A 72,089-nucleotide genomic window follows, 5' to 3' on the forward strand; every position below is an offset into this window, starting at 1 on the left:
CTGCAACTCCCGTTTCGAGTTACTACTCTTAGCAACTGAACCAGTATCAATTACCGAGGGATTGCTATAAACACTAGTAAAGTACACATCAATAATCTGTATATCAAATATACCTTTGTTCACTTTGCCATCCTTCTTATCCACCAAATAGTTGGGGTAGTTCCGCTTCCAGTGACCAGTCCCTTTGCAGTAGAAGCACTTAGTCTCAGGCTTAGGACCAGACTTAGGCTTCTTCACTTGAGCAGCAACTTGCTTGCCGTTCTTTTGAAGTTCCCCTTTTTCCCTTTGCCCTTTTCTTGAAACTAGCGGTCTCGTCAACCATCAACACTTGAAGTGGTCTCGTCAACCATCAACACTTGATGTTTTTCTTGATTTCTACCTTCGTCGATTTCAGCATCACGAAGAGCTCGGGAATTACTTTCGTCATCCCTTGCATACCATAGTTCATCACGAAGTTCTACTAACTTGGTGATGGTGACTAGAGAATTCTGTCAATCACTATTTTATCTGGAAGATAAACTCCCACTTGATTCAAGCGATTGTAGTACCCAGACAATCTGAGCACATGCTCACTAGTTGAGCGATTCTCCTCCATCTTTTTGCTATAGAACTTGTTGGAGATTTCATATCTCTCAACTCGGGTATTTGCTTGAAATATTAACTTCAACTCCTGGAACATCTCATATGGTCCATGACGTTCAAAACGTCTTTGAAGTCCCGATTCTAAGCCGTTAAGCATGGTGCACTAAACTATCAAGTAGTCATCATATTGAGCTAGCCAAACGTTCATAACGTCTGCATCTGCTCCTGCAATAGGTCTGTCACCTAGCGGTGCATCAAGGACATAATTTTTCTGTGCAGCAATGAGGATAATCCTCAGATCACGGATCCAATCCGCATCTTTGCTACTAACATCTTTCAACATAATTTTTCTCTAGGAACAAAAAATAAACACAGGGAAGCAACAACGCGAGCTATTGATCTACAACATAATTTGCAAAATACTATCAGGACTAAGTTCATGATAAATTTAAGTTCAATTAATCATATTACTTAAGAACTCCCACTTAGATAGACATCTCTCTAATCATCTAAGTGATTACGTGATCCAAAGCAACTAAACCATGTCCGATTAACACGTGAGATGGAGTAGTTTCAATGGTGAACATCACTATGTTGATCATATCTACTATATGATTCACGCTCGACCTTTCGGTCTCTGTGTTCCGAGGCCATATCTGTATATGCTAGGCTCGTCAAGTTTAACCTGAGTATTCCGCGTGTGCAACTGTTTTGCACCCGTTGTATTTGAATGTAGAGCCTATCACACCCGATTAACACGTGGTGTCTCAGCACGAAGAACTTTTGCAACGGTGCATACTCAGGGAGAACACTTTTATCTTGAAATTTTAGTGAGAGATCATCTTATAATGCTACCGTCAATCAAAGCAAGATAAGATGCATAAAGGATTAACATCACATGCAATCAATATAAGTGATATGATATGGCCATCATCATCTTGTGCTTGTGATCTCCATCTCCGAAGCACCGTGCTTGTGATCTCCATCTCCGAAACACCGTCATGATCACCATCGTCACCGGCGCGACACCTTGATCTCCATCGTAGCATCGTTGTCGTCTCGCCAACTTATTGCTTTTACGACTATCGCTACCGCTTAGTGATAAAGTAAACTATTACATGGCGATTGCATCTCATACAATAAAGCGACAACCATATGGCTCCTGCCAGTTGCCGATAACTCGGTTACAAAACATGATCATCTCATACAACACATTATATCACATCATGTCTTGACCATATCACATCACAACATGCCCTGCAAAAACAAGTTAGACGTCCTCTACTTTGTTGTTGCAAGTTTTACGTGGCTGCTACGGGCTTAGCAAGAACCGTTCTTACCTACGCATCAAAACCACAACGATAGTTTGTCAAGTTGGTGCTGTTTTAACCTTCGCAAGGACCGGGCGTAGCCACACTCGGTTCAACTAAAGTGAGAGAGACAGACACCCGCCAGTCACCTTTAAGCAACGAGTGCTCCGAACGGTGAAACCAGTCTCGCGTAAGCGTACGCGTAATGTCGGTCCGGGCCGCTTCATCTCACAATACCGCTGAACCAAAGTATGACATGCTGGTAAGCAGTATGACTTATATCGCCCACAACTCACTTGTGTTCTACTCGTGCATAGCATCAACGCATAAAACCAGGCTCGGATGCCACTGTTGGGGAACGTAGTAATTTCAAAATTTTCCTACGCACACGCAAGATCATGGTGATGCATAGCAACGAGAGGGGAGAGTGTTGTCCACGTACCCTCGTAGACCGACAGCGGAAGCGTTATCACAACGCGGTTGATGTAGTCGTACGTCTTCACGATCCGACCGATCAAGTACCGAACGTACGGCACCTCCGTGTTCTACACACGTTCAGCTCGATGACGTCCCTCGAACTCCGATCCAGCCGAGTGTTGAGGGAGAGTTTCGTCAGCACGACGGCGTGGTGACAATGATGATGTTCTACCGACGCAGGGCTTCGCCTAAGCACCGCTACGATATTATCGAGGTGTAATATGGTGGAGGGGGGCACCGCACACGGCTAAGAGATCAATGATCAATTGTGTGTCTAGAGGTGCCCCCTGCCCCCGTATATAAAGGAGCAAGGGGGGGTTCGGCCGGCCAAAGGGAAGAGGCGCGCCAGGAGGAGTCCTACTCCTACCGGGAGTAGGACTCCCCCCTTTTCCATGTTGGACTAGGAGAGAGAGGGGGAAGAGGTGGAGGGGAGGAAGGAAAGGGGGGCGCCGCCCCCCTCTCCTTGTCCTATTCGGACTGGGGGGGAGGGGCATGCGGCCCTGCCCTGGCCTCCTCTCCTCTCTTCCACCTAGGCCCACTAAGGCCCATTAAGTTACCGGGGGGTTCCGGTAACCTCCCGGTACTCCAGAAAAATCCCGATTTCACCCGGAACACTTCCGATATCCAAACATAGGCTTCCAATATATCAATCTTTATGTCTCGACCATTTCGAGACTCCTCGTTATGTCCGTGATCACATCCGGGACTCCGAACAACCTTCGGTACATCAAACTCATAATATAACTGTCATCGTAACGTTAAGCGTGCGGACCCTACGGGTTCGAGAACTATGTAGACATGACCGAGACACCTCTCCGGTCAATAACCAATAGTGGAACCTGGATGCTCATATTGGCTCCCACATATTCTACGAAGATCTTTATCGGTTAGACCGCATAACAACATACGTTGTTCCCTTTGTCATCGGTATGTTACTTGCCCGAGATTCGATCGTCGGTATCTCGATACCTAGTTCAATCTCGTTACCGGCAAGTCTCTTTACTCGTTCCGTAATACATCATCCTGCAACTAACTCATTAGTTACAATGCTTGCAAGGCTTATAGTGATGTGTATTACTGAGTGGGCCCAGAGATACCTCTCCGACAATCGGAGTGACAAATCCTTATCTAGAAATACGCCAACCCAACAAGTACCTTTGGAGACACCTGTAGAGCACCTTTATAATCACCCAGTTACGTTGTGACGTTTGGTAGCACACAAAGTGTTCCTCCGGTAAACGGGAGTTGCATAATCTCATAGTCATAGGAACATGTATAAGTCATGAAGAAAGCAATAGCAACATACTAAACGATCGAGTGCTAAGCTAACGGAATGGGTCAAGTCAATCACATCATTCTCCTAATGATGTGATCCCGTTAATCAAATGACAACTCATGTCTATGGCTAGGAAACATAACCATCTTTGATCAACGAGCTAGTCAAGTAGAGGCATACTAGTGACACTCTGTTTGTCTATGTATTCACACAAGTATTATGTTTCCGGTTAATACAATTCTAGCATGAATAATAAACATTTATCATGATATAAGGAAATAAATAATAACTTTATTATTGCCTCTAGGGCATATTTCCTTCAGGTGCAGCCTAAGAGATGTCCATATGTGCAGCGCCTAAGAGATAGGCGCTGCACATTAAAAGTGTGGTGCCTAGCCCATGGGCGCTGCACTGCTGGAAAAGTTACTTGAAGTGTTCTGTTCCTCTCTGGACTGGCATGTCCAGGTGTGCAGCGCCCAGCACCTAGGCGTCACACTATACAGTGCAGCGCCGCTCGCATAAGCGTTGCACATCTGGACATGCCAGTCCAGAGAGCAACAGAGCACTTCCAGTAGCTTTTCCACCCAAAAAACCGCTAAGTTAGGGTGCAAAGCCTATGGCCTCGGCGACACACTATACAGTGCAGTGCCCGGGTGTTGGGCGCTGCACACCTGGACATGCGAGTCCAGAGAGCAACAGAACACTTCCAGTAACTTTTCCAGCCCAAAAATCGCTAAGTCAGGGTGCAGCGCCCATGTGTAAGGCGCTGCGCTATACTGTGTGATGCCCAGGAGTTGGGCGCTGCACTATCTGTTGTTTTCAAATACCAAGTGCATTTTATGTTTTGTGGTTCACATAAATGTCACATAATCATAAGTGATATCACATATGGTAGGCCAAAACATAGAAAGAAGACATAGCACATAGAGTAGTACAAATCACATAGTCATACACACATTTTGTCCAAAACATAGATTTGTCGAAAACATAGATTTGTCCAAAACACATTTAGGACTCATAGCACATAGTACCACACATTTTGGTTCACAAGGTCACATAGTAGCACACATTTTGCGTCGAGCAAGGTCCTCTCTTCTTCTTCTTCCGGCTCCCACCACCCCGGCATCTCACCTCCCCCCTCCGTGTCCTTCACCCCCTTCATTGTTGCCATACCTACAAAAATGGCAACTTAATAGTTAGTCACACTATGCAAAATGACAATGACAACATTAATAACAAGATAATAGTAAGTCACATACGGCAATGGTCCATTGAGCCAAGAAAACATTCCTCCACTACGACCACCGCCAAGGCCATAGCCACCACCAAGGCCTAGGCCATCACCACGGCCTCTACCACCACCGCGGCCTAGACCACCACCATGGCCTCTACCACCACCACCACGGCCTTGTTGGGGATCGTTGCAGAAATTAAAAAAATTCTACGCATCACGAAGATCAATCTATGGAGTTGGGAGTGCATCCTCATACCTTTGAAGATCGCGATGCGGAAGCGTTGTAAGAACGCGGTTGGAGGAGTCGTACATGTAGCGATTCAGATCGCGGCAGAATCCGATCCAAGCACCGAACAACGGTGCCTCCGCGTTCAACACACGTGCAGCCCGGTGACGTCTCCCACGCCTTGATCCAGCAAGGAGGAGGGAGAGGTTGAGGAAGAAGGCTCCAACAGCAGCACAACGGCATGGTGGTGGTGGAGTGGCAGTTCTCTGGCAGGGCTTCGCCAAGCTCACGCAGAGGAGGAGAGGTGTTGGGGAGGGGAGGGGCTGCGCCTTGGATGTGGTGCTGCAGCCCACCCTCCACCCCTCTATTTATAGGGAGAAGGGGGAAGGGGGCCGCCCCTCTAGATGAGATCTAGAGGGGGGCGGCGGCCAAGGGGGAGGGGGCTTGCCCCCCAAGCAAGGGGGCGCCCCCCTTTAGGGTTCCCCCCAACCCTAGGCGCATGGGCCCTAGGGGGGATGGCGCCCAGCCCACTTAGGGGCTGGTTCCCTTCCACCTACAGCCCATAAGGCCCTCCGGGGCAGGTGGACCCTCCCGGTGGACCCCCGGAACCCCTCCAGTGGTCCCGGTACAATACCGGTATACCCCCGAATATTTTCGGTGACCGTATGATGACTTCCCATATATAAATCTTCACCTCCGGACCAATCCGGAACTCCTCGTGACGTCCGGGATCTCATCCGGGACTTCGAACAACATTAGGTAATCACATACAAACCTTCCTTATAACCCTAGCGTCATCGAACCTTAAGTGTGTAGACCCTACGGGTTCGGGAATCATGCAGACATGACCGAGACACCTCTCTAGCCAATAACCAACAGCGGGATCTGGATACCCATGTTGGCTCCCACACGTTCCACGATGATCTCATCGGATGAACCACGATGTCGAGGATTCAAGCAATCCCGTATACAATTCCCTTTGTCAATCGGTACGTTACTTGCCCGAGATTCGATCGTCGGTATCCCAATACCTCGTTCAATCTCGTTACCGGCAAGTCACTTTACTCATTCCGTAATGCATGATCCCGTGACCAACTACTTGGTCACATTGAGCTCATTATGATAATGTATTACCGAGTGGGCCCAGAGATACCTCTCCATCATACGGAGTGACAAATCCCAGTCTCGATCCATGCCAACCCAACAGAAACTTTCGGAGATACCTGTAGTGCACCTTTATAGCCACCTAGTTATGTTGTGACGTTTGGTACACCCAAAGCATTCCTACGGCATCCGAGAGTTGCACGATCTCATGGTCTAAGGAAATGATACTTGACATTAGAAAAGCTTTAGCAAACGAACTACACGATCTAGTTTTATGCTTAGGATTGGGTCTTGTCCATCACATCATTCTCCTAATGATCTGATCCCGTTATCAATGACATCCAATGTCCATGGTCAGGAAACCGTAACCATCTATTGATCACCGAGCTAGTCAACTAGAGGCTCACTAGGGACATCTTGTGGTCTATGTATTCACACATGTATTACGATTTCCGGATAACACAATTATAGCATGAACAATAGACAATTATCATGAACAAGGAAATATAATAATAACCATTTTATTATTGCCTCTAGGGCATATTTCCAACAGTCTCCCACTTGCACTAGAGTCAATAATCTAGTTACATTGTGAAGAATCGAACGCCCATAGAGTTCTGGTGTTGATCATGTTTTGCTCGTGGAAGAGGTTTAGTCAATGGATCTGCGACATTCAGGTCCGTATGCACTTTACAAATATCTATGTCTCCATCTTGAACATTTTCACGAATGGAGTTGAAGCGACGCTTGATATGCCTGGTCTTCTTGTGAAACCTAGGCTCCTTGGACAGGGCAATAGCTCCAGTGTTGTCACAGAAGAGAGTCATCGGGCCCGATGCATTGGGAATAACTCCTAGGTCGGTAATGAACTCCTTCATCCAGATTGCTTCATGTGCTGCCTCCGAGGCTGCCATGTACTCCGCTTCACATGTAGATCCCGCCACGACGCTTTGCTTGCAACTGCACCAGCTGACTGCCCCACCATTCAAAATATACACGTATCCGGTTTGTGACTTAGAGTCATCCAGATCTGTGTCGAAGCTAGCGTCGACGTAACCCTTTACGACGAGCTCTTCGTCACCTCCATAAACGAGAAACATATCCTTAGTCCTTTTCAGGTACTTCAGGATATTCTTGACCGCTGTCCAGTGTTCCATGCCGGGATTACTTTGGTACCTTCCTACCAAACTTACGGCAAGGTTTACATCAGGTCTGGTACACAGCATGGCATACATAATAGACCCTATGGCCGAGGCATAGGGGATGACACTCATCTTTTCTCTATCTTCTGCCGTGGTCGGGCATTGAGCCGTGCTCAATCTCACACCTTGCAATACAGGCAAGAACCCCTTCTTGGACTGATCCATATTGAACTTCTTCAATATCTTGTCAAGGTACGTGCTTTGTGAAAGACCAATGAGGCGTCTCGATCTATCTCTATAGATCTTGATGCCTAATATATAAGCAGCTTCTCCAAGGTCCTTCATTGAAAAACACTTATTCAAGTAGGCCTTTATGCTTTCCAAGAATTCTATATCATTTCCCATCAATAGTATGTCATCCACATATAATATGAGAAACGCTACAGAGCTCCCACTCACTTTCTTGTAAACACAGGCTTCTCCATAAGTCTGCGTAAACCCAAACGCTTTGATCATCTCATCAAAGCGAATGTTCCAACTCCGAGATGCTTGCACCAGCCCATAGATTGAGCGTTGGAGCTTGCACACCTTGTCAGCATTCTTAGGATCGACAAAACCTTCTGGCTGCATCATATACAATTCTTCCTTAAGGAAACCATTAAGGAATGCCGTTTTGACGTCCATTTGCCATATCTCATAATCATAGAACGCGGCAATTGCTAACATGATTCGGACGGACTTCAGCTTCGCTACGGGTGAGAAAGTCTCATCGTAGTCAACCCCTTGAACTTGTCGATAACCCTTAGCGACAAGCCGAGCCTTATAGATGGTCACATTACCATCCGCGTCTGTCTTCTTCTTAAAGATCCATTTATTTTCTATGGCTCGCCGATCATCGGGCAAGTCAGTCAAAGTCCATACTTCGTTTTCATACATGGATCCTATCTCGGATTTCATGGCTTCAAGCCATTTGTCGGAATCCGGGCCCGCCATCGCTTCTTCATAGTTCGAAGGTTCACCGTTGTCTAACAACATGATTTCCAGGACAGGGTTGCCGTACCACTCTGGTGCGGAACGTGTCCTTGTGGACCTACGAAGTTCAGTAGTAACTTGATCCGAAGTTCCTTGATCATCATCATTAACTTCCTCTCTAGTCGGTGCAGGCACCACAGAAACATTTTCTTGAGCTGCGCTACTTTCCGGTTCAAGAGGCAGTACTTCATCAAGTTCCACTTTCCTCCCACTTACTTCTTTCGAGAGAAACTCTTTCTCTAGAAAGGATCCATTCTTGGCAACAAAGATCTTGCCTTCGGATCTGAGGTAGAAGGTATACCCAATAGTTTCCTTAGGGTATCCTATGAAGACGCATTTTTCCGACTTGGGTTCGAGCTTTTCAGGTTGAAGTTTCTTGACATAAGCATCGCATCCCCAAACTTTCAGAAACGACAGCTTAGGTTTCTTCCCAAACCATAATTCATACGGTGTCGTCTCAACGGATTTCGACGGAGCCCTATTTAAAGTGAATGCGGCAGTCTCTAAAGCATATCCCCAAAATGATAGCGGTAGGTCGGTAAGAGACATCATAGATCGCACCATGTCCAACAGAGTGCGATTACGACGTTCGGACACACCATTACGCTGAGGTGTTCCAGGCGGCGTGAGTTGTGAAACAATTCCACATTTCCTTAAGTGCGTGCCAAATTCGTGACTCAAATATTCTCCCCCACGATCTGATCGTAAGAACTTTATTTTCCTGTCACGTTGATTCTCAACCTCACTCTGAAATTCCTTGAACTTTTCAAAGGTCTCAGACTTGTGTTTCATTAAGTAGACATACCCATATCTACTTAAGTCATCAGTGAGGGTGAGAACATAACGATAACCACCGCGAGCCTCAACGCTCATTGGACCGCACACATCAGTATGTATGATTTCCAATAAGTTGGTTGCTCGCTCCATTGTTCCGGAGAACGGAGTCTTGGTCATTTTGCCCATGAGGCATGGTTCGCACGTGTCAAATGATTCATAATCAAGAGACTCCAAAAGTCCATCTGCATGGAGTTTCTTCATGCGTTTGACACCAATGTGACCAAGGCGGCAGTGCCACAAGTATGTGGGACTATCATTATCAACCTTACATCTTTTGGCATTCACACTATGAATATGTGTAACATCACGTTCGAGATTCAATAAGAATAAACCATTGACCAGCGGGGCATGACCATAAAACATATCTCTCATATAAATAGAACAACCATTATTCTCAGATTTAAATGAGTAGCCATCTCGCATTAAACGAGATCCAGATACAATGTTCATGCTCAAAGCTGGCACTAAATAACAATTATTGAGGTTTAAAACTAATCCCGTAGGTAAATGTAGAGGTAGCGTGCCGACGGCGATCACATCGACCTTGGAACCATTCCCGACGCGCATCGTCACCTCGTCCTTCGCCAGTCTCCGCTTATTCCGCAGCTCCTGTTTTGAGTTACAAATATGAGCAACCGCACCGGTATCAAATACCCAGGAGCTACTACGAGCGCTGGTAAGGTACACATCAATAACATGTATATCACATATACCTTTGGTATTGCCGGCCTTCTTATCCGCTAAGTACTTGGGGCAGTTCCGCTTCCAGTGACCGTTTCCCTTGCAATAAAAGCACTCAGTCTCAGGCTTGGGTCCATGCTTTGGCTTCTTCCCGGCAACTGGCTTACCGGGCGCGGCAACCCCCTTGCCGTCCTTCTTGAAGTTCTTCTTACCCTTGCCTTTCTTGAAACTAGTGGTTTTATTGACCATCAACACTTGATGTTCCTTTTTGATCTCCACCTCCGCTGATTTCAGCATTGAATATACCTCAGGAATGGTCTTTTCCATCCCCTGCATATTGAAGTTCATCACAAAGCTCTTGTAGCTAGGTGGGAGCGACTGAAGGATTCTGTCAACGACCGCGTCATCCGGGAGATTAACTCCCAGCTGAGATAAGCGATTGTGTAACCCAGACATTTTGAGTATGTGCTCGCTGACAGAACTATTCTCCTCCATCTTACAACTGTAGAACTTGTCGGAGACTTCATATCTCTCGACCCGGGCATGAGCTTGGAAAACCATTTTCAGCTCTTGGAACATCTCATATGCTCCGTGCTGCTCAAAACGCTTTTGGAGCCCCGGTTCTAAGCTGTAAAGCATGCCGCACTGAACCAGGGAGTAATCATCAACACGTGCTTGCCAGGCGTTCATAACGTCTTGGTTTGCTGGGACGGGTGCTTCACCTAGCGGTGCTTCCAGGACATATGCTTTCTTGGCAGCTATGAGGATGATCCTCAAGTTCCGGACCCAGTCCGTATAGTTGCTACCATCGTCTTTCAGCTTGGTTTTCTCTAGGAACGCGTTGAAGTTGAGGTTGACATTAGCGTGGGCCATTTGATCTACAAGACATATTGTAAAGGTTTTAGACTAAGTTCATGATAATTAAGTTCATCTAATGAAATTATTAATGAACTCCCACTCAGACAGACATCCCTCTAGTCATCTAAGTGATACATGATCCGAGTCAACTAGGCCGTGTCCGATCATCACGTGAGACGGACTAGTCATCATCGGTGAACATCTTCATGTTGATCGTATCTGCTATACGACTCATGCTCGACCTTTCGGTCTCTTGTGTTCCGAGGCCATGTCTGTACATGCTAGGCTCGTCAAGTCAACCTAAGTGTATTGCGTGTGTAAATCTGGCTTACACCCGTTGTATGCGAACGTTAGAACCTATCACACTCGATCATCACGTGGTGCTTCGGAACAACAAACCTTCGCAACGGTGCACAGTTAGGGGGAACACTTTCTTGAAATTTTAGCGAGGGATCATCTTATTTATGCTACCGTCGTTCTAAGCAAATAAGATGTAAAACATGATAAACATCACATGCAATCAAATGGTGACATGATATGGCCAATATCATTTTGCTCCTTTTGATCTCAATCTTCGGGGCGCCATGATCATCATTGTCACCGGCATGACACCATCATCTCCATCATCATGATCTCCATCATCATGTCTTCATGAAGTTGTCTCGCCAACTATTACTTCTACTACTATGGCTAACGGTTAGCAATAAAGTAAAGTAATTACATGACGTTCCAGTTGACACGCAGGTCATAAATAAATTAAGACAACTCCTATGGCTCCTGCCGGTTGTCATACTCATCGACATGCAAGTCGTGATTCCTATTACAAGAACATGATCAATCTGATACATCACATATATCATTCATCACATCCTTCTGTCCATATCACATCACATGACACTTGCTGCAAAAACAAGTTAGACGTCCTCTAATTGTTGTTGCAAATTTTTACGTGCCTGCTATAGGTTTCTAGCAAGAACGTTTCTTACCTACGCCAAAACCACAACGTGATATGCCAATTTCTATTTACCCTTCATAATGACCCTTTTCATCGAATCCGATCCGACTAAAGTGAGAGAGACAGACACCCGCTAGCCACCTTATGCAACTAGTGCATGTCAGTCGGTGGAACCTGTCTCACGTAAGCGTACGTGTAAGGTCGGTCCGGGCCGCTTCATCCCATGATGCCGCCGAATCAAGATAAGACTAGTAACGGCAAGTAAATTGACAAAATCGACGCCCACAACAACTTGTGTTCTACTCGTGCATAGAAACTACGCATAGACCTAGCTCATGATGCCACTGTTGGGGATCGTTGCAGAAATTAAAAAAATTCAACGCATCACCAAGATCAATCTATGGAGTTTACTAGCAACGAGAGGAGAGTGCATCTTCATACCTTTGAAGATCGCGGTGCGGAAGCGTTGCAAGAACGCGGTTGGAGGAGTCGTACACGTAGCGATTCAGATCGCGGCAGAATCCGATCCAAGCACCGAACAACGGTGCCTCCGCGTTCAACACACGTGCAGCCCGGTGACGTCTCCCGCGCCTTGATCCAGCAAGGAGGAGGGAGAGGTTGAGGAAGAAGGCTCCAACAGCAGCACGACAGCGTGGTGGTGGTGAAGTGGCAGTTCTCCGGCAGGGCTTCGCCAAGCTCACGCGAAGGAGGAGAGGTGTTGGGGAGGGGAGGGGTTGCGCCTTGGATGTGGTGCTGCAGCCCTCCCTCCACCCCTCTATTTATAGGGAGAAGGGGGAAGGGGCCGGCCCCTCTAGATGAGATCTAGAGGGGGGGCGGCGGCCAAGGGGGAGGGGGCTTGCCCCCCAAGCAAGGGGGGTGCCCCCTTTAGGGTTCCCCCCAACCCTAGGCGCATGGGCCCTAGGGGGGATGGCGCCCAGCCCACTTAGGGGCTGGTTCCCTTCCACCTTGTAATGCCCCAAAAAAATTAACCATGTTTTGTTTATTAAAATTTTGCTAAAAAATTAAATTTTCTTTTTTCTGGATTTATTTTTAATCTCAGAACCTCTCTTCTCTTCTAAGTTGTGGAGTTTTCACCCCAAGTGAAAACTTTCCAATTATTATTGGACTTGTTTACCCTCTCAAATAAAACAATTCTTTTATCAGTGGGATTATTTATTTTTCCCTGAGCTTTAGTTCTCTAAAATGGGTTTTCATAAGTTTTAGGGTCCCATTTGCACTGCAACCCTTTGGTAAATTCATTTAAAAATCCCACCAAAATTTGGGGATGACATGTGATGTTCCTAGATCACTTTTGTGCAAACATATCCTTTAGTCATTTGGAGATTTTGAGCTTTTCCCCAAGTTTCCAAATCTGGTCCAATTGCACTTTTGCACTACAACCTATTTTAATATTTCTTTAAAACTTCCACCAAAATTAGGGGATGTTAGTAGGAGTATATTATTCATCTTTGTGCAAAAACCCACTAATGTTCTTTGAAAAATTTGAGCAAAACATCCTCTTTTGCTCTCTGGTCCAGTTTGGCTTTTTCTACAGCAACTCTAATTTTTGTTGCTCTAATGCCCATGATTCTTTTTCCTGCTTATAGACCACTCCACCAAACCCTTAAGTCCAGGAGAGTGGACCCATTGGAGAAATTTTGGTCCATGGTATGATAGCCTTTAGTTTCTGCCCAGAAGTGGTTTTCCAAAAAACTTGCACTATCAAGTTTCTAGTCTTGCCCAACTAACCTAGCAACCCTCTTTATCATACAAAGAGACATTGGTCTGGAGCTTTTGGCCACCCCAAGAGGTGCCTAGATGCCCTTGGCATTTCATCGAGCAGGTTAGGAGCATGGCCAGATTTGGCATGCTTTTGGACTTGCATTATGAAGTTGCCCTAATGGCCTTACCAGCATGTCTATTGGCTCTCATGTGATCATTAGCCTAGCCCTGTTTAGTTGTAGAGGCAACAGAGGGGCATAGGACGCGATGGCATTTGGTCGAACGCCTGGCGTGCGTGCTCTGGGCACGCCCAGAGCGCACGTTTTGCACGCGTGCGCACTGAGCCGTTGCGTCTCACTGCCGCCCTCCCCGCGCTAGTGCTGACCCTTGGCCACTCGCCGCCAACACGCCCGACCCCTCCCTCGCCGCAGAGCCGCTCCTGGAGCTCCACAGCGCCACCACCGCAAGCCGCCACCGCCGCCCCGACAGCCTCTGCCATGGACGGCGCCGCCCGAGCCACTCCAGCGCGCCAGCTGCCCCTTAGAACAGTCCATCCTCATCCGCTCGCCCTGCCCAACCCGCTAGCCTCCACCACGTCGCCCTGCCAGCAACAGGACGGCGGTTCGCCGGCGAGTTTATCCGCAGCCACGGGACCGACGTCGCCGCCTATATATAGGCCCTTCTCCGACTCCCCTCGACACCTAGCAATGCTCCAATCCTCCCTTAGAGCTACCCCAAGCCACGGATTGACCGGAAGGGGCCACCTCCTTCACCTCCGGCCGAGACGCTCGCCGCCGCCCTTCTGCCTATTCCGACACCACCAGAGCCCCTCCCTTCGCCCTATCACCACCATTAGCTCCACCATGACCCCTAGGATCTTTTCCAGCATTCATTTTTGCCCAGGAGTCGAGGTGTGCAAAGCTTCATCCCCTCCCGAAGCTTCCTCTCCGCCATGACGGGAGGGCTACTCGCCCTCGAGCTCCGCCGCTCCCCTAACCCCCTCCAATGGATGCGCCATCTTCCCCCGAGCACGTGCATATCCAGAGCGCATCGTTTGGTGCCCTTTGTCGCCGGCAATCATCGCCGGAGCTCGCCTCTGTCTCTGGCACAGCCGCGCGCGGAGGGAAGAAGACGAACCCGACAGGTGGGGACCACCTGTCGGTGAGCCAGCCCAAGCCGCTAGTGGCGCAACCCGGCTGATACATTTTCCCTCTGGTGGAAGCGTATTTCCCGTAAGTACGTCTCCCCTTCTCTGGAAACGTATTCTTAGCCGATGCGTTTTCCTTTTTCTGGTTTTATTAAAACATAACGTTGACTAAACTTTGACTGGCTATAACTTTTTAAATATAAGTCCAAATGACTTGATTCTTTGTTTGTTGTTTCTCAAATTCTGTCTAGTTTATTTTAGTATTTATTTGAAAATTTTCCAAACAACTTTTTTGTACTGTTTTGAAACTATGTGTTAATTTGAATATTTCAAAAATAGGATTTTTGAAGAAGGAAGCAACTTTCAAAAAGTGCACCCCCTTTCATACTCTTGAAGGCAAGCATTCTGAACTCTGGCATAATATTTTTGTGTGTTGTTGATACGGTTGCAACACCACCTTGACTTGGAGCATACGTTATTTTATGTGACGATAAAATCATATGCATGAGTGCATAATGGAGATGCTTTGCTGTTAGAAATGGATATGCTGGTGATGGTAATCATCCTCGTAAGCTTCTCATGCATACCGGAAGGAAGCCGGGAAAGTTGCGGTCTTGGGTAGACACGAGCTTGTCCCTAGTTCCTCGTCGAGACGAGTATGTCCGGTATGGCATGGTGAGGCTTGATGAGTGGTGAGTTTATCTGTTAATGGAAATATATTTGTTATGCTAATCATACGGAGAATACTTGGACCTCCTGAGTCGACCGTAGGTCGAGTCTTGTTCAGTAACCCCCCTACTTGTTTCGTACTACCACTTGTCCCTGCCGCAGGTAGGGTACGGTTCAGTAAGTTGTCAACCCCGTCCTAGCACACACCGTACAGAGAGGCCATGGTGGAAGATACCGGAGGCCTCCGGTAGGCATGCCACCTGGTCCGGGGGCATGGGTGTTTCCGGTTGGGACCAAGAGGGGGGCACCCCTTAGAGCGCGCGATATAAATTTGATCCCATGCTAAGTCGAGGTTGTAGCCTCCCCACTTAGAGTTTTGCTTGACACGTGTCGTGGGTGATTCCAGACACCGGTAAGTTAAGCTGGTGTGTGCGGGTCAGGTGTGTTTTCGATTAAAAGACCGTAAATGGAATTAGTCCCGATGGACTAAAGAAATCCGTTACTCGTGGGTAAAGAGTATACCCTCTGCAGAGGTTAAATCTATTTTGTATAGCCGTGTCCATGGGTAAGGACCACAGTCTGAGATGGGTCTAGTGTCGATCTTAGTGTCGGTCTTCGGAGGAGAAACTACTAAACCGGAACATGGATCATGACTTGTGACTTATTATTATTATTATTATTATTATTATTATTATTATTATTATTATTATTATTATTATTATTATTATTATTGTGGACTAACCATTTACCTTATTTGAATTATTGAGTATCCCTGGGACGGTCCTACCTCCTGGACATTCACTGTGATTATTCTTATATAAGCCCTTTATGTGGTGTCGCTCAGACGCCCGGCTGTGGCATGCTTGTTATTTATTTATTCTATATAAGCCCTTTATGTGGTGTCGCTTAGACGCCCGACTGTGGCATGCTTGTTATTTCTTTTATAAGCCCTTTATGTGGTGTCGCTCAGACGCCCGACTGTGGCATGCTTGTTATTTATTTATTCTTTATAAGCCCTTTATGTGGTGTCGCTCAGACGCCCGACTGAGGCATGATTTATCTTGTTTTCCTTTCGAGGCGTCGCTTCAGACACTCGATCGGTGCATTCTATTACTACCCCCGTATTGCACATTCGTATTTTATATGAACACCCTCCATGCGTGCATCATGGATTTTATTTATTTTCGTGACTGACATTGGGATCATAGAATAATTCAGAGCATGTTTGTCATTTTGTTATACCCGTGTTCTTAATGTTTGCGAGTACATTCAAAAGTACTCACTGGCTTGTCCCTGGCTATTGTCTTGGCCAGATTACCTACTTGGAGAGGAGCGTTGCGATGACAGCCCCGGAACCTAAGCATCGGTGATAGCAGCCTCGCGAAGATAGGAGTTATCCTGGTCAGCTGTTCCTGTGGGAAATGGAGTCCCATAGACGCAGATGAACCACGAACCGCTTCCGCCATCAACCACTAGAAACCAATTGTTGTACTCATAGGCCACAATGGTCTTGTACCACATATTTCGTACCATGCTTGGAATTTCTGTATCAAGTTGGTGCCTCATTAGCTAACAATAATCCTGGGGCTAGTGAGCACAAGGGCCATTTTCTGGGAAATCAATATCCCGAAAAACCGGTCCTGACACACCTACAGCCCATAAGGCCCTCCGGGGTAGGTGGACCCTCCCGGTGGACCCCCGGAACCCCTCCAGTGGTCCCGGTACAATACCGGTATACCCCCGAATATTTCCGGTGACCGTATGATGACTTCCCATATATAAATCTTCACCTCCGGGCCAATCCGAAACTCCTCGTGACGTCCGGGATCTCATCCAGGACTCCGAACAACATTCGGTAATCACATACAAACCTTCCTTATAACCCTAGCGTCATCGAACCTTAAGTGTGTAGACCCTACGGGTTCGGGAATCATGCAGACATGACCGAGACACCTCTCTAGCCAATAACCAACAGCGGGATCTGGATACCCATGTTGGCTCCCACACGTTCCACGATGATCTCATCGGATGAACCACGATGTCGAGGATTCAAGCAATCCCGTATACAATTCCCTTTGTCAATCGGTACGTTACTTGCCCGAGATTCGATCGTCGGTATCCCAATACCTTGTTCAATCTCGTTACCGGCAAGTCACTTTACTCGTTCTGTAATGCATGATCCCGTGACCAACTACTTGGTCACATTGAGCTCATTATGATGATGTATTACCGAGTGGGCCCAGAGATACCTCTCCGTCATATGGAGTGACAAATCCCAGTCTCGATCCGTGCCAACCCAACAGACACTTTCGGAGATACCCGTAGTGCACCTTTATAGCCACCCAGTTACGTTGTGACGTTTGGTACACCCAAAACATTCCTATGGCATCCGGGAGTTGCACGATCTCATGGTCTAAGGAAATGATACTTGACATTAGAAAAGCTTTAGCAAACGAACTACACGATCTAGTGCTATGCTTAGGATTTGGTCTTGTCCATCACATCATTCTCCTAATGATGTGATCCCGTTATCAATGACATCCAATGTCCATGGTCAGGAAACCGTAACCATCTATTGATCAACGAGCTAGTCAACTAGAGGCTCACTAGGGACATGTTGTGGTCTATGTATTCACACATGTATTACGATTTCCGGATAACACAATTATAGCATGAACAATAGACAATTATCATGAACAAGGAAATATAATAATAACCATTTTATTATTGCCTCTAGGGCATATTTCCAACAGGCCTCTACCACCATCACCATGGCCAAGACCATCACCACGGCCTCTACCCACACCACGGCCAAGTCTGTCACCACGGCCTCTACCACCATCACCACGGCCTCTACCAACACCACGACCTCTTCTAAGACCTAGTTGACTCCCTCTTTGTTGCCTAGTTCCTCATTGGCTTGGTTGATTTGATTGGCTTGGCACTTGGGCACTTGTTTGACTTGGTTGGCTACCATTTGCTTGGCTTGTGCTTGCATCATTTTTCTTTGATCTCTTTCTTGGTTTGGTACAAGTTCTTGTGTTGTGTCCCCCTCCATTGCAATCCCCACAACGGGAGTGCTCACGAGGCTCTTGGAATTGGCCGGTACCGGTTTCTCGACCGCCACCACGGCCCCATCCGTCCATGTCACCTCTAAGACGCTTTGTCTAACGTCTTCCCCGTCTAACGACTTTCAATTCTGGGTTCGGCCATAGTTGAACTCCATGATACTCGGCCATTGTGATTGGTCCAAGTATGGCTGAAACCGGGGAGCCAGAGGGAGTCTTGGATTAAGGGGTCCTCGGACGTCCGGCCTGTTGGACGTGGGCCGGACTGATGGGCTGTGAAGATACAAGACAGAAGACTCTCTCCCGTGTCCGGATGGGACTTTCCTTGGCGTGGATGGCAAGTTTGGCATTCGGATATGAAGATTCCTTTCTCTGTAACCAACTTGGTACAACCCTAGTCCCCTCCGGTATCTATATAAACCGGAGGGTTTAGTCCATAGGGTCAATCATAATCATACAGGCTAGACTTCTAGGGTTTTAGCCATGACGATCTCGTGGTAGATCAACTCTTATAATACTCATATTCATCAAGATCAACCAAGCAGGAAGTAGGGTATTACCTCCATAGAGAGGGCCTGAACCTGGGTAAACATCGTGTCCCCTGTCTCCTGTTACCATCGACTTAGACGCACAGTTCGGGACCCCATACCCGAGATCCGCCGGTTTTGACACCGACATTGGTGCTTTCATTGAGAGTTCCGCTGCGTCGTCTTCAAGAGGTTTGATGGCTTTGTCAATCATCTACAACAAAGCTGTCCAGGGGGAAGTTTTTCTCCCCGGCCAGATCTTCGTGTTCGCCGGCTTCCCACTGCGGGCCAACTCGCTTGGCCATCTAGAGCAGATCGACAGCTACGCCCCAGGTCATCGGATTAGTTTTGGAAACCTGGATTATGTCGCTGACGTCCGGGGAGACTTGATCTTCCAAGGATTCGCGGCCCCAACTCCTGCTCTAGCCTTAGATCCGGAGTGTGTCGCCATGTCCGAAGACGGACTTCTCGAGCCCCCCCCAGACTGTCTGCGGCCACCAAACCCAGTACGGGAGAGCCGGTTGAAGTGGCTTCGCTGGCAACCATCACGAAGCCAGACCCTTCTCCGGACACTGGCTCCGGACCCGCGGAGTCAGCACCGTGTGAGTCCGGCAGGGGAGTATCCCTCCCGTCGTACTCCGCGGACTCTCTTCTCTCTGGACAAACCTCGCCTTTAAGCGAGGCTCTAGACTTAATGCGATCCCTTGTCATTACAGAGGAGCAACGTCCGAACTATGCCCAGCCCGGACTAGGGGCTGAGAGCAGGGAATTTTTCCTCCCACCCACCACCCACCTTATAGCCACTCTCGAGGATTTAATCGACATGCTCGATTACGACTCCGAAGACATCGACGATATGGTCGACGACGCCGGAGAGGAGCAGGCCCAAAGCCCACCGCACACCGGACGCTGGGCGGCCACCTCCACGTACGATATATATATATGGTGGATACATCCAAAGAAGATGGCGAGGACGGCGGTAGGGATCCGTTTAAGGACAATAACGCTGATAAACCACCGAAGCGGCGGCATCAGCGGCGCCGTTCAAAATCACGCCGTGACAAAGAAAGCAATACCGGCACTGGAGAAAATAATACTCTGGAGAACGCCGAAGACCCAGACGCCCTCATCGAACCAGCTTCCAAACAGGAAGGTAGGGAGGAAGAGCAGAGTAACCCCGACGAGCCAGTTGGGAATGACGACTCAGAGGACAGCAGCTATATGCCACCCTCCGAAGACGAAATAAGTCTCGGCAACGAAGAATTCATCGTGCCAGAAGAACCCCTCGAGCAAGAACGCTTTAAGCAACAGCTCATCGCAACCGCGAGGAGCCTGAAAAGGAAGCAGCAACGGCTTCAAGCCGAACAGGATACACTCAACGACAGATGGACTCAGGTCCTAGCAGTCGAGGAATACGGCCTCGAGCGCCCGACCAAAAGTTATCCAAAGCGCAAATTGTTACCTCCATTTGACGGTGAGGCATTGGAGCCTGTACCGTCAGCGCGTAATGCGGCTGATCGACCACCACGTGGTCGGGACAAAGCGGCACCTCAAGCCGAACACCAGCCCGCACTACCTCGCCGTAAAGGCAGAGATAAAACAGCTTGGGGTTATACATATGACCTACGGCAGGACCTGGACAGTAGAGCAGGTCAGACCAGATCGATCTACGGATTGCGGGGGCGTGCGCCGACGCGTGATGATGGCCATCTAGCCGGACGCGACAAATATAACCACGCCCTAGCCGAAACCCGCAGACGAACTCCATCCGAGCTACATCGCGACTTGGCCCGATATAGAGGCGCCGCACACCCCCTTTGCTTCATCGATGAAGTAATGGAACACGAATTCCCGGAAGGGTTTAAACCCATGAATATCGAATTATACGATGGAACAACAGACCCCGCGGTATAGATTGAGGATTTTCTTCTCCATATCCACATGGTCCGCAGTGATGACCTCCACGCCATCAAATACCTCCCACTAAAACTAAAGGGACCAACGCGACACTGGCTAAATAGCCTTCCAGAGAACTCCATTGGCAGCTGGGAGAACCTGGAAGATGCCTTCTGCGATAACTTCCAAGGTACATATGTCCGGCCACCAGACGCCGATGACCTAAGTCACATCATCCAGCAGCCCGGAGACTCAGCCAGGAAGCTCTGGACTAGGTTCTTAATTAAAAAGAACCAAATTGTCGATTGTCCGAACGCCGAAGCCCTTGCGGCCTTCAAACACAGTGTCCGGGATGAGTGGCTCGCCCGCCACCTTGGTCAAGAAAAACCAAAATCCATGGCAGCCCTTACCGCTCTGATGACCCGCTTTTGCGCGGGAGAAGACAGCTGGCTCGCTCGTAGAAGCAACAGCGCCAGCGATCCGGGCACTTCCGAAGTCCGAGACGGCAACGGCAAGCCACGTCGCAATAAACACAAGCGTCGCAATAATAATGAAGGAACGCAAGACACAGCGGTTAACGCCGGATTCAGCGGCTCCAAACCCGGTCAACGAAAAAAGCCATTCAAGGCAAACAGAGACGGACCATCCAATTTAGACAAGATACTGGATCGGCCCTGCCAGATTCATGGCAACCCCGATAAACCAGCCAATCATACCAATCGAAGCTGTTGGGTCTTCAAACAAGCGGGTAAGCTTAATGCCGAACACAAGGGGAAGGGGCCGCCTAGTGACAGCAATGACGAAGAGACTCGCTAACTGAACACCGGGGGTCAGAAGCAATTTTCCCCCGAAGTAAAAACAGTAAACATGGTATACGTGACACACATCCCTATAGGGGAGCACAAGAGCACACTAGGGGACGCCTGCGCCATAGAGCCGGTCGCCCCAAAATTTAATCAATGGGCGGCCTGCCCGATCACTTTTGATCGCAAGGACCACCCGGTCAGTATCCGTCACGCAGGTTCAGCAGCTCTGGTCCTCGACCCAATTATCGATGGGTTCCATCTCACGGAAGTCCTTATGGACGGCCGCAGTAGCCTTAATCTACTAAACCAAGACACTGTCCGCAAAATGGGCATTGGTCCTTCAAGAATCAAGCCCACCACAACTACCCTCAAGGGAGCAGTGCCCGGTGTAGAAGCTCGCTGCACGGGCTCCATCACATTGGAAGTCATTTTCGGTTCGCCGAACAACTTCCGAAGCGAAGGCTTGACCTTCGATATTGTCCCGTTCCGCAGTAGCTTCCATGCACTTCTGGGGCGTACCGCTTTTGCTCATTTTAATGCGGTCCCACACTACGCCTATGAAAAACTTAAGATGCCCGGTGCACGCGGCGTCATAACGATAAATGGAAATACGGAACGCTCCCTCCGTACAGAGGATCATACTACGGCTACTACAACCGAAGTACAAAGCGGCCTCATCAAGCCGCGTATCTCATCGGCCATCAAGCCGCCGGTCTCTATTAAACAGGACCGATCAATCTCAGAGTTGGATTAGCAATTCGGCCTCCATCGTTCGCCTCATATACCTGCGAAGTTTGTACCTCGCATACATAATTATGCACTTAAAATACCCTGGTCATCGGTGGAGGCACAATGCGGACAGGCCTACAATACGGTTCACACTCCCATAGCCTCTTCTTCTTTTCTAACTATTTTTTATCTTTTACCATAGGTGACTCAAGAGCTGGTCACCTCCCGGACTCTTTTGGAGTCCAGCTTCGTATACTTACCCAAAGGCTATTCCCGTTAAGGAGTCCTTTCGCTGAGGCAAGGCGGCGCAGACCTGCGACAGGAGGTCCAAATAATCTTTTGTAGACCGCACTCTTTATTTCGAGCCTCTAAAGTGCCTTTTCTCTCAGCCTTCGACCCCCGGCATGTCAAATAGCCTGGGTAGGGGCGTTATAATCTTAAGAATGCGTTTACCGTATCAATCATATTCCAGTGAACATAATCCATATTCAGTATTCGCTTTTTCTAAAGAACTGAATTTTGCTTCTTCGATTGTTTCATGCACGCACCTCGGCACAAATTGCCAGGGGCTCGATATGGGAACAAATGAGTTGCCGGCAAGTCCGAACAGCTTTATAGCACACTTCGGCGTCACGAGTCTGGCCTTATATGCATCAGCTCTGAATCATGTCTCTGGTCAATAGTTGGGTGGCCCGGCTCCTGTGCTTACTAACTTACGTTCCGCTCTATCGGCTAGGGTAGTAAAGGGAGAACTACTGCGATTGTGTTTCCGGTTCATCTGGTCAAGCACCTCAGTAGAGAAAGCCGAAAACTGACTGTCATGATGCGGCGAGAGCTGGTCAACCACTCGATGACTTATCAGAATCTTTCGCGATTCCTTCTGTATTACACGAAGGACCGTTCTTCAGGTCACCTATGTAACGCACCGTATTCGGATAACCGCGTACATACCAGGGGCTATATCGTAGACCCACCGTCAAACTCCTATGGCTAAGTGAAAGTGTTAAAGCCCTATAGTCCGATTGCCTAGTTCGCCGCATTGACACCTCCTTCATGGACCAAGACGTTGGGTCAAGAGTGATCAAGTGCTTTTCCGAACACCCATGTATTATATGCGAGGGGGCCGAAGCCGCCGACTGGAAAACTTTCAGATTATACAAAAACGGCCGCCCAGGAGGAACCAAAACTTTCAGGCAAAAAGTATAAAAAACATAGCCTTAATATATCATAATATTGTTTTTTACAATTTTGGTACATTCACTCGAAGATCATATCCTTCGAGCACTGACCCTCTATCAAGCGGGCGCCCTCTAGGACATCCTCAAAATAATGCTCCGGCGTGTGATGGTCCTTCCCGCTGGGTGGACTCTTTGCCACGACATCGGTGGCCTTCATCTTTACCCAGTACGTCTTGACACGGGCAAAGGCCATCCGTGCACCTTCAATGCATGTTGACCGCTTAACGGCGTCGATACGCGGCACCGCATCAACAAGTCGCTGCACCAAACTGAAATAACTATTCAGAATTGGCTCAGTCAGCCACAGCCGGACCACGACGGCCTTCATGGCAGACCCGGATATCTTGTGGAGCTCGGCCCACTGGGCCATCTGTTCATTCAGCAACAGCGGGCGCTTTGGCGTGCTGAATTGTGACCAGAAAAGCTTCTCCGTTGCATACCCTTCTTGCGCTTGGAAAAACTGCCGCACATCGGAGACACTCTCTGGCAAGTCCAAGAATGCGTCTGGAGAGCTCCACATTTGATTAAGCGGGGCATACTTCGGATCGCCGAATTTAGTCTGTAATAGAAAGGGCTTACCGGCCGCTATCTCCCCGGCTTGCCGGATCTCCTCCCGAGCCGCTCTAGGCTTGGATCGTGCTTCTCTCACCTCTTGTAAGGCCTTCTCGAGTTCGGCTACTTTGGCCTTGTTCTCCTCCTCGAGTGCTTGGCATTTGCCAGCGGCATCCTTTATATCTTTCTCTATGGAAGATATTCTCTCCTCGCACTGGCGCCGAGCAGCCTGTTCGGCCTTTAACTCCTCAGCTACCTTCTTGGCAGCCACATTACTCATCCTGGCTTGCTCCTTGGCTCGGGCAAGCTCAGCCCGAAGGGTCTCAACCGCGGCAGCACTATCTACAGTTGTGCATGTCTTAGTATATAATCCTCAGCTTCGTGCCCATGTTATTATACATACATATATTGGCCGCCCCAAAACATACCTTGCGCCTCGTCGAGCCGCCTGTTAATAAGCGTGATGTCGTCATCCGCCACGTCAAGTTTCTGCTTCAGACCTGCAACCTCTGTAGCATGGGCAGTCGTCATGGATGTAACAGCCTGTGTTCAAATTAATTGGGTTATCTCCTGGGCATATCTTTTTTTGATCCTCTGATCGCCTCCCTTTGGGTGACAACCAGAGTCTCAGGGGCTACTATCTATACACAGGTGCATTTTGCACGTAGAGTGCAATTGAATATATTTCATTGCGTACCTCGAAGCCTCTTAGCAGGCCTGTGAAGGCTTCATTCAATCCACTTTTCACGGACAGAATCCTCTCAACCACCATACCCATTAAGGTATGATGTTCCTCTGAGACGGACGCATGTTGCAGCATGTCCATCAATATATCTGGCGCCTCCGGATTCCTGGAAGCGGCTGCAGGAGTACGGACTCCCTTTGAAGGGATATGTTTACTCGACGCTAGAGTCGTCTCCAACTGTAAACCGGATAGTTCGGGGCCTTTATTGTTGGTCCCCGTAGGGGTCGCACACCCCGGACCCTGGGCGACCGAAGTTTCACCTTCGGGCATTGTCTTCATTGTCCCCCGCACCACTTGTTGATCGGAGAGATCCTCCGGGACGACACCTCAAAGTCGTCCACCCTATTGGGCAAAGAGACCTGTGGAGGCTTCTCGCTTTCCATCATCTCCGGAAGAAGATCCCCCGAGGAAGAGGATTGTTGAGGAATACTGCGTGCCGGACTGCAAACATATATTCTAGATGTTACCCTTGTAACAGGAAAAGAACGGGATATGTTTAAGACACCCTTGTTCACTTACATTCGGTTGAAGCCTTGTCCTTACGGAGGAACTGTGCGACAACCTCGTCTTCCGAGCTCGAACCGCCTGACAGGGGCATCTTCCCTCGCTTAGGAGCCTTTACCTCCCAACCTTCGGAGGTGGCCCTTTTCTTACCATGGGGAGAAAGGATGTCAGCTTCTCCTTCTCTTTTGTCTTCGGAAGAGGGAGCCCTAATCTCCCCGGACACAGTGCCTGGTGTACCTTCAGAATGGAGGTCACCTTTGGCCTTCCTGCTCTCCCCCTTGTCCTCTTTCACCGGCACTTGGTATGGTGCCGGAGCCAGCATCCTTGTTAGCACAGGATCAGCTGAGTCTTCGGGAAGAGGGGCCGAACACCTAATTCGCTCCGCCTTCTTTATACAGCCCTGGAAGAGGATGGTTTTCTCAGTATCTTATTACGGGATATTTAGCTAAGCTGTGTTCGGGAGTCGAGTGCTTACCGAAGTATCCGGATGGTTGCAGTCAAGTCTGATGTCCTCGGTGGTATCCGACCACTGTTTTCGTGTCCCGAAAAATAACTTCCACATTCCTCTGTGCATCGTGCCGAAGAAGTGCTGAAGGGTTCGTGGTCCTTCCGGATTAAACTCCCACATGCGGAGGGGCCATCGCTGGCACGGCAGGATCCGGCGGACTAGCATTACTTGAATCACGTTGATGAGATCGGTGTCCTTCTCAAGGAGACTCCGGATGCGGCTCTATAGAGTCTGCACTTCGTCAATTGATCCCCAGTCCAACCCCTTATTGATCCAAGATGTGAGCTGTATTGGAGGGCCAGATCGGAACGCAAGTGTAGCTGCCCACTTGGTACCACGGGGTTCAGTGATGTAAAACCACTCCTGCTGCCATAAGTTGGGGGATTCCGTGAAAGAGCCTTTTAGCCAAAGAGTGTTGGTAAGCTTGCTCACCGTGGCACCACCACGCTCCGCTTGCTTTCCCTTGATCACTTTCGGCTTCACATTAAAGGTTTTGATCCATAAGCCGAAGTGTGGGGGAATACGGAGAAAGGCCTCGCACATGACGATGAACGTCGAGATGAGAAGAAAAGAGTCCGGGGCTAGATCGTGAAAATCTAGCCCGTAATAGAACATGAGCCCACGGACAAAGGGATGGAGAGCGAACCCTAGCCCCCGGAGGAAATGGGAGATAAATACGACCCTCTCGCCGGATCTGGGGGTAGGGATAACCTTCCCTTTAGCAGGGAGCCTGTGGAGGATTTCCGCGGTCAGGTATCTTGCCACTCGGAGCTTCGCAATATCCTCCTCTGTGACAGAAGAGGCCACCCACCGGCCTTGAGGGCTGGGTACAGACATGACTGGGAGGCTCGTAGCAATTAAGTCGAAACCTGGGTGCTGGAACTCGAGGTTGGAAAGGTTGAGGAAGAGGCAGGCGTAGAGGAGAAAGACGGGTTTGTGCCCCTTTATAAAGGCGGTGAATATCAAATGCCTCCTCATGGGCCTTAAAACTTGCCTATTCCCAAGGAATCATGCTGACGGCACGGTTGGATTACCCATGCCCGTATTGATGAGAATCCTGTAATAAGGGGACACGATCTCTGCTTTGACAAGACGTGCCGATGAAACCGCGTCTCAAAACGTGGAGCGGCATGCCGAAAAACGGTTCGAAATAATGACCGAGTGGTGATGTGGCGTCATGCTACAAAAAGTTGTCAGTAGATTGGACTCGTGAAATATTATACTCTCTACGGTTGTGTGTGGTACTTGTTTTGTAGAGCCGGACACGTTCTTTATGTTCGAAGGCTGTTTTGGAGTATTCGGAGGAGGAACCCACCTTGCAATGCCGAAGACAATCTGCGCGTCAGACACCTCGTCATTGAAGCCTGGTTCAGGGGGCTACTGAGGGAGTCCTGGATTAAGGGGTCCTCGGACGTCCGGCCTATTGGATGTGGGCCGGACTGATGGGCCGTGAAGATACAAGACAGAAGACTCTCTCCCATGTCCGGATGGGACTCTCCTTGGCGTGGATGGCAAGCTTGGCGTTCGGATATGAAGATTCCTTTCTCTGTAACCGACTTGGTACAACCCTAATCCCCTCCGGTATCTATACAATCCTAGTCCCCTGTCTCCTGTTACCATCGACCTTAGACACACAGTTCGGGACCCCCTACCCGAGATCCGCCGGTTTTGACACCGACAAACCCATGTATTCTTGACAGTCATGATTGAGAACTCGGACTCCCGCACGGTAAGAGGGTGATTGACGTCTACATTCCTAACACGAGATGCATTTAACAAGTGCGAGCATGGGAGATGAAGCAAGGATGGCCTCATGCAAATGCAATCACACTGTGTTAGGGAGACCTTGAAAGCCCGGCCTCCGTGTTGGTGGCCATCGTTTGTGGTTCCTCCAGGCTCTTTCACTTCATACTTCCAATCGTTGTCGTGATATAGTACAGCTTCTTGTGAGTCTGCCTTTTGTGATTGAAATTTCAACCATTTTTCAACCTTTGGTGGGAAATTGTACTTGTGCTTTCCTTGTTCTCACCAGCAATCTGCTTATCCGTCTCCATTGAGTACTTTAAAAATATTCATTTATCTTGTCAAATGTGTATTGAACTATTGCCGTCGCGAGTAATGCACGTACACTCTTGGGCACCTTATTGAAGCACTCTGCCATATTGCTTGTCATTTGACCATACCTTCGGCCATCTTCATCGAAAGCACGTGCCCACATATTCCTTTCGACAATATTCCTATTGAGAAATTCAAGACCACCGGGGTCAAGTTTCTTGTGTCTGAGCAATGCATTGAACAATGTGGCAAACCGCTTGTTGGAGAAAGCGAGACAACAATCTTGAAGATCATCGGCCAACTCCTTGATACCACATGCCCTATAGAAGTTTGCACAAAAGTGCCTCATGCACCATCGATGGTGCAACTTTGTATGTCTCGGAATGTCAACCACCACCGCATTTAGAATTCCTGGATGGCGATCCGATATGACACAAATTTCTCTTTCAGCCGGTAATACCCTTGTTCTCAGTTGACGCAAGAACCACTCCCAGTTATCATTGTTCTCCACCTCAACCAAAGCGAAAGCCAAAGGCAACACCCGGTTATGGCATCACTTGCTATTGCAACCAATAAAGTGCCCTTATATTGTCCGGTCAAGAACGTGCCATCAATGGCGATGAATTCCTGGATGACGATCCGATATGACACAAATTTCTCTTTCAGCCGGTAATACCCTTGTTCTCAATTGACGCAAGAACCACTCCCAGTTATCATTGTTCTCCACCTCAGCCAAAGCGAAAGCCAAAGGCAACACCCGGTTATGGCATCACTTGCTATTGCAACCAATAAAGTGCCCTTGTATTGTCCGGTCAAGAACGTGCCATCAATGGCGATGACGGGCCGACAATGCTCAAAAGCCCTCACGCATTGCTCAAAGGCCCAAAATGCACGGCCAAATACTCGGACGGTCCTCCCATTGTGAATCAATGTTTGGTGCCCATGAGGCTCAACCACGTGAACCATGCCTGGTTTTGTGGCGGCCATAGCTAACAACAATCTAGGGAGTCGGTTGTATTCTTCCTCCCAATTTCCATACAATATCTTGAAAGTGGCTTGCTTCGTCTTCCATGCCTTGCCATACTTCACCTTGTAATGAAAGATGACTTTCACAAGGTCAATGACACTCTTAATGCTCATTATTGGAAGTGTGGATATTTGGTTGGATAACCTGTAAGCAATGAACTCGGACGTGAGTTGTCTGTGTTGTTGGTACACAAGCTCGCCATCCGCATTCTTGTGTCGGCACATGTGACTTGATGTACAACTCACTATGCGCCAAGTGGGACCTCCTTTCCATGGCCTTGCACGCAGGGCCGGCCCTGAGGGGGGGCGGAAGGGGCGGCCGCTCCGGGCCCCCGAGTACGAAGGAAATTGCTTGGTTTCCATATATATGTACGTGATGTTAGCCCACGTAAGTTCGACTGATTTCTATAGAAAGGGGAAAAAAAGTAACAGATCACAATCTTCTCGCCTTGCCGCACGGGCGTAATCTTATCCGATTTTTACTCCAATTCCCTGCCACTGGAGACGCTAATCACAAGCAAAACTGCCGGCCTATTAGTGCGCTCGCTGTCTTTGAATTCTCTCGTACAGAAAAAAAAGTGCAAGCGCTCGACGTAATATCCTTCATCGATGCCACACATGACTCTGGGATCCGAGATTGCAACTGCTGAACGGCCAAAAAAACTATCCTGGCGCCCTATTTGGCGGACGAATCAGCCCCAAGGTTGACTGCGCCCCCGCCCATGCCTTCTGGGATCCGAGATTGCAACTGCTGAACGGCCAAAAAAACTATCTTGGCGCCCTATTTGGCGGACGAATCAGCCCCAAGGTTGACTGCGCCCCCGCCCATGCCTTCTAATCGCGATTTTCTGCTGCTGCACGTGATTACTGGAAGAAGGTAATACAATTTTTCAGATTCCAATCAAACTGCTCTCTGATGCAAATCTCTCTTTTTTTCTAGTCTTTTAGGTCGTTCATTTGTTTCATGAAGATCATCCCCATACATATCTCTTTCTCACTCCGATTTGTTGTGTTGGATAGGATTAGAAAAGACGAGCTCGGGTTTTTGTTGGTGACTAGTAAGCAGCAAAAATATCTTGCAGTTTCTAATTTTCTTGCCATCCAGATCTTTGTTCCAAGCCTTTCTTAGCATTTTTTATTAAACTAACAGTGTTTTTAATTTCTTGTATCATATGTGTGTGCGCTAATTAGCAAGATGTTATCGAGAAAGTATGCATCTGGTAATGACTAAAGAAAATAAACTTGCGTATCAGTTTATTGAGATCAAGAAAGGAGATATTGACATTTTCCTATAACAGGTACGAGTACTTATGTTAGAAATTAAGTGGAATGCCTTTACTTACTGTTGAAAAAATTGACAAAATATAGGATAATAATATTTAGTATAGGCACGAACCTAATAGAAACATATAGGGCCGATTGAAAAGAGCGACAAATTTTTCTGTGAATGTTTATGACCTTGGTTTGTTGGATGGTCGACATGACAATGCAACATAAAATATGGTGCATTGAGTATTTATATGCAACTGAGATAGAGAAAAATGTGGCTTTAGGGCCCCTTTGTGTTGTCTTGCCCCGGGCCCCCGAAATCTCAGGACCGGCCCTGCTTGCACGCACAATCCATGAACATCTTGGCACTTCACATTTAACCGTGTAACGCACATTGACGTCCGAGTTGGCCACTTTACGTGGACGATAATGCGTAACCGAGTAGTTGTCGAGCCGCATCTTCAATTTCAAGAAGGATTGAAACTCACAACCGGGATATATCCCATTCTTGCCGTCTTCCAAATCACGGTGAGAACTTGGCCTAGCTCCAAGAGATATACATTTGCCACCATCTACAACGGCTTCATCCGCGAGACTAAAATCCTTGAACAATGGTGTCTTGTGATCCCGCTCGAATACCTTCTTAAATGCTTGGGCCTCCTTGGGCGTGAACCCCTCCTCATCAACTTCTTCATCGGGACCATCGTCATCGGAGTCCGATGCATATGCACGAGAAAAAGGGATGATTGGTCCATTGTCTCTTGCACATGATATTGCTCGAGATCACCCACATTGTTGTCATGGAGATCAACTTCGTTGTCATCCTCCTCGTACTCATCATTCTCCTCTTCAAAAGCTTCATTTTGGTTGTTTGGAATCAGGCTCAATGTTGGCCAATCTTGTTGCGTGAAATGAGGTTCACTCATTTGATCTTGGTTCATGGGTGGGGGAGTACTAGCAACCAACGAGGAGGGGTTCCGGTTCAAGTCCAAATTCAAAGTAGACTCAACCTTCTTGGAGGAAATAACTCAAGAGCCTTGTCTAGAGATTCGGCAACCGTCTCCTTGTATGCAACCCAACGTTGCTCGGAGTACACACGCATTGTCTTCCAACGAATGTGCATTCCAAAACCAACATTATGCCTTCCCTCGAACTCAACAACGTCACTTGGGTCCATCCAATTCAAATCCTTCCTCACTTGTTCCAAGACATCCGCATAGCTAGGACTACTCTCAAACACCATGTCAAGCTCATCCGGGTCCGGCTCAACATTGCCTTTAAAAAAGGCCTCTTTATCCACATGATGAACATAAACACATATTCTTCCTATCCGTACAATAATCAAAAACACACATATATCAAGTAAGTACTTAACAAAATATTTGCACAAAATACATGAGCCCTAACATATATATGAAATAATAACCCTAACCCCCACTTAACAATAACCACAACCCTAACATGCCATAACCCTAACCCTAACCCCAACATAAAAACACACATAACCCTAACCCTAGCATAGTATGAAGCCTAACCATACCAAATTAGCAAAGAAACATAACATGATTCAACACAAATTTCCAAATCCAAGCCAAAACTAGGGTTTCCCCAAACTAGCAAGATTTGAGTAACTGTGACAATTCCTATGGATGAAAACGAGGGGATCAGAGGAGATTACCTTAAGAGAGGGGTTGGCTTCGAAATCCACGGTCAAATACTCCGGATTTGCAAGATTTGAGAAGGATTTGAGAGGGGGGAGGGGGAGAGAGGGGGGAAGGGTTTGGGTGGGGTGGGGGTGTGTGGGGTGGGGGTGGGAGGGGAGAGAGGGTGGGGCCAGCCTAAGTGACACACAGACTGTGCAGCGCCTAAGAAACGGGCGCTGCACATTACAAGTGTGACGCCTAAGTGCTAGGCGCTGCACATTAACAGTGTGGCGCCTATGTGTTGGGCGCTGCACGGCTGGCTGTGGGGCCGCCCCTGGCCCCGAGCTGCCACGCTGGCCGGGCATGCGACGCCTAAGCCAACGACGCTGCATAGTGCAATGCAGCGCCCGGCTGTCGGGCACCACACGGAACGGTCTGTTATGTGAAATTTTTTCGAAGCCAGGTCAGATCGTGATTTGATATCGTCCTCAGGTCAAATATGTGATTTCTGCCGCCGCGCACGAGATCCCGGCGACGCTGAGGTCGCCCCTTGCGTTTGGCCCTTACTGGTGGGTCGGCCCAATCGTTGTTGCAAGTTGATGAGCGTCTTTGACTTACAAGTAGGATATATAGATAGATTAGTACCACCTCGAATATGTTTTAAATTCCAATTTTGAAAGCGTAAAATCACGGGAACAAGCGTATTATGACGGTGAACCTACGGAGTCAATCCGTGCTTTTATTGTTAGGGAAAGAAATGTGTTGGTGCTAAACATTGAAACAGTTGGAAGATTTTTTCCTTATCTTGATTGATTTTGTTACATAGTTTACAATATATGCCTCGAGAGAGAGGGAGAGAGGGCCCGTGAGAGTAGGCACGCGGGCCCAACGGGTCAAAGAGATCCATAAATCTAGGATCAGACTATGTACAGCATATTACAATACAATTACAATGTACACTTGTCAATACCCCCCCCCCCCTTAGCTGGAACACCATTAGGAAGGGTGTTAAGGCTGGACCGAAACTCGTGGAAAATCTGTGAAGGAAGACCCTTGGTGAACACATCTGCGTATTGAGAGCTGGAGGGAACATGAAGCACCCGCACCTCGCCGAGTGCCACACGATCACGAACAAAATGATAGTCAATCTCGATGTGCTTGGTCCTCTGATGCTGAACTGGATTGCTGGCAAGGTAGGAGGCACTAATGTTGTCACAGTACACCATAGTAGCACGAGTCGGTGGCACCTTGAGCTTGAAAAGAAGCTGTCGCAACCAGCAAGATTCGGCCACACAATTTGCAACACCACGGTATTCAGCCTCAGCACTCGAACGCGAAATGGTGGGTTGCCGCTTGGAAGACTAGGAGACAAGATTCATGCCAAGATAGACACAGAAACCACACGTCGACTTGCGAGTGTCGGGACAACCTGCCCAATCCGCGTGTGTATAGGCGGTGAGATCCTTGGATGGCGACCGAAAGATCTGTAGTCCATAGTGAGAGGTGCCTCGGAGATACCGGAGAATGCGCTTCACAAGTTGCATGTGGATATCACGGGGTGCATGCATGAACAAGCAAGCCTGTTGAACCGCATAGGCAATGTAGGGTCGTGTAAGTGTTAGGTATTGGAGTGCACCGGTCAGACTGCGGTAATGGGTGGGGTTGGATAGAAGTTGACCGTCATGAGAGGACAACTTGGCGGTGGTGTCAACCGGGGTGGAAACTGGCTTACAATTGAGCATTTTAGCGTGCTCAAGAAACTCGAGTGTGTACTACTTGTTGACAGAGAAAGAGACCTGAGGTGTTGGTGGTGACGTTGATACCCAAGAAATGGTGTAGGGCACCAAGATTGGTCATAGCAAATTCCTTCTTGAGGGCGGAGATGACAGAGTGAAGTGTGGTGGGTGTGCTAGCGGTAAGGATGATGTCATCCACATAAACGAGCAAATACGCAATAGAATTGCCATGATGCAAGATCAAAAGTGAAGAGTCGCTCTTGGAAGCACGAAACCCAAGAGATAGCAAGAAGGCTTGAAAGCGAAGGAACCATGTCCGAGGTGCTTGCTTGAGGCCGTAGAGAGACTTACGAAGGAGACAGACATGGTCCGGCTTGGAGGAGTCAACAAAGCCAGCCGGTTGCGAGGAGTACACTGTCTCATTGAGTTCACCATGGAGGAATGCATTTTTGACGTCAAGCTGATGGATGGGCCATGAACGAGAGGTGGCAAGGCTCAACACAACCCGAACTATGGCTGGCTTGACCACATGACTGAATGCCTCACAGTAATCCACGCCTTCTTTTTGAGTGAACCCACGAACAACCCACCGTGCATTGTATCGAGCCAAGGATCCATCAGTATTGAATTTGTGGCGAAAAATCCATTTGCCCATGACCACATTTGCACCTGCAGGCTTAGGCACCAAAGACCAAGTGGAGTTATTATAAAAAGCATTAAACTCATCGAGCATCGCTTGGCGCCAATGGGGATCCTTGAGAGTTGATTTGTAGGTGGGTTGGATGGGTGAGATGGGTGTGGTGGAAGCATCAGCAAGAAATAAATGGCGAGGCATAAGATAGCCGGATTTAGCTCGTGTGGACATCTTGTGTGAATTTTGGGGTGGCTGTACGGGAACAACATGTTTAGGGAGAGGTGGCGAGGGGGTAGTGGCTGGAACGGAAGCAGCGGTGGATTTGGTGGGACCAGCGGAAGGTGCGGCAGGACTGGTGGGCGGCGGATCCGAGGTGGATTGGGGAGCAGGCGTGCTAGTGGAGGAGGCAGGCTAGTCGTGGGGGACCGGCGCAGCAGTCGAGGGGGATTGTGCTGGAGAAGCGGGGTCGCGGGCGATGTGGGGAGTGGGGAGTGGACGGGCGACCGGTCAGCGCCAGCTGGTGGGGGGCCGCCTGGGGATCCGGTAAAGCGGGAGGGGCAGGTTTTGCATGGGGATTTTCTGTGGACGTAGCTGGTGTGTGGTCAGGAGGGTGTGTTGTGTACGGAAAAATTGTTTCGTCGAAAATAACGTGGCGAGATACGATGAAACGGCGGGAGGTGAGATCGAAGCAGCGATAGCCTTTGTGTTCGAGGGCATAGCCAAAAAAACGCAGCGGGTGGAGCGTGGGGCAAGTTTGTGATCCATAGTGGCATACAAAATTCGGAAAGCATAGGCAACCGAAAACGCAAAGGTGATCATAGGTTGGGGGTACGCCATGAAGAAGAAAATGAGGTGTGTGGGGAGCAATGGCACGGGACGGTTGCCGGTTGAGCAAGTAGGTGGCGGTGTGGAGCGCCTCAACCCAAAAGGGCCGAGGGAGGTTGGCTTGTAGGAGGAGTGTACGCACTATGTCATTGGTCGTACGAATCATACGTTTGGCCTTGCCGTTTTGGGGTGATGTGTGAGGGCAAGAGAAGCGATAGGAGATGCCATTGGTGGAGAAAAAGGTACGAAGAGAGGTATTGATGAACTCGCCGCCGTTATCACACTGCATGCTTTTGATGACCGTGTGAAATTGGGTGTGAACGAAGGTGAAAAAGCGTTGGAGAATGGTAGAGCTGTCGGATTTGTTGCGGAGAGGAAACGTCCATGAAAAATGCGTAAAGTCATCCAACAGAACAAGATAATATTGGAAACCAGAAAAATTTACAACAGGAGATGTCCAGAAATCACAATGTATTGAATCAAAAGGAGCATAAGTCTTGCTAAGAGAGGATGGGAAAGGTAGGCGCAGTTGGCGGCCTAGTTGGCATGCACTACAAGGAGAGTGGGGAGCCTTATTATATTCACTAAGAAAATCTTTGGAGATGGAAGCAAGAGTTTGAGCGCCGGGGTGCCCGAGGCGACGATGCCACAAATCCGAGGTAGTGATGGCGAGGAGTGCAGAGGCCCGAGCTGGTTTGTTGCCGACAAAGGGATAGAGATCGCCATGGCTAACGGAGATCATGAGAATTCTCCGAGTGCGAAGATCCTTCACAAGAAAACCACACGGGTAAAATTCGATAGAACAAGAGTTATCCTTAGTGAACTTGAGAACAGAAATTAAGCTAGTGACAACAGTGAGAGAAACAAGGATATCGGTAAGACGAAAGTCATGAGGAGGAAGAGTGGTGGAACCAGCAGCAGTGACGGGGAGATGATGCCCATTACCAACAAGAATGCTAGACGGTAAATGATTTAAGGAAGAACTAGACTTGGCAAGGTTACCTTGAGTGCCGGTGACATGGGAGGAGGCGCCGCTGTCGAGGTACCACTCGGGAGCCGGGGGAGCGGGGTAGCCACCGTTGCTGAAGGCGGGATTTAGCATGGCGAGGTGATCCCACGAGGGCTGGGGCGAAGAGTAGAACGGTGTAGGCGGCGTCGGTGGCGTGTAAGCATGGTACGCCTGAGCATGGGCACCCGGACGGGGGCCAAGCACGCCGGCCGCGTTGGGAGGGATCCAGCCGGAGCGCGGGGCCGGGAGCGCCATGCCATAAGGGGCGAAGTAGCCGGTGAACGGAGAGAAGGGCGCTGGATGAGGTTGGCCACGACCGCCGCTGTCACCACGACCACGACCATGATCACCGCCATCGCCAGAGCAATCGCCGCGCCCACGACCAGATGGAGGAGGGGCACCGTAGGAGCGCTCGGGGGTGGGGCCGGAGGACCGATCAGCACGGTCATTGGGGGCGCGCCCACCGGCGCTAGAGGGGCCGCTGGACGAGCCACCACCCGACATGGCGAAGGCCGAGGCGCTCTCCTCCGCCGTGCGCTGAGCCTGAGACTCCTCTGCCAGGATGACGCGGGAGAGGATGGCGTCGAAGGGGAGCGTCTGGTCGCCAAGAACGACCCGAATTGTTTCGAGGCGCTTGTCGAGGCTGTGCAGGAACTGCGTGGTGAGATCCACCTCGGTGACGCCGTGCTCGATGTCGGCGAGGGCGTCAGTGAGCTGCTTCATGCGGCACGCGTACTCAGAGACGAAGAGGTCCCCCTGCTTGAGATTGCGGTACTGGCGGTTAAGGATCATAAAGCGGGCGCACGGTTGGCGAGGAAGTAGTCCTTGATCTTGTGCCAGAGGGGAAAGATGGTGGTGGCGCCGACGACATGATCGCAAACTGAGATCCAGAAGCGGCGGAGGAGTTGGAGAGAAACGAGGGAGCGGTGCCGAAGATGAACAGCGGGGACAAGGCAACGGAAGTGGCTGCAGAGGAGTTGGCGGCCGGCGAGGAGTCGTTGGAGAAGGGAGGCTGAGTGCCGGCCATGAAGAGTCCTGGAGTCTGATACCAAGTTGGAAGATTGTTTCCTTATCTTGATTGATTCTGTTACATAGTTTACAATATATGCCTCGAGAGAAAGGGAGAGAGGGCCCGTGAGAGTAGGCACGCAGGCCCAACGGGTCAAAGAGATCCATAATTCTAGGATCAGACTACGTACAGCATATTGCAATACAATTACAATGTACACTTGTCAATAGAAACCACGTGAGCACTGTAGGATTAGAGATATGTACAAGATTGATTTGGCTCTTTGCTCTTCGTGCTAAGGATAGTAGATAGAATCCATGTACTTTATTATAAGGTAGTAGATGCACTTGTCTACGTATCTACAATCAGACAAATCCTTCATTCCGTTTTATTTGAGATTCGAGAAAACTTTCATTCCATTTTATTTGGGATTAGAGTACAGCTAAACCTCTATTAGTGGAGGGTTGTTGCAAAAAACACACCTCCTTTTCCTTGAGTATGCGCAAGGTATCAATTAATATAGCAATTGAGCAAATGTTCCAAGATCAAACAATAAAATAGCTATCAACAACATATGAATTGAAGTATAAAAACAGTGCAATAAGTGTAAAAAAGAGCGCCATAAGGTGAGACGAGTCACATCTAGTTAACTTGTTTTCAGAACCTACATAACAAATTGTGACCCTGACTATTTTATTCTATACAAAAAAGCCTAATGCATGTTAAAAATAGAGAAATATCCTGAAAATTCCCACAAAAATTAGAAACATCCAACATTTCTTTTGGTGGTCTCATCTTAATCCGATAAAGATAGGCACTAGATTTATGTAACCGTGTTCTGCTGTCTGATGGATCTTACAATCATGCACATATATGACTTTAAAAATTCACGCACACAACATCTGTCACATACTCCCTCCGTTCCTAAATACTTGTCTTTCTAGGCATTTCAACAAGTGACTACATACGGAGTAAAATGAGTGAATCTACACTCTAAAATATGTCTACATACATCCGTATGTGATATTCATTTGAAATGGCTAGAAAGACAAGTATTTAGGAACGGAGGGAGTATATGACTTCAAAATGCATGTAACAAGCATTCGTCCGATGGACCCTCCCAAAGTAACAAGTGTATCTCCATCTCAATTAGTACTTCCTCGGTTCACAAATATAAAATATTTTGGATATTTTAATATAAAGTACATACTCACTTAAATGAGTGAACAAACACACTAAAACATATCTATATATACACTGAAAAGTTAAGTGATCTTATATTCGTGAACAGAGGAAGTACATACTAAACGTGAACAAGAACACCAAGATTCTCTCATATCAGGATACAGTACGACTTAATATGTTCCAAAATTTTGTCACCATGACAGAAACATGTGCTTGCGATAACCTTTTCCTCACCCTATCCGTCACCAAGTCTCCTCCATGTCCTTGGTCCCACTCTACTCTCCCATTCGGCGATTCGTCGGCGTCAAAGGAATGGGGACTCGTCCCTTTTAAAAGAAATCTTGTTTATACAACATGAGCTCATAACCATGTTAGAGTTTAAGGTGGTCTCACATTCTTGGCCAAACCCTACGGTTGCTCGTGTGCTCCAAGCGGATTGGACAATTCCCGCAAGGAATAAACATAAAAGATTCAAAAGAATGTAATACATAAATAAAGTTTTGGACAGTACGCTCAAGGCGTGACACGTGGTAGCATCAGAGTGTTCCCCTCTTGTTCCTGTATGCAAGAAAAGTAACCTACTAGGTAATCCCGACTGTCTACAACAAGATTTTCTCGGCTCCGGTGAGGGAGGGGCGATGACGACGGCACGTCTTCGGCTCGCTACAGTGCTTGTAGTCGTCGCTAGGTGGTCCATGGACCTGATAGTAATTTCTATTGCCTCAAGTGTGCTCTCTACTGCCATGATTGATGAGCAGATTGGAAATTTCTCTTGCGAACCCCCCCCCCCCACCCCCGCTAGGTAGTAGGTACCTTCTAAGTTGTGACTAATCAATGGAATTTCCTATTACATGCTCGCTGCGTGGAATAATGCGTATAGAACACGGACCCAGTGAACAACTTGGGCCGGCACATTTCAGTTGCTTTTTTTCCCGTTCACTAGTTTTTTGTGATGTTTTTCTTGTCTGTTCTGCTGGCTTTCGCACTAGTTCTCTAACCATTTTTTTTCTTTTTCTCATTCCTTTTGTAAAAGAGAATATGTTGCTTTTTGCTGTTTTTTATTCTTTTTTGGCATTTAATTCTTCTTCTTCTATTATTCATTTTATATTATATGAACACTTCTCAAATCCGTGATCATTTATAAAAATTCAAGCCTGTTTTATAAATTCATGAACATTTAAAAAAATCCATAAACAGTTTTATAATTTTTGAAACATTTTTTTAAATTGACAAACATTATTCTAAATATGTGTTTAAAACTACAGTGAACATTTTTTAGATTTTTGATTATTTTTTAAAAATTCGCGAACTAGTTGTAATGAACATCCCAAAACAACCCATCATTCGAAAGTGTCATTCTGTTCCCAGGTGCATTATGCTAGATGAACAGTAACTTCTGAAAATTTGCAAGAAAAATTCAATTTTTGTTGGAGATAAACATTGGTGAGTGTGAAGAATAGGCCTGGCACGGTGGTGAAGTATTTTCCACTTGTGCCAAAAGGCCTGAATTCTACACAGCCTCTCTGCATTGCACTACACAAAGGTAAGGCATGCCTCATATAATCATTCCCCAGATCATGTCTCGGTTGGTAGTTTCGAGCACTGAGTTTGTCCTTCAAGTATTATCGAGTGCTCACTACGTATACTTTTTTGTGAACAGACGACATTCGTGATACTATGGGTAAAGAAACAAAACATGCACCGTACACTTCAAAAATTGCCTTCTTTGAGTACCAATTTTTTTTCTTATGTCTGCCTTTTCTTTTACCTTGAGCACACCGAATGTTTTTTTTTATAATTTACACGGTAGTGAAACACTCAAAAAAGTCATATAACATCCCGGCCCATCCATATTGGTTCAGTCAAAACACTGAGAGTGGTAGTTGGTAGTTGTACGCCACAATGAAGTTTGCATTTTCTAGTTTGGTCGTGTATCATCATCTAGTCTAGTCTAGATCATCACATCACCAAAGGTGGCACCTTCCGTTGGAACCTTGGTGTCCACATCCACAACCCTCTGCTCATTCCTATACACATACCTCCTGGCGAAGAAGGTGTAGACGAAGAGTGCCACCAGCTCAAGCACAGCAAGCAGCCAGTAGAAGTTGTCGAGCTTGCCCATGTTCAAGTTGGTGCCGTCCAGCCAGCCCCCCGTCCCATCGGCGCGCCTGGTGACCCGGTTGGCCACCTGGATGAGCAGGCTCCCCAGCCAAGCCGACACCCCGAGGATGCAGTAGAAGATGGAGCTGCCAACGGACTTCATCCCGGTGGACGCCTCGCTGTAGAAGAACTCGAGGAGCCCCACGAAGGAGGTGACGTCCACCACCCCGAGGAGGAAGAACTGCACTGTCAGCCAGAAGACGGACATGGGGATCCCGGTGGTGGCTTCCATGAGGCCCTTGTCCTCCGCGACCCTCTTCCTCTTGGCCTCCACCAGGGCGGCGACGCCGGTGGCCACGGTGGCCGAGAGGAACCCGATCCCGATGCGCTGCAGATGCGTGACGCCGCCCACGTATCCCGTGATCCTGCGCAGGAAGGGGACGATGAACCGGTCGTAGAGGATGAGGATTACCATCTGGAAGACGGTGGGGATGACGAAGAGCGTGGCCGGGGAGATGTGGACGCTGCCGAGCTTGGTGTCCATGGTGTTCCCCTGCTGCACGGTGAAGTTGAGGATGAGCGGCACCGGGATGTATCCGAGGACGGAGCTCAGGAAGATGGGCACCATCCGGAGGACGATCTTGGTCTCCTCCACCTGCGTCACGGTGCACAGCGACCATGGCCCTGTCTCTCCGGTCTCTACCGCCGATTTCTCCAGGCACCTGTAGGAAGCTTTAGCTTCAGCCAAGTGTATATTTCAGGACTGTTCTTTAGATTTGGATTCGAGCTACTTACCGAAAGCCATCTGTCCGCTGCAACTCTTCAAGGACATTGTGATCATCTTGGTTCAGCTGCTTCAGCTCACTTGCGTTGTCAGGCAACTGAACATTTCTTTTCTTGAATGCCACCACAAGAACCTGTTTGATGCCAAGTATTTGGTCGAATTGCCATTACTACTACTAGGAACGGATTGTAATCTTGAATGAATCTGAAAAAACAAACACGCGGCGGATAAATATATACCTGCAAGATTCTTGTGATGGCGCTTCCACCGGGCAGCTGATTCCTGTAGAAAGGGAAGCCGGCCATCCATATGAGCATCCCCAGCAGCACGCACAGGGCACACACGGTGAAGCCGATGTCCCATCCTCTCCTGTTCTCCACCCACACGACGAGCACCAGGCCGACGAAGCCGCCGGAGGACACGGCGAAGGTGTACCAGTTGAAGAAGCTCGTCTCCTGCCGCTGCTCCACGGGGTCGGCCGTGTCGAACTGGTCGCCCCCCAGCGCCGGCAGGCACGCGCGCGCCGCGCCGTCGCCGATGGGGATCAGGTAGAGGCCCAGGAGGAGCAGGCTCAGGTTGGAGCCACGGACCGTCTCGCAGGTCTGCGGGCCAGTGGGACTGCAGGGCGGCGGGTGCAGAGACGGGACGTGCGCTTGCACTGCTAGTAGGATGTAGCCCTGCAAATGCAAACACGATGAGTGACAAGTGCTCTGAATGTGAGATTAGGCTTGCACAGCGACTGATTACTCCTTACTTAGGTGTCAAACCCAAATTGCAATGACCCGGTGGCATGTTTTGGCGCGTCAAGAGACCAGAGCAAAGTAGAGTTAAATGTGAAGGATTATTTGGGATCATAAAATCCCATCACATTGCTATTTTATGGAATTCACACGTTTTTCTGCAACATCAAAAACTATTTTTTAACACAATAAAAAAATATTTATATTAGTAACAAACACGTGCAGTTGCATAGGCTATTGTATATGTGGCATGCAAATATCGCATTGGGTCTGTCTAGGACACATCTAGATGTAATATAGTTATGTCACATCTAAGCTGATGTCCACTCTGTTTGCGGTCTATTTTTTTTTGTCCTAGTTTTTTTCTTGTCGCTGCATTATATACTTGTGGGAGCTTAGATGTGACATTCTTAAAAAACATCTAGATGTGAATTAGACAAACTATATCGCATTTGTTGAGACTTTAGAGCTGAAAACACGACAGGTGAATGCGGCATATGGCGACTCTGGTAAGGTGGTGCTCTTTGAGCGCTAGATCTTGAGTTCTAGGGTGAAATTCTAGGTCCGACCTTCTTTTGTTGAACTTGACAATAATGATATTCATGCACCGTTCCCTTGTTAAAATCATTGTTTGGAGTTTGCTCAGGCTTATGTTTAGGTTGAAACCCATAATCTATCATCAGTGCTTGGATCGGACGACAACAGTGCTCCTGCTTTGTTCCTTTTCTGGAAGCGCTGTTGTCGGAGGATCTCTCCTATTACCTTATGGTTGTCAGCATTGTTGGCTGATGCTGATGTTATTTGAACATTTTTAACGGGAGAGATTTGTGGCCCCTAGGTGTGGGAGCACGCAGATTCCTGGTCGCCTGATTGCCTCGTGATTCGGAAATTGGTTTGATCTTTACATGTGCTTTAGTCATTAATTAACTTAGATGGGTCCATGCGTCCAACTTTTAACAGCTCCACCCATCCCGCTTTCCATTATTTTTCTTCGACTTTCAAATTTGGATCCATTATATCTTTTCAATCGAAACTTCAATTTGTGTTCGGTTTGCATATTCGTCTTCGTTGGGATGAGGGGTTTGGAACAAGACCATTCGTCAATACGTTTTGATAAGTTTTAAAACCCAACAAGTTTCGACTACTAGAACTTGATAGGGACGAATGATAAGTTCACCGAGTTTCAAAACTAAAACTTAAACCCTAAGCCAAAGACCCTAAACCCTAAATCCGAAAAGAAAACAAATGAAACTTGGTAAAATTGGTAAAAATTTAATATTACGACTATTAGGTTTTAAATATTTGACACTTCGTAAAATTTAGAAGTTCTCAACATGTATTCAAGAATGGTCTTGTTCAAAAGTTTTGGTAGCAACAAACACAAATATACAAATGAAACTCAATTTGGACTTTTGGTTTAAAATATCTAATAATACATTGTAATTTGTGGATGAAATGAAGAAGCATTTAAGGGGTTTATGTCCAAACAAGTTCGTCAAACTCAAAGCGGATGTTTGGTCGCACGCATGTATGCTCCCGCATTTGCGCGCCCCTTTGGATATCTGCATTTTTAATGCGAAACAAGAATTTTGATTTTGTATTTTTTCAACTTCTCTAACTTCCAAAAAAATCAAATAACACAAGTGTTGACATTTTTTTGGGTACCACAATAATTAATTGCCCAACTCCTGTTTGACGCCTTCTGCACCCGTTAGTTTGTTATCCGCAAACCGGCGCACACACTCCCTCTATGCTGGGCCAGCCCATTTACCAATATTTTTTTGCTAACCTGCGCAAAAAGGTGCCCGCACGTGAATCAAACTCGCGACCTCCTCATTCAATATAAACTGCAGTAACCTACCAGGACACTTCACGCGACGTGAGTAACTTTCATCCTTTAGAGCATCTACAGCCGGGCGCCCCAAACCCGCCTCATACGTCCGGGCGGGCCGCCCGGTTACGGTTTTTCGACCCAGACGGCCCCCTCAAACACCCGGGCTGACCGGCACCCCTCATATCCAGCCTACATATGGGGCGGATATGGGGCGCCTGGACGCGCCCGCTACGTAGGACTGACGAAGGGGTCCCAGCCAGAAACGCCCTGAAACCCGGCGGTCTAAAGCTCGTCTCCTCTGTCGGACTGGCGGCGCCGTGTGGCGCAGCTCCAGCGGGCTTCAACATGGAGCAGGCCGAGGCGGAGTTCGCCGTCGCCTAATCGAAGGAGATGGCGGAGAAGCAGGCTACTCTGGAGTCCATTCAGAATGAGGCCTATGTGGAGGTCAACCGGGCGTTCCTCTGACGGAGCAGGCGGCGTTCGACGCGCCCGTCACCGAACTCGACGCGCAGATAAAGGTGGAGGAGGCCGGAGCGGAGCAACCAGAGGAGTCGGAGCTGCAGTTGTCGCCCTTGCTGCCGAAGCCGGGCACGAAGATCGTCAACGTCTCCGACGATGAGTAGCTAGGTGATCGACGTAGTACGTAGGTTATTTCGTTTGCATGTCCTTGTATGGATTTAAGAATTTAGTATGAGATGTCGGATTCAACTACTGAAATTTAAGGCGTGCCCGGTCACTGTCCGCCGACGCGCCCGACATTTGAGGGACGGATTTGCAAGTCAGGCTGTAGATGCTCTTATTCCGGAATAAGAGCATGGAAATGGTTCGTTAATATAAAGCGGGGAAACCCTTTTCTTAAATTCAGATGCTCTTATTCCTTTTTCGTCTTTCTTTTGTTCGTGGAAACCGACGAGAATGGAAATGGTTGACCAGTCAACTGTCAACCGTGAACGAGCGAAGGACAAGGAGGAGCGAGCGCGAAGAAAGGAAGCGGCAGCGCCCAGCGCGTTTTATTAGGCCGGCCCTAATGAAGCGGCTGCGTGAGCGCCAATTGTGGAGGAGCTCCTAATTAATTGGGATATCTACTGCGAACTGAAAAAAAAACAAGTGTTCAAAGGGCGGCTACCATGTCACACGACAAGGCCCACTTTGGTGAGACGTTTTGCCAAACTGCCTTCTTCAGCGAGGGCCACTCCGCTGTTTTGTTTTTGTGTTGATGGCGAAACACAACGATAGGGACCGTAGGAGCTCCAGATGGGGCACCAGCCCCATTGGCCAAACCAAAACAAGATAATTTTGCTAATGACAAATTGTTTGGAAATCTAACTAGTGCACATGCCCCGGTTAATTATGAATTTTTAAACGAGAGATGTGGTGTGTTATGCATGTTACAACAAGTAAGAGAGGATACCAGGCCACAGAAATAAGATCATATGCAATGCAAGACTTACATGGACGAGAGGTAACTCAACTAAGTTAAATTCAAAGCTGCGACACTTATTCTAAATCGGCAAGAGTAGTAAGCAAGTGAGTATAACCTGATAACAAAGTGACTACACATCCACAACCTGGTAAAGAACTATAGCTATGACCTGAAGATCAATGACAAGAAAAATAAGCGTAAAACATATGTTTCAAAGATTTAGTGCAAAAGCCAATGACAAAAACGGACCATCAACCGGGTAATCTACACGGTTTTGAGTGATTATTTTGTAATTTTAAACTTAAAAAGGAAGAAGAAGCGTGCAGCTGAAACTAACTGAAAAGCCAATATAAATGGTCCCAACCTCCCAGGACTTCTAGAAACTTGTTGATATTTTGGTTCCCGCGAGAAAGAAAGCGGGTCATCCAACTCTGGCATTCCCACCACCAACTACTCCCCCGTTGTGTCGACCCCACCTATGCTATGCTGTGTATGCCACTTTGATCGTCTCGTCGGCGTCGCTCCTCCTTTTTCCGCTCCTGTTGACGCGCCGATGGCACCCATGCCACCTTTGTCTAGCGCTTGATGGAAAAATCCAGCACCTTTGCTAGCTAGCTAGTCGTATTCGTACGTAGCATTAAACTCAAGGTGTGCTATCAGGCTAAAACGTTGACTAGATTCCTTAGTTTGGGAAATACTGACGGTTACTGAATGAAATGCATAATGGAGCAATCATGCATGAGGCTTGATATATGTGGATAAAAAAAGGCTCCTTCCACTTCCATGGATAAGTAAGTACCAAAAACAAAATCACATGGACATGGAGCAGTGGATAGTAGTACCAGAATCTCGATTGGTCCGAAGATAAGGACGGTGTAGAAGCGCTTGATGTAGGAGTCGGCGAGGAAGGCCGCCGGGATGGAGAACATCTGCAGCGCGGCGAAGAAGTTGCTGGCCGTGGTGGAGGCCTCCGCCACCCCCATGTGCATGGTGCCGCGAAGGTAGGTCACCAGGTTCATGATGTTGGCGATGTTGGCAGCGTTGCTCAGCAGCACCAGAGCTGCATGCATGCACAACAGCAGATTAGAAAGAAAAAATGTGAAGCGATTCGATTAATTAAGATCTCTAATCTTGGCCAAAAAGACTACTGAGTATGGTTTGTGGAAACACACGACTGGTAGCAAAAGTGGGAGTGAGAGTGACTTGCTACTGCTACTGCTAGCTAGTGAGCATAGCAGGGGAAAAGTGTGCAAGAAACCTGCTTGCTTGCTAGCTAGAGGGAGAAAAAGTGTGTGCGAGAAAAATCCAAATGGATCGATTTTTTATTTACACATATATACTAACTCAAGAAAAGAAGGTTATCATTGTTGACAAAAATGGGATGGGCAAGACTACTGGAGCTAGCAAATCAAAGAAACTTAGGAAGACATGAACGATGTAGTATGCAGGCAGGGCGTTCGGTTCCAATTCCATACCGTGAATGAAGATGGAAGCTCTCACTCCTCCATGCTTCTTGGGGTTAACCGGCCTTCCCCTCCAGTCGACGAGCCCTGATGAGCTGCCCATGCCCTCCCTCCCTCCCTCTCTCAGATCCGCACTGCTTCTGCTTGCAGGTTGCTGCTGCCGGTGGAATGGCTGCTGCGTCTCTCGACTTTGTGTCAGTCTGATGATAGCTACTAATAAAGGAGCGAGAGGCCTTGGTGGTGGCACTGTCCAAGTGAGCACCAAGGGACGGGATGAATGACACAGCGAAAGGAGGTCCCGATGGACAGTGAAACGCCACCAACCAGCTACAAATAACGGCTGCACTGCGGTCAGCTATAGCTAAATGGCCAGTCCCGGCTCCCAATGTTTCACATCGTGTGCTGCGCCAGTGCTATATATCCTGACCCATTTCCATTGTTTCGAAGGATGGTTTTCTTTGTGGTGGGGCTCAAAGTGTTGCGGGCGCTTCTACGGATTTTTTTAAGTTATGATATGAAGAAAATTCATTGACTTGTTCAAATTTTTAATAGAAAATATTCTTTCTTCTACGATTGAGACTTCAAAAGGAGACCTGTTCAAATATATGTCCATCGCTGATACTTGGTGAAGAAACCACAATCCTTCTTAACGCTCAGGGCCGCTCCTTTACCTAGGGGCTGTTCGGAAACCCACCCGCTCCAGAAATCACATAATCCACGGAGTATCAATTTCCTCGCTCCGCTGTTTTAAACTGCAGCTCCGGCTGCTCCTGGAGCGGAGGGACTCCGAACAGGCCCCTATTCTCAGTCTAGGAACAGAAATTCTCATGTCATGTCAGAGGTGCCGTGCCGCCGCCACCACCAATGGTGCAAGCCAAACAAATACTGTATCACTCCCTTGATGATACAACTTTTTTTTTGTGGGACCTTGATGATAGAACTTGACAATCTCCACAAGGAAGCCTTTGGCACGATGACATCAATCACAATGTCCATATTCCTCCCAGTGAGCCCTGTTATTTCAGGAGCAAGTGACCCCACCCAGACTATATACATTTCACCATCAACAATATCAGCTGGTTTACCAATAAGATACTACCACTTTAGCTGTGGATTCATCGTCACGTGAATACTTTGTGTCCGTTTTGATGAAGGACACTTTTATTAACACAAAATATAATATGCTCCAATTGCGTACACACCATTGTCAACAACGGTTGGTGCTTCATTCGGAGTAGTGTAGACCCGGTACGAAGCCAATTCGTCCAGCAGTAGATAACGGAGATGAACTTTTATGTTGAAAATCATATCATTTCTACATAGTCTAAGCGCCCCATAGTAAGGCAGATGCGTCCATCCTTGTTAGCGTACAAAACTTGTTAGGTATGTCATCCAACAATGACCGTACAAATTGACAACACTTGTTGACGGATACAAATTGGACATTATTTAGATGACTTACTACATAGAATGCGCAAACTTGCACTAAAAGAAGAGGTGTTTAATTGTCTTGCCATGGGCACAAAAAACAATACTTCTTGCTTCCTTGCCAGTTGCAGTGAGCAAGATTGTCCTTTGTCAGCACAACTTCCTCGGCAAAGATACCACATAAAAGTCTTTCTTTTACTGATATCTTCAGCTTTCATATTTATTTTACTACTGTCCACTGGAGTCTTCGAGTGCGAAACCACGGTGCCTATAGAGTCGACGCCCATTTTTGTTAGATTTCAGCAAAACTCATCCACAGCCTTGACAACATCAACCCATCAATCATACATAATTAACCAAGGGTGACCTACCAACAAGAATAAAGGTATAAGCAGGAAGACTAATTATTACCTCAGGCTAGGAGTCCTGTTCTGGCAACCTTGTTTGGAACGCTTGCCCTCTGCAGTAGATCGTAAGTGCACGTCACATGATAAATACCACCAGCTTTCATTAGCAGTTAATGCTCTGGATATTAATCTCCCATCTAAACAGCTTATCATAATTCACCCAACATGAAAGACCATTGGACATGTAGCTTCATGACATGAATCCATATGTGAGACCAAGTTACTTAATTTCAGTCTCATAATTCATGAAAGAACCATACCTTTACACAAACTCCAGCAAAAGATATCAAAAGGGTGACCTTCCAGTCCCAGGTACCATTACAATAACAGAAATTCATAGCAGAAATCACCATGAGACTACTAAATAGCAGTGCACCCCACTTAACAAATGCTCTCAGCATCGATAGAAGTCAGGGTAAGCTGCTAATATTCTAGCAAATTAATTAGCATCCATAGTTGCATACAGATTACAGATAAACACACATCCCAGAAAAGACAATCCCAACAGCATTGACATATTCTGGCAACATGAATTCATCACCACTCCTGAGCATGCCAACATTAGGACCAAGCAAACCAGAAGCTTGTGAGAATTCACAAATCAGTGTGTTAATCTTCAGGAACATACAGAACTTTCCCCACCAAACAGCGGTGCACATAAAATTCCATATATAGTTCCGATGTGGAGAAGCTTCGTAACATCTGGCACAACCCCTTGGCCTTGCTTTCCGTAATTGAGTAATGAAAAGATACTGTCATCTTTTTTAAGGCAGTTGCCCAACTGAATAACCGTTGCACAAAATCACGTTCATGTTCAGTTCCTGATAGTTCACTAATTTCTACTTCTTGGAGGCGATCGAGCACAAGTTTCTCAGTTTTCCAGTGTTTTGGCTGATCACAGATGCAACTCGATGGGCATGGAGTCTGCACCTGAAGTGAGGAGCATACCAACTTCGTAAGATTAACCGATATGTTTCATGATGAAAAAGAGATGAAATTATAATTTATCAGACTGTCCGAGTACTTCGAGATGCATAAGCACATTTACAAAAGAACACCACCAGGAAATAGTGAAGCCAGCATACTGCAGAAAATGTGTTTGTTCTGTGTTACTGTGTACAAAGAGAATCTGGTACGACAAACACTATTATAGAAGTTACACAAATTCTTAAGCATGATGATGTTCAGTTTGACCTTTGAACTTCATTGTCAATGAAATATCTTAGAAAAGCATATCGTAAGAAAATAAAATTATCTCCAAGTACTTGCTTTAAGGCTGATTGTAATGGGAGTATCATAGTTAGCATCATACATGCCAACTAGGCAATTTTGATGAGGTGGCGTAGAATTAAATGAGGAAAGAGAGAATTGAGTATCATATTATGATACCGTGTCATAATAAATTCAATGCTACTATGTGTCATGCATGACAATAAATAAGACCACCTAAGATACTAGTCTATGATACTATGCACTACGGAGGTAGTATCATACACTAGTTTCATATGAATGATACTATTGTACGATACTCCCCACTACGACCAGCCTAAGGTTGTTATCAAGATTGAGCGTGCGACTGAGCCTTCCAGGCAATAAAGCGCAATATATCGTGGATGAAGATTTGTGGCTCTCGGGTGCCGTACACCCCTATTTGAATATAGCATTAAAAATTACCAGGAAATTTCAAAAAATTCTGAAATTTTGGGATATCAAACCTGGGTGTCCATTGTATACCCGTGTTCGGTTTCGTGGGGCAAGGCCGCAAGGGTGCCCATGATAATCTTGGTAAAAGAGTCAAAAAAATTCCTATGTATAGAAAAACAATTTGGATGGATCGTCTATCGGACCATATTTCCTTCGCCACGGATACCATGGGCACCCATTCCAAACGAAATTGAACACGGGTGGACAATGGGCACCCAGGTTTGATATCTGAAAATTCAGAATTTTTTGAAATTTCCTAAAAAAATAATACTATATTCATATAGGGGTGTGTGGCACCTGGGAGCTCCAATGCATTTCCCAATATATCGTCACATACATTAGAAAATAGTACGCCGCTTTGCTAAACTTGAAGATGAAAGTATTAGCAATTACATGAGCCGTATAATTTCCACAGTTAAAGTTTGGAGACAAGGTATTAGTATCAAACCAACACCTAGAGTAGGCCAACTGGCAATCGAGTCTAGGTATGCCTGGAAGTGCAAATGCGTATTGTTTTATGTGACTAACCTGATAACTCGAGCATTATACATGTTTAAAAGAGTTATAAAGAAATTAAGGATAGTTTTACCTCAAAGTAGTTAAGTGCCAACTTTCTTACACCAGTACACAGTCCGAGAATGTGGAATGAGCTGGCACCAAAGCAATGTCCGTTTGACATCACAGTCAGGGACAAGCATGTGACGTCAGGGAGCCTTGTCATGTCTTCCATCAAGTATCGATAGTTACCTATATCCTGCAGGTTCAGATGACGTCACAAAAAAGGATTATATGTAATGTCCGGGAGCCTTGGCATGTCATCCATCAAGGTTTGTAGGTAAATCACAAAGGAGAGTAATGTATCACAGTCAAAAAGTTCATTATCCTCTTGGATAACGAATATTCTAGTCAGAAAAAAAGAATACAATATAAGAGATGAACATCAGCCGCGCTCAGGCTCAACATGTCTATTACAGAGATTTGAGCAAATAGAAGTATAGAACAAGCGAGAATTTGCATGGCTATTTTAGAATGTGATATTGTCCCATTGACACATTCCTTCGGTTAAACTACATGTTTGTCTCATTATCAATTTATCAATTGATCACATTGTCCCAATGACACATTCCTTCAGTTAAACTACATGTTTGTCCCATTATCTATTGACTTATTAGCGTGACACAAACTTGCCATGATGACATAACTTCACATATAAGATTGAACTTACCAGATGATAGAGCAGTAGGAGGGTTAGACTGTGCATGACCTTGAAGTTCCGCAAGATCCTCAGGCAATCGCGATTGGGTGTAAAGTCAACTGGTCCATATACAAGAAAAATGCCAGCGTGCAGACATTGTAGATGTGTCATCTCGCCAAGTTGGACAGAGCATGGATCATAGGCATCATTCCAGTGGAGCGACACCAGCTCAGGAGCTGAGATGCTAGCAATAGGTTGATTCGGAGCAAAGCAAAGGATCACACTTAGCTCTTTGAGCTTCGGCGCCACGACAGTGAGCTGCTGCAGGCCATCTAGATCCTTGAGCTTCAATTGCAGGAGAGACTCTGAGCGGATGGTGAATTTGTCGATGCCTCGGGCATCGTTGATGGTGAGCCTTTGCAAGCATGGGGACCACGCCGAGGATACAACGTCACCGAGCAGGCACGGACCCTGGACCTGGAAGCTATTCAGGCGAAGATCGGTGAGCCGAGAGGATATGGCGGAGGCTGGCACTGCAATGCCAAGAAACCCTAAATGGAGCGAGATCGAGGTGGCGTTCTCGAAGCATGGCAGTTCAAAGGCGCCTCTGTCCCCGGCCTCGTCGTCCGGCGACACAGTGTTGATGAAGAATAGATCGCCGGAGAGGCGGCGGGCGGCGATGGGGAGCCACGCGGCCATGAAGTCGGCAGAGGCGTCCGTGGCGAGGATGCGGAGAGAGCGGAGGGCCGGCGCTTGATGGGCGGCGAGGACGGCGGGTATGCTGTATGGGTTGGTGTCGGGGAGAAAGTCCAGGCCCGGGAGGAGGGCCCAGAGGCGGCGCCAGCGGCTGGAGAGGACGCTGGTCCGGGCGGCGACGGCGGTGTTGCGGAGCCTGAGAAGGATGTGAATGAGAACGTCGTCGGATAGCGCGCTGAGGAGGTCCTCGCTGCCGCTGGCGGAGAGCTTGGCTCGCTTGGCGGCGATCTCGCCGTCACTATGCTCCATGGCGGAGGGATTTTGCGCGCCTCACATCGGGTTCACACTCACTAGTTGGGGATGGGGATGGGGATGGGAAAGAGCCGGCGGCGTGGGATGGGGACGGGTCGGCGTCGAGTTGCGGGAGAAGGGCGGCGCCGTCGCCACTGCTTGCGGCGAAGGGACGGATGTCAAGCGAACGCCCAGGCCCATGAAGCTCAGTTGGAACAATTTCAGCCCAGCAGCACAACGTTGAGTTTTTTGTGTGTATTTTATTTTTTTGCCAGTCCCGGCATTTAAAATAAACGTTCAAAACAGCGTGTTTAAATCGTTTGAATCACTATGATGGTAAAAACTCGTTATCATCATGTTCTCTGCGATAACAACTTCAAAAAATGATCATGATTGTATATACTGGGCTATCGAAGCCTTTAGAATTTAGCGGCTATGGATCAGCAGGATGATTTTTCTAAGAAATCATCCGCCTAGCTAGCCCATCCGATGTGACGGGCGATGGCCATTCGATGGCAGCAAACGAAGTTTGTTTTCTTCTCTCTTTGTTCTTCCATCCTGCATCATGTGGTGTTTGCACCAAAAAAAACTTCAGCACAACACTACTAGGGAAAAGCCTAGCAGTAGCGCGGGTATTTGGTGTATCAGTAGCGCGCGTACCCGCACTACTGATACGGCGCTACAGCTAAAGAATAGCAGTAGCGCGTTTTAACGCGCGCTACTATTATACCTACTTACCAGTAGCGCTTTCCGTATCAGCGCTACTGCTAAGTGCTTTAGCAGTAGCCTTTTCCTGTCCAGCGCTAAAGAGCGCTACTACTATATTTTCTCATATCTTTTTTTTCTACGTATTTACGATGGTTTTGTACAGGTTTTATACAGTATTCTAATCATATCATAAACATGCAATATGCTCATCATATCATAAACATAATAGTCTCATCATATCATCCAACACAGATCATGTCGTCACATCATAATCACGATATAACTATACAAGTTACATGACATGTCTCATCATACATAATGTAGTATTTCTTGAGGCATCGGTTCGTATCCCTCTCTCGCACTAGCATGAACCTAAACTAACTACTGGCTATCACTCGGAAACCAGAAACCGGTACACCTGGGCCTGACACTCCGGCCACTCGTCCTATACTCCGGGCGTAGCACTTCTTCGCCATCGATGATCTATGCACCTGCATCGTCACATGAGTCGATGATATGCAACATATATAGTTGAGCAATAGAAAGAGACAGACTTGGCAAAAATAGAAACAACATATCATAAGCATAAATAACAAAGTTCATCGTACCCAAAATGCCATAACTAGAGTGATCTTCGCTAGTTGAGGAGGACGGTTTAATTACATCACAAATAAAGTTTCATCGTGCATAACTCAAAGTTTCGTCATACAGAAAGTATGGACTAAACGGACACATTGTCATATATCGTCAATCACTCCAACATGTCGTGCCATCCATCCAAGTCAGGGAGATAGTCCCCGAGCGCAGTGAAAGGCTTCAGGTCGAGACGTTGAGCGGCTACGCGTGTTCGGACGTCTTCCCGCGACATTTGCCCTTCTTCGTAGAACATCCCTGTTTTTTCGAGGACCTCCTTCATGATGATTTGAGAAAGTTCACGCTGGATGTGATAGAACTCAACTCGGAGTCGATGATCCGGAATATCTCCTAGGTTCTTTGCCCATTGCAGAATATGGGCATTGCCGGATCTAGGTGACATGCGAAGGTTCTGCTGATCTCGTTTGTACTCCAGCATGTGGTGGAGGACATAGAATCCATCACTGAGAGTACCACTCGGTTGATGGATGCAGCAGAAGTCGGTCTTATGGCCGAAGGCGGGCGCGCGGTTCCTTGTCTTCCTAGTCGTGATCTCTCCACCCCGTAGGCCGTAGCTAAAGATAGCACTGTCGAGAACAGACTTGATGTGGGTGTAATCCTTTTTCGTCATGTTCTTCACGAGTCCAAGTAAAGAGCGTGGGAGAATCGGGGGTAAAGGATGATGAGGACGTCGCGCCCGTCGCTGCGCAAAATAAGTACACCTCAGATTAGCCTCCATGCGTGCAAATGAAATGATTGAAATTGAAGGAAGGATATCCACGCGGATGACTTACATGGGATGATAAGGCACAATAATCGTCTCCTTGTCCTTATTGCCGACCATGAAATCGGCGATGTAGTTACTCGCGTATTCATGATGCTTTTTGCAGACTGCCAAGAAGCTCTCGTGCATGAAGTACGAGTCAGCGACAGAAATATAAGGTATCTGCTCAATCCTGATGATGTAGTTCATGTACAAGGCAAAAAGGCGGACAAACGTAAAATCCAGCTTTTTTAAGTGAAACATGTCGAAGATGTAATCGAATCGAAGGAAGAACTTTTCCGCGGGGAATGTGTCGACGTACAACCTTTGCTGCGACATGTTAACGACGTAGAGCAGGTATCCTGGATTTTTCGAGGCGATCAGGCTTTTCTCTCTTCGCAGCACATCGTCATGAAGTCTCCTAAGATTGCCGTATATGGCCTCTACCGTTGCCTTAGGTAGGATAGGTTCAACGGGGATATGGTATTTCGCCGCACCCATGACAGTATACGGTCTTGAACCCGAGGCTGCGGAGGCGGCTGGATCATAGAAGCAGCTTTGTTGCCTTTCTTCGGTCTCTTCCTATGCTTCTTTGGTACTGGAAGGTCATCTATAATACGTTCATCCTCCGGCAATTCAGGCACCGACTCATCATGCTCAAACCCTGAGTACTCATACTGTTGAGCCATCAATCCTCCGTCGTCATAGGCGCCAGTATTGAGATACTGTAGAGAGTTATCGTCATCCTCATCGATGGCATCATGCATTGCTTCTTTGACGGCGGCGACGTCATCGGCGACTAATGGAGCCTCTTCCTCACCCCGTCCGCTATCACCCGGCACGACAGCCGATGCTAATTGGGTAGGTGGGGTGTTGATGTTCATACCTTGCTTAGGCTGCATGGTCGTGGGTGTGCTCCCGACCGCCTCCAGACGAAGCAGACTCTTCGGCCACAACAGGACCCAACGCTTGCAATCGCCAAGCCGCCACGGGGTCTCGTCGTCATCTTCCCCTAGTACCGGAGGAGCCAAATTCTCATGGCCCGGTTTGACACTGGCGACGGAAGCCTTGAAGATGTCAGGGGGGATCGGTCGGCTGTGGAACAATTGTTCCTTCGTCTTCACTATCTTCGCCTTCCCCACGTCCACCTTCTGGCCGCTGATGGTGTACAGTATGGTGCACGGGGCTACGTCGGCCTGTAAAGGCATGTCTGCAACGTGAGACATCTGAAAGGAAATGGAAATGGGGGATTATTGAAAGTGCGTTACATCGACTAGAGGGGGGTGAATAGGCGATTTTTACAATTTCGCCACTGAGGAATTTCAAGGTGAGGAAATTCCTAAGCAACGAACTACTTGGCAGCGGAATAAGTACTCAGATGCATGCATAACAGAACAGAAGCACAGTCATCATGATGAAATGAAAACAAGCACATAATACAAGTAGCGTGTAAACAGGATAAGCAGGCTAAAGACAAACTGACTTAAGAAATATGATTGAGGAAATTAAGAAAGTCTTCAGTCAAAGTCTTCAAACAGTAACGATCAAGTACTTCAACACAAAAATGAGGAAACGAATGAGGAAATAGAACCAGTAGCTTGGTGAAGACGATGATTTGGTAGACCAGTTCCAACTGCTGTGACAGTCGTACATCTGGTTGGAGCAGCTAGGTATTTAAACCTGAAGACACACAGTCCTCATCGTATTCTCCTTGAGCTAAGTCACACAGACCTCGCCCAATCACTCGTGGTAAGTCTTCAGGTGACTTCCAAACCTTCACAGACTCGGTCGCTCGGCGATCCATAATTTCCTCTTGGATGCTCTAGACCATGACGCCTAACCGTTTGGAGGATGCACAGTCCTCAAAGGTAACAAGTGTCGGTTCCACACAGGAACAATCTCTTCAGTGATGCTCAATCACTTTGGGTTGGTAGGTGTTTGGGTTTGGGTTTTCCTCACTTGAATGATTTTCGCTCAAAGTCCTCGGAGGATGGGATGCTCTCAATGACAAGTGTCAGTTTCTCTCAGAGCAGCCAACCAACTAGTGGTTGTAGGGGGCGACTATTTATGGCCTAGGGAGTAGCCCGACATGATTAGACATAAATGCTCTGAAATGATATGACCGTTAGGTGGGTAGATATTTTGGGACAGCTCGTGCGTAGCACAACAATGGTCGGATATTTGAGTATGAAAGTCCTTAGGGCTATTATGTTCCTCACTTGTAGGCAATCCACACTGGTGAATTCCTAATTCCTCAGTCAAAACAAATTCCTCAAAAACCAGAAGATCTTCGTCTCTGTCACTGAAGAAATTGACTGAACTGTATGAGATTTCCAATGGCTTCACTCGAAAGGATTTGGCAGGGTAGGATTTTGAGATGAGCATCACTTGGAAACTTTTCCTTAGTTTTACCTCGACCCCCTTTAATAGTATGGTGTTTCCTATGACTCAAGAAAGAGAAAACGAAACTACGAAAACAGAAGTCTTCACACTTCATATTCCTCGCATGAATATCAAGTCTTCACGGTCACACCAATTTCTTCACTTTCAAACTCTTCAGAAAACCAAAGTCTTCAACTGAAGAAATTCATTTTTAGGGGTCGACTTTCATCGTAAATATCAAACTCCTCATAGACTAATAGACCTGTGTACACTCACAAACTCATTAGTCCCTTAACCTATAAGTCTTCAATACACCAAAATCACTAAGGGGCACTAGATGCACTAGATGCACTTACAATCTCCCCCTTTTTGGTGATTGATGACAATATAGGTTAAGTTTTCAACGGGGATAAACATATGAAGTGTAAATACAGATATTGAGGAATTTGATCGCAAGATATAGAAGAAATCCCCCTGAAGATGTGCATATTTGAGGAATTTGCTTTGAATAGCAAATGCACATTGTAGAGTAGAATCATGGAGATCTCCCCCTATATCTTGTAATTCATACACGCATTTAACATATGATATGAAGAATTTGAAATGCATGATGAAATATGGTGTCTGATGTAATTCAGCATGCTTGCATTAACAACTTGAGGAAATAGCATGCAGAAAACAGAGCAAAAGTATCAGATTACCATATGACTTAAGTTTACAACTCGATCAACAAACACTTCAGAAGAGCGAGAGTTGCAACTTAACAAAAAACGCCCATATATAGAGACCCGCTTGAAGACTAACTCAAATTCCCCCCCCCCCCTTGTCATCGAATGACCAAAAGGGATGAAAAGTGAGGACTAACGCCCCTGAAGAATATCATCACAAAGTCGATGGAGGAGCGCCAGCATTGTTGGGGTCGTTCGTTGGAGTAGGGCCTCTTGCGGTGTCGTTCAAGTCTTCGGCTTCATCCGTCTCGCGCAATGAAGAATATGAACTGGCGACCAAGTGAGGAACTTTGACCTTCTTGAATTTCTTCGAAGGTGGCTATGACCAGTCAAAGTCCTGTTTGAAGCCCATCTGCTTGAGATCTTCATCACCGTAGAGGTGAGACAATACAGCCCAAGTGTGATCAAAAACTTCATGCAAATAGTAATGGTTCTTCTTCACAATGTTTTGTGTGATCGTCATGTTCTGAAGAATTGAACCAAACTGACGCTTGACCCACTTGTGATTGCAATCCACCTTCTGATGAAGACTGAGGAGAAGTTCACGATCAGTCATTACACATGGAGCAGTGACTTGAGGATGTTGCTTTGAAGCATTTGCGGCAGAGTCATGTGTGGCAGAGTCATCATTGGTGGAGTATGAAGTAGCTTTATGAAACTGTCCATCCAATGGACGAGTGCCTTCATCTATAAGAGCAGCCTTGCGCTTTCTCATCAGCTGAGGAAATAGTCCTTTTGAGGACTTCAATCGGGGGCAAATAGCTGAGATGATTTTGAAAATCAGCCTTATAGTTGATTGAAGACCTTGATCTGATGAATCTCATGATCCAGGGAGTGTAAGGCTTCAACTCAAACGGTGACATAGCTACATTGGCCAAAGTCCTCATGAAGAAATCGTGGTAGTTGTACGAACACCATGTATGATATAGAATAGCAGATTCTTCATTATGCCAACAACCTCTTCTTCATCAGAGTTGTGGCCCTTGATTGGACTGAGGGTTTTGGTCAATATTTTGTATATGTCCTTGGCACATAGAGCAATTCCTTGACAAGGAATTTGGTCCTTGGAGCTTGGCCAGGCTTCAAAGGCTTCATCAGCACTTGCATCAGATGATTTGAGAGTTTGGGTTCAGCATAGATGAGCCTTGCACCTTCAGTGGGAGGACTGACTGGGACGGCATGAAGCAATTCAGTGGCCGGAGCTTTGAAGTGAGTGTTTTCAGTCATCCAGTCCAGTACCCATGAATTCACATCTTCAACATTGCTAGTGATGTGCAGCGTGGCATAGAACTGAAGAATGAGTTCTTCATTCCAATCGCAGATGTCGGTGCAGAAGTTGAGCAGCCCAACGTCATGAAGAACACTGAGGACTGGGGTGAAGCACGGAAGAGACTCCATGTCCACATGAGGAATTTCCTCATGGTCAAAGATCTTGTCTTTATCAAATAGTAGTGAGGAATAGAAATTCATCTGGCTGGCAGTCCAAAAACGCTTGCGTTGAAGTCGAGCAGTCATAAGGATTGTAGTTAGAGAAGAAATGATGCTCAGCAAAGAAGTCATCAGCCTTGAACTTCTGCTTCTTGGAGTGAGAATTCTGTGGCTTGGGCTGAAGATTTACAGTTGAAGTCTTCACAGCCTCTTGATGCACAACTTCTGGAGCCACAGGCTGGGGAATCTCAGGAGCAGTTTCATCAGCAGCAGCCTTGGCCTCCATTTCTTCAGCACTAGCGGCTGGAGCTTCTTCAGGGATAGAAAGAAGTGAAGCTTGTCGTTCTTCAAAGCCCGTATGAATTTCTTCCGTTTGGACCGGGGACTGAGGAAGTTGATGCAGAGGGGTTGTCAGTGGTAAATTGGGGTGATGAATTTCCCAATAGTCATCATTCGGAATAGGAGTAGTTGACCAATGTCCACATCCTCGTCTTCTTCATCAATTTCTTCAACGCCTGCCTCTTCAGCTGTGAACTGAGGCATGGGCGATGATACCAGCGGGGTTGAAGGGATATTATCCACTTCAATTTCTTCGTCCAACTGCTCTGACGTAGCAGCAGAAGGATTTTCTTCATCTGATTCATTGGGAATCACGTATTCCTCACCAAAGGGAACAATCTCCTTTGATGGCATGCTTGATATTGGAACATCATCTATGGGGTTTGCATAAGAGCTCGTCAAAGTCTTCACTTTCTTCGGAGCTGAAGACTCTGAGGATGCAGATGCTTTCCTTTTCTTCACAGCTGCTTGATGACCCACAAGTATATGGGATCAATTGTAGCTCTTTTCGGTAAGTAAGAGTGTCGAACCCAACGAGGAGCAAAAGGAAATGACAAGTGGTTTTTAGCAAGGTAATGTCTGCAAGTGCTGAAATTGTAAGTAACAGAGTAGTTTGATAGCAAGATAATTTGTAACAAGGAAGTAACAATAATAGTAGCAAAAGTGCAGCAAGGTAGCCCAATCCTTTTGAGGCAAAGGACTGGCCAAAACGGTCTCTTATGATAAGCAAAGCGTTCTTGAGGGTACACGGGAATTTCATCTAGTCACTTTCACCATGTTGGTTTGATTCGTGTTCGGTACTTTGATAATTTGATATGTGGGTGGACCGGTGCTTAGGCGTTGTTCTTACTTGAACAAACCTCCTACTTATGATTAACCCTCCCGCAAGCATCCACAACTATGAGAAAAGTATTACGAATAAATTCTAACCATATCATTAAACTTTTGGATCCAATCGGTCCCTTACGAAATAGCGCATAAACTGGGGGTTCAAGCTTCTGTCACTCTCGCAACCCATCATCTAATTGCTACTCCACAATGCATTCCCTTTGGCCCAAATATGGTGAAGTGTCATGTAGTCGACGTTCACATGACACCACTAAGGGAATCACAACATACATACTATCAAAATATCAAACACATATCAAAATCACATGATTACTTGCAACATGATTTCTCCCATGACCTCAAGAACAAAAGTAACTACTCACAAACGATAATCATGCTCAAGATCACAGGGTTATTAAATAGCATATTGGATCTGAACATATAATATTCCACCAAATAAACCATATAGTAATCAACTACAAGATGTAATCAACACTACTAGTCACCCACAAGCACCAATCTATAGTTCCGGTAACAAGATTGAACACAAGAGATGAACTAGGGTTTGAGATGAGATGGTGCTGTTGAAGATGTTGATGGAGATTGCCCTTCCCAAGATGGAGAGTTGTTGGTGATGATGAGAACGATGATTTCCCCCTCCGGGAGGGAAGTTCCCCTGGCGGAATCGCTCCGCCGGAGGGCAAAAGTGCTCCTGCCCAAGTTCTGCCTCGAAATGGCGGCGCTCCATCCCGAAAGTCCTCTCTTTATTTTGTCTAGGTCAAAATGACTTATATACTAGAAGATGGGCATCGGAGGTGGGCCTGGGTGAGCACAACCCACCAGGGCACGCCTGGGCTCCCTGGCGCGCCCAAGTGGGTTGTGCCCACCTGGTGTGCCTCCTCTGGTACTTATTTGCTCCAATATTCTTCATATATTCCATAAAAATTCTCCGTGAAGTTTCAGCTTGTTTGGAGTTGTGCAGAATAGGTGGCCTGACGTGGCTTTTCTAGGTCCAGATTTCCAGCTGCCGGAATTGTCCCTCTTTGTGTATACCTTGCATATTATGAGAGAAAAGGCATTAGAATTACTCCAAAAAGCATTATTATGGATAAAAAATTATAAATAACAGTAGGTAAACATGATGCGAAATGGACGTATCAACTTCCCCAAGCTTAGACCTCGCTTGTCCTCAGGCAAAAACCGAAATCGAAAAACATGCCCACATGCTTAGAGAGAGAGGTGTCGATAAAAACAAAATATGGACATAGAAGCATCATGTTGATTATTATAACGGCAACAAACTTAAACATAAGACTATTACCATAGAACTTTTATCATAGACTTCTCCTGAATAAGTGACAGTTCATCACACTATTGAAGTATAAAGCAAAAACTTTATTAGAAACCAACAAACTATGTTCTCAGTCAACTTTGCAACTACAATTCATCATCTTTTCAGGAAGGGTCACGTATCGGAGCCTTTAGGCAAGTCCACATACTCAACCATCATATAGTCTTCCATGACTGCTAACACTCACCACGTACACATGAGCAAAACGTTTCAACCGAACACATAGAAAGATAGGGGCTTGTAGTTTCGCCTCCCAACGTATTCACCTCAAGGGTGATGTCAACAATAATAACTCATGCTATCTATATTCAACTGGACATATGTGCCTGGATCTTTCCTCACGACATGATGCTTGCCAAAGGAGAAAATAAAAAGGAATAGAGAGAAAACTTTTGACTCTTTTCATAAAAGTAAATACATAAAAGTAAAAGATAGGCCCTTCGCAGAGGGAAGCAGAGGTTGCCATGCGCTTATTTGTTTGTATGCTCAACCCCTTAGTGCAAAAGAACGTCAGGTTGTATTGCCCCTTGTGATAGCAACCTTTATTATGTAGTCTATCACTTTTACTCTTCACCATCACAAGTTCGTACAACGCTCAATTTTATATTACACTAAATGATCTCACACTTTTAGAAGCAATTTTTATTGCCTTTTTGCACCGATGAAAACTTACTTGAGGGATCTTGCTCAATCCCTAGGTAGGTATGGTGGACTCTCGAAAATAAGATTTGGGTTTAAGGGTTTTTAGATGCACAAGTAGCATCTCTACTTAGTGCGGAACTTTTGGCTAGCAAAGATAGGGGGAAAGCACCACATGTTAAAGGATCCATGACAGTATGACTTCTATGTGAATATAAACAAACATAAACCATTAGGTTGTCTTCCTTGTCAAACATCAACAATTTTGGCATATAATATTTTTATGAGGGCACACAATCACAAAAGATTTCTAGGATAGTATATTTATATGTGAATCTTCTCTTCCCTTATTAATTCTTTCATGAGTTGCATCATTGACTAATGCTATGTTTGTCAATCTCTAACAAAATTTTCTACTTATACTTTTCCTTATGTGGTGTCATCACCTACCATAAGATTAGCATATGATCTTTTTCATTTATTTCCTTTCTTTTTATTTATTTTCTTTCCTTTGATTGCAACATGAAAGTAAAGAAAGCAAAAACTCAAACTAACTTTATTATATATCTCGCACACGATTACAAGGATAGATCACTAAGCAAACTCTCGAAAAGAAAGGATCGAACTAAACTTTTATTTATCTAAAGCAAAAGACCGAACTAAAATAAGTAAAAGCAAAAGATAGTGGGGATGATACGATACCGGGGCACCTCCCCCAAGCTTGGCGGAAGTCAAGGGGAGTGACCATACCCGATACTCAATTCTCTTTTGGCGATGAAGAAGAAGGTGGTGGTGATGAAGAGATCTTGTCCTCGGATTTCCATGGCAGTGGTCCACCATCATAAAAGGAGGAGTGAGTCTCACGAGTCCTGCAGCTAGCAGCCAAACTCATACCTTTAAACCTCATCTCATATTCAAAGATTTGGTTTTGGAGATCATAGATATGGCTTTGAAGGAAGTTGATTTGCTCGTTGAGGGTGAAGACGATGTACTTCATGGGCTTGCCATCCACCTTGAGATCACAGGAGAGGTCCATGATCATGAGGTGATTGGCATTGAGTCCACGCTCCACCATCCCCTTGCAGCGGAAGACGTCTTGTTCCATAGCTTCAAGCCTGGCCTCCATGGTTCCCGTCCCCTTGGGACATGGCACATCGCGGAGGTGAAGCACCCCCTCATGCATCTGGATGACCTGAGGGGGCGCACCACCTCCCGCAGATATGGATTGATGACGTTCTTGAATAACTTGTCCTTTGAGGAACTTGAAGCATCAATGGTACATGGGATCTGACAGAAAATAACAAGGAAAAGAAAACATAAGATTTCTCCGTGATACGGTGATCAATAGGTTTGGGGGGTATATAAAGATTGTTTATCTTGGGAAACAAGCAAGTTGTAGAAAAACGGAGTCCGGAAGGTGCTAGACGCGCCCTGGTGTCTGGTGCCCACCAGGGCATGCTTCCTGGAAGTTTCTTATTTTCCTATTTTTCTAAATATTCCAAAACTGACAAAAAATATTTTTGCGGATTTTTCGAAGTCCATTTACTTACCGTATCACGTACCTCCTTATTTTCACGATTCTGGGGTGTTCCGGAAGGACTCTTTTATGTGTTGTTCTGGCATCAAAGTTTGGATAATATTACTTTCAACATTAATGGGCGTACCTGAGATATAATGTTTTATTCGTTGCCCGTTAACAACCTTCGGGTTAGTACCTTCGGCATTATTTATTTTGATGGCTCCAGACCGATAAACCTCCTCGATAACATAGGGCCCTTCCCATTTTGAGAGGAGTTTTCCTACAAAGAATCTGAAACGAGAGTTGTAGAAAAGAACATATTCTCCTACTTTAAACTCACGCTTTTGGATTCTTTTATCATGCCATCTTTTAACCTTTTCTTTAAACAACTTAGCATTTTCATAAGCCTGGGTTCTCCATTCATCTAAAGAGCTAATATCAAATAACCTCTTTTCACCAGCAAGTTTGAAATCATAGTTCAACTCTTTGATTGCCCAATATGCTTTATTTCTAACTATAGAGGCAAATGACAAGCTTTCCATAAACCATTTTATAAGGAGACATACCCATAGGATTTTTGTATGCTGTTCTATAAGCCCAAAGTGCATCATCTAATTTCTTAGACCAATTTTTCCTGGACCTATTGACAGTCTTTTGCAAAATTAACTTTATTTCTCTATTGCTAAGTTCAACTTGACCACTAGAATGAGGATGATAAGGTGATGCAATTCTATGGTTAACATCATACTTGGCAAGCATTTTACGGAAAGCACCATGAATAAAGTGTGAACCACCATCAGTCATTAAGTATCTAGGGACTCCAAACCTTGGGAAAATAACTTCCTTAAGCATTTTAATAGAGGTGTTGTGATCAACACTACTGGTTGGAATAGCTTCTACCCATTTAGTAACATAATCAGCAGCAACCAAAATATGTGTATACCCATTAGAGGAAGGAAAAGGTCCCATGTAATCAAATCCCCAAACATCAAATGGTTCAACAGCAAGTGAATAATTCATAGGCATTTCTTGATGCTTACTGATATTACCTATTCTTTGGCATTCATCACACACTAGTACAACGAGCTCCTAAACAAACGGTTTAAAACCCCTTTCCGCGACGGCATTTGGAACCGTCTCCAAGTGAGTGTGGGCGATAGGGGGGGTCCTTCCCACACGACCCAGAAACCGTCGGGGATATGCCCTCCTGGCACACACGTTCGGCAAAATGAGGTCGTGTGCGACTGGCGAGCACTCAAATACGGAAATACGTATAGTAGAGCTAAAAAATACAATTATATGGCAAAATTGTTTTCGATCGCAAGTACACCCCACACAGCCAGTCCCCGCTAAATGTTTCCGTTCGTATGTACATCCCACACAGTCGCTCGAAGGAAAACGTTTCCATTCACAGGTACATCACACACAATTTTTCCCGTTAAATCGCTTGCGTTGTTGAATATATCACACACGGTCCGTGGAAAAAACGGTGTGGCAAAGGCTTTCCATCACACACAGTTTTCATGTGGTAAACGTTGCGCAAGGTGGCCTAACGCAAACAGTTTTCAAGAGAAAGTCGTGTGTGATTGTTCATTGATCCAACACGGTTTATTCCTAGAAACCGTGTGCGTTGCCTGAGGTCATCACCCACGGTATTTTTTCAACAACCGTTTTCAATAGCAAAACCCAATTAGCAGGCCAATTCGCCACTAGCAGGCTAATTATCCGATTATTCATAATCCATTTATTAATCTAATTGACAGTTCATATTAAGCACACAATATATTTCATTTTCATAATTGAAATACATCATAGTACATCATCATATAGCTTCAGCACTCAGCTACCCCATTACACAACTATACCAGGACCAAGATTCACATGCAACATCTATAACCTTTCGAAATTAGCATCATAGACGGTACATAGACAGATGTATCTCATTTGGAAAACTGCTGAAGCAGAAGGCGAATATTGAGCCTTCATTGATGTTGAAGGTCTTCGTAACTTTAGGCCAGTGTCGGTGGATGATTGACCGTCCATCCTTCGTCCTCTTCAGGAATAGTTCAATATTGAACCGTGGGTGTTGTATGAATACCTTCCTTGCCTCCTGACCATACATGTGGTTTGAGAGGTAATCATCAGTGAACTGCTTGGAAAGGCCTGAAAACAAGGATGTGCATAAATATCTTCTCTATATTGGAAATGGGGCAAAGGAATTAAAAAGGCAAGGTATAATAGTTAGTACCATCCTGTAGTGAACTAATGTCTTCTTCATTGTGCAGACAAAGATCTTGTTGTTTTTTGTCGCTAATTTATTTATCCTAACAATCTTTCTGAGTTTCTTGACTTGACTGATATTCATGGACAACTCATTTCCCCATATGCAAAAAGAGTCGAACAGTGGGTCAAAACCTCTGACAGCAGGACCTACATGTGCAAGACCAAATTGTTAAAAACCTAAATATTAGAATGGTTCCTGCAATTGCACAATAATGTGCTATTAGACAATGGACCATGCACGTGCTAACCTCGATTGTAAACCTCAGTGCTTCCCATTGTTTCCCTGCAACACATATAAGGTAGTTAGTCATCAGGTTAAGTAAGGGTTCGCATGCTATCAGTAAAATATGTTTATGAAAAATAATCACATTGCAGATTCATCAGATTAATTCAAGCCACAGGGAAAACCCATTTATCCAAGCCAAGCATGATTAAGAACTAGGAAATATAGCACTTGTATATGTTTCTCATGTACTAAGTGCAGCCAAATTCGATTTATTCCTCACATGCACAACAATACAAAATTCTACCCACGACAATTGGACATCGCATTGCAGAATTGAACCAAGGAGTTAACTAAACACCACAACAAATGAACCAAACATTAACTGAGCACCACATTGCACAATATAACATTGAACCAAGTAGTTAACTAAACACCACAACAAATGAACCAAACATTAACTGAGCACCACATTGCACAATATAACATACTCCTAATAGAAGATCAGACGGTTAACCAAACAGTTAACTACAACCAATTGTAGCAATTGTATTAGTTTCTCATGTATTTACTACAGCCAAATTCAATTTATTCCTCACATGGTATACAATAACAGAATGCACCCACAATTTTGTAAAGATAAATTCGATTTATTTCTCACATCGAAGACAATACAAAATTGCAGCCTGAAGAATTGAACATCACATTTGCAGAATTGAACGAAACAGTTAACTGAAGACGACAACTAATTAACAAAATAATTAATAAGTGAGCACCACACTGCACGACATATAGAACATATACACTAGAGCAACAAATTGCATGGTAAAATTGTATAGCACAATTCACTAGAATTTGTGAAGGAAAGGCAGGAGCAGCACACACAACTGGTAAACCGAGCATGCTTAACCGGCGTAGCTAGCAAATGGCAAGGTGCCCCTTCAAGATCTGGGGGTCGGCACGAATGGCAGCCATCGCGACCTCATCCGCGCGTGCGGCCGCGATTTGCTTCTCCACTGCCAAATGCTCCTTGAAGTTCTGGTTATACTGCGTGCACCATGACTTAGGCCGGCGCTTATTGGGTGGAGGGGTCGGTGATTTGGGTGGAAGGTGTCGCGCTCGCGCCGGCGGTCAGGGCATGTGGGATGTGGAAGGAGGAGGAGGATGGGGGTCGGGTGTGGATTACCCGCCTGGATAGAGGAGGCCGAGCAGCGTGAAGGAGGGTTGCCGACGAGGAGGCGGCGCTGCAAGCAAGGAGTGAAGGTTTCAACTTGGAAAGGAAGGCGGAAAGAGGGGAAATGTGGCTTTTGGTAAGGGGGATATTTCCGCGGAAGCCAAAAATTTGGAACCGCTTCAGCCAAAAAACTGGCGCGCAAAGTGTCATCAGACACGGTCCCTTATTCAGAACTGTGTACGATATGTGGACATCACAAACGATTCAGATAGCTTAACCTGTGTGTGATGAGTTTGAATGTCAAAAGTTTTGGTTCGAATTTCCATGGTTACAGTGGTCATCCACGTCATTGCATAATTTGGTACACAAAGGAGACTACAACACACCCACACTTCTTAATCGAGCAAGTTCAGCAATTAAACAGAGCTAGCTGACCTAAACATTACTCTAACAAATTAAAGACCGGTGCTCCTAATTAAACAAAACAAAGAGTACTACTACGGCTGGTGCTCGTTGATCTCCGCCGCCGCCTCCATGTCCAGCTCGCGCCCGACGGTCTCCTCAGGAAGGGGCTCCATGGCATCCATCACACCATTCTCGGCAAGCATCTCGCCATCCGCGTCCGCCATCTCTTTGGAAAAGGCTGCCACGAGCTGAGCGTGGGTGGACACGATCTGGGCTTGGACGGGCTCCGTCGTCGCAAGGTATGCGGCAGAGGAACGGACGACTGCTCGAACGCTCTCGGCGATTGCCAGCTCTTCGGCCGTGGGTTGCCGACCATTGTCGGAGAAGCTTCATTCGATTTGTGAGGTGACCGCCAGGAGCTGGGCGTGGCCGGCCTCGACATGGTCGTGGGCGGCCTCCATCAGGGCTAAGCCGCCGCTGCGGAACGGACAACTGATGTGCCGCTCTCGCCAGTTGCTATCCCCGAGGCAGATGTTGTTGCCGCCACCTGAGAAGCAACAGCGGCCGTTTGGGCTGCCTTTGCCGCCCTGTCGCAGATTGCGGCTGCGCTCATGCACCTTGTTAGCATGTGCATGGAGGCTGCGGCCGCGCTCTCGCCGGAGTGGGCCACCGAAGTTGCCCTCACGACGCAGTTCCACGTGCCCATCTTTCACCGGCAATGATTGAACAGTGAAATGATATATGGGGAGCGAGCTAGTGTGCTTGAGACGCCGGCTGTGGACTGTAGCCGACGCACCTTCTCGTGTAAGCCATAGGCGTACTATACACTGACCGTGCTCCAGGATATTTTGTGCTGCATCTCACACGGTTGCTGATAATAAACTGTGTGCGATATACTTGATTTTTCATCTAAATTTGAATTACATAATGGGGTCACAGCGGCAATGGACGGTGTTTGAATTGCTAGACCTTTTATCTGGAGTGAACATGCAACTATATGTGTGTCGTAAAAGAATTGGAATTATTCAGGGTTCGTTTGAACATTTTATACATTAAATTGGTTTTCTAGCCATTTCAGGTGAACAATTCAAATTTGAACTACATGCACATGCTCTAGTGCATATAAATTGGTTGAAAAATCAAATAAGTGTCCTTGGGTGCATGCTTATAGGTCCCATGCAAGAAATGGGAATGAATTTCAAACACCAGGGCACCGTTGCTTGCCGGCAAAACATTGAGATGCCTGGTTTTTAAATTCAAGTAAATCAAAAACTCGTCTGAAATTCATGAAACTTGGCATACTATCATGGAGCGGCATCAACATGCCGTGGTACAAATTTTGTCCCATTTGGGGCAGGTTTGGGTATATGCTTCTCACAAACCGGAGCTTCTCACAACAAGCATGATGGTTTTCGGTAGGGAACGTCCCACCTTTGGGGACGAAACGATATCCACTGCCTCTTATTGCTTTCAAATTTTTTTCTCGTGTCAACATAGAACAACAGGAGTGTTGTGTGAATTTTTGTGATTTTTCGGGGTTCGTTTGGACATTTTTATGCATTAACTGAGTTTTCAATGCACTTATGTGCATAATTCAAATTTGAACTACATGCACATGCTCCAGTGCATATAAATTGGTCGAAAAATCAAATCTGTGTCCTTGGGTGCATGATTAGGTCCCATGCAAGAAATGAGAATGAATTTCAAACACCAGGGCACCGTTGCTTGCCGGCAAAACATTGAGATGCCTGGTTTTTAAATTCTAGTAAATCCAAAACTCGTCTGAAATTCATGAAACTTGGCATGCTATCATGCAGCGGCATCAACATGCCGTGGTAGAAATTTTGTCCCATTTGGGGCAGGTTTGGGTATATGCTTCTCACAAACCGAAGCTTCTCACAACAAGCATGATGGTTTTCGGTATGGAACGTTCCACCTTTGGGGACGAAACAATATCCATTACCTCTTATTGCTTTCAAATTTTTTCTCGTGTCAACATAGAACAACAGGAGTGTTGTGTGAATTTTTGTGATTTTTGGGGTTCGTTTGGACATTTTTATGCATTAACTTAGTTTACAATGCACTTATGTGCATAATTCAAATTTGAACTACATGCACATGCTCCAGTGCATATAAATTGGTCAAAAAATCAAATCTGTGTCCTTGGGTGCATGCTTAGGTCCCATGCAAGAAATGGGAATGAATTTCAAACACCAGGGCATCGTTGATTGCCGGCAAAACATTGAGATGCCTGGTTTTTAAATTCTAGTAAATCCAAAACTCGTCTGAAATTCATGGAACTTGGCATGCTATCATGGAGCAGCATCAACATGCGGTGGTACAAATTTTGTCCCATTTGGGGCACGTTCAGGTGTATGCTTCTCACAAACCGGAGCTTCTCACAACAAGCATGATGGTTTTCGGTAGGGAACGTCCCACCTTTGGGGATGAAACGATATCCATTGCCTCTTATTGCTTTCAAATTTTGTTCTCGTGTCAACATAGAACAATAGGAGTGTTGTGTGAATTTTTGTGTTTTTTCGGGGTTCGTTAGGACATTTTTATGCATTAACTGAGTTTTCAATGCATTTATGTGCATAATTCAAATTTGAACTACATGCACATGCTCCAGTGCATATAAATTGGTCGAAAAATCAAATCTGTGTCCTTGGGTGCATGCTTACGTCCCATGCAAGAAATGGGAATGAATTTCAAACACCAGGGCACCGTTGATTGTCGGCAAAACATTGAGATGCCTAGTTTTTAAATTCTAGTAAATCCAAAACTCGTCTGAAATTCATGAAACTTGGCATGCTATCATGGAGCGGCATCAACATGCCGTGGTAAATTTTTTGTCCCATTTGGGGCAGGTTTGGGTATATGCTTCTCACAAACCGGAGCTTCTCACAACAAGCATGATGGTTTTCGGTAGGGAACATCCCACCTTTGGGGATGAAACGATATCCATTGCCTCTTATTGCTTTCAATTTTTTTCTCGTGTCAACATAGAACAACAGGAGTGTTGTGTGAATTTTTGTGATTTTTGGGGTTCGTTTGGACATTTTTATGCATTAACTGAGTTTTCAATGCATTTATGTGCATAATTCAAATTTGAACTACATGCACATGCTCCAGTGCATATAAATTGGCTGAAAAATCAAATCTGTGTCCTAGGGTGCATGCTTAGGTCCCATGCAAGAAATGAGAATGAATTTCGAACACCAGGGCATTGTTGATTGCCGGCAAAACATTGAGATGCCTGGTTTTTAAATTCTAGTAAATCCAAAACTCGTCTGAAATTCATGAAACTTGGCACGCTATCATGGAGCGGCATCAACATGCCGTGGTACAAATTTTGTCCCATTTGGGCAGGTTTGGGTATATGCTTCTCACAAACCGGAGCTTCTCACAACAAGCATGATGGTTTTCGGTAGGGAACGTCCCACCTTTGGGGACGAAACGATATCCATTTCCTCTTATTGCTTTCAATTTTTTTTTCTCGTGTCAACATAGAACAACAGGAGTGTTGTGTGAATTTTTGTGATTTTTCAGGGTTCGTTTGGACATTTTTATGCATTAACTGAGTTTTCAATGCATTTATGTGCATAATTCAAATTTGAACTACATGCGCATGCTCCAGTGCATATAAATTGGTTGAAAAATCAAATCTGTGAACTAGGGTGCATGCTTAGGTCCCATGCAAGAAATGGGAATGAATTTCAAACACCAGGCCACCGTTGATTGCCGGCAAAACATTAAGATGCCTGGTTTTTAAATTCTAGTAAATCCAAAACTCTTCTGAAATTCATGAAACTTGGCATGCTATCATGGAGCGGCATCAACATGGCATGGTACGAATTTTGTCCCATTTGGGGCAGGTTTGGGTATATGCTTCTCACAAACCGGAGCTTCTCACAACAAGCATGATGGTTTTCGGTAGGGAACGTCCCACCTTTGGGAACGGAACGATATCCATTGTCTCTTATTGCTTTCAAATTTTTTTCTCGTGTCAACATAGAACAACTGGAGTGTTGTGTGAATTTTTGTGAATTTTTGGGGTTCGTTTGGACATTTTTATGCATTAACTGAGTTTTCAATGCATTTATGTGCATAATTCAAATTTGAACTACATGCACATGCTCCGGTGCATATAAATTGGTTGAAAAATCAAATCTGTGTCCTTGGGTGCATGCTTAGGTCCCATTCAAGAAATGGGAATGAATTTCAAACACCAGGGCACCGTTGATTGCCGGCAAAACATTGAGATGCCTGGTTTTTAAATTCTAGTAAATCCAAAATCCTGTTAACCATTCACGTGACGCCACGTGTCTTGGTTTTAATGGCTGTAGGAGGTGCCGTGCGGATAGCTGCTTGACCTTGACTGAAATGTGCCGAGCAGGATTTC

The 72,089-nt window shown here is 46.4% G+C and overlaps 2 protein-coding genes across 2 annotated transcripts; both read right to left on the reverse strand.

Annotated features, from left to right (window-relative positions):
- Positions 1-39,920: 39,920 nt before the first annotated feature.
- On the reverse strand, positions 39,921-46,869 carry LOC123052918 (protein NRT1/ PTR FAMILY 4.5). The gene is made up of 5 exons (XM_044476285.1): positions 46,573-46,869; positions 45,940-46,157; positions 41,340-41,777; positions 41,112-41,233; positions 39,921-41,038 (listed from the first exon to the last, which is right to left on the reverse strand). The coding sequence occupies exons 1-5, from the start codon at positions 46,661-46,663 to the stop codon at positions 40,168-40,170; spliced, it is 1,740 nt and encodes a 579-aa protein (XP_044332220.1). The 5' UTR covers positions 46,664-46,869; the 3' UTR covers positions 39,921-40,167.
- Positions 46,870-48,637: 1,768 nt separating this feature from the next.
- LOC123052919 (putative F-box/FBD/LRR-repeat protein At4g03220) lies at positions 48,638-52,454 on the reverse strand. Its single transcript, XM_044476286.1, has 3 exons — positions 51,325-52,454; positions 50,689-50,853; positions 48,638-49,325 (listed from the first exon to the last, which is right to left on the reverse strand). The coding sequence occupies exons 1-3, from the start codon at positions 52,297-52,299 to the stop codon at positions 49,005-49,007; spliced, it is 1,461 nt and encodes a 486-aa protein (XP_044332221.1). The 5' UTR covers positions 52,300-52,454; the 3' UTR covers positions 48,638-49,004.
- Positions 52,455-72,089: the final 19,635 nt, after the last annotated feature.

The sequence above is a fragment of the Triticum aestivum genome, chromosome 2D (assembly GCF_018294505.1).
Source record: "Triticum aestivum cultivar Chinese Spring chromosome 2D, IWGSC CS RefSeq v2.1, whole genome shotgun sequence".
NCBI lineage: Eukaryota > Viridiplantae > Streptophyta > Magnoliopsida > Poales > Poaceae > Triticum > Triticum aestivum.

Coding starts and splice junctions, on each gene's coding strand:
- LOC123052918 (XM_044476285.1), bottom strand. CDS start 46,663: ATGGGCAGCTCATCAGGGCTCGTCGACTGGAGGGGAAGGCCGGTTAAC. Junction 46,158..46,572: donor AGCTTCCATCTTCATTCACG/GTATGGAATTGG, acceptor GCATGCATGCAG/CTCTGGTGCTGCTGAGCAAC. Junction 41,039..41,111: donor CAGCGGACAGATGGCTTTCG/GTAAGTAGCTCG, acceptor AGCTTCCTACAG/GTGCCTGGAGAAATCGGCGG.
- LOC123052919 (XM_044476286.1), bottom strand. CDS start 52,299: ATGGAGCATAGTGACGGCGAGATCGCCGCCAAGCGAGCCAAGCTCTCC. Junction 50,854..51,324: donor TCCTACTGCTCTATCATCTG/GTAAGTTCAATC, acceptor CTGAACCTGCAG/GATATAGGTAACTATCGATA. Junction 49,326..50,688: donor TGGCACTTAACTACTTTGAG/GTAAAACTATCC, acceptor TCCTCACTTCAG/GTGCAGACTCCATGCCCATC.